The following is a 60,948-nucleotide window of genomic DNA, read 5'->3' as shown; positions in this document are numbered from 1 at the left end:
TCATCTCAAACCATGTTCCAAACTCGTTGATCACAGACAATTGTGTTCTATTCCGAGGAAATTCTGACAAACAATTCAGAATGTCGATAGATCGATGGGATACTCTCATCGATCGATCACAATCTTACGGCCCGGTCCATCCTAGTAATCGATCGATTTGTTTTTGTTCAAAAACGCATCGATCGATGCGTTTTTAAAAAAACATACAAGATTTTCCGAGGAAATTCCGAGGAACAATTCAGATTGTCGATAGATCGATGGGATACTCTCATCGATCGATCACAATCTTACGGCCCGGGCCATCTTAGTAATCGATCGATTTGTTTTTGTTCAAAAACGCATCGATCGATGCGTTTTTTTTAAAAAAATTACGTTTTGAAACCCCAAACACTAGTTCGTCGGAATTTCCTCGGAATATTCCGAGGAAATTCCGAGGAAGAAGAGGGTTTCCTCGGAGTTCCCTCGGAATAATCCGAGGAAATTCCGAGGAAATAGGGTTTTTAAACCGAAAACAACGTTTTGCCGTTTGAATAACACCTATATAACCCTTATTAAGTGTCTTACGTTCATTATGAAGTCAAAAATTTGTTCCTTACCGTATAATTAACACTTTTCCGATTGTATGAACGAAATCTCGCAACATAAGAGAAACACTTATACCTTTTAATGAACGGTAAAGGGAATACTTTCAATTAGTTTTGAAATTTGTTATTTCATGGTTTATGCTCATGTATACAAAGAATCCTCAATGGTATGCATTACAATTGTATAAGAAATGAAATACGGCAAAAAAAATTGATGTTTTGAAACCCCAAACACTAGTTCCTCGGTATTTCCTCGGAATATTCCGAGGAAATTCCGACGGATATTTTACTATCTGTCGGAATTTCCTCGGAATATTTTCATTTTACCGGGCAAATATTTCGCGAAAATTGAAATTAGAATTCCGACGGAATTCCGACGGATAATGTCCGTCGGACCCTAGGTTTTATAACCACGAGCCCCTTCTTCTTCCCCATTTCTCTCTTCTTCCTCTGCGCGACTCCTCTCTTTCTCTCCGGCGATTTCCCCCTGAAATCCGACGATATCTCCGGCGATCTCCCTCTTCTCTTACACAAATCATGTAAGGACCCTATCCCACTCTCTTAGGTTCTATTTGTTAGGTTTTTGTGTAGTTTTGATAGATTTTTGTTAGGGTGATTGGTTAGGATTGTGATTTAGTTGTATAATAGGTTTAGAATTGTGATTTGGTTGAATAATTTGTTTTGTTGAATTGATTTAGAATTTTTTTATAATTTTTTATTTTTTGTATTTATAAAATCGATTTTTGTATATAAAATCGATTTTTGTATTTTACAAAACGATTTTTCTATATAAATTCGATTTTTTGGATTTTACAAAAAAAAAATTTCTATATAAATTCGATTTTTTGGATTTTACAAAACATTTTAAATATCTATAAAACTTTTTTGTGATTAAATACTATTATTTGGGATTTAAAAATATTTTTCATATATATATATTATTAAAACTATTTTTGTAATTATTAAACAATTTTTATTTATTAAAACTATTTTTTGTTTATTAGAACTATTTTTATATATTTATTAAAAAAATTTATATATATAAATCTTTTTCTGTGATTAAATTATTTGGGATTTTTTTTAATAAAAAAATTTAATTTATATATTTCTGTATTTATTAAATATATTTTTTTAATTTACAGGTCTCATGATGATCAGACCCGGCCTCGACAGCGTCGTGGTCGTGGTGGTACGGGGAGCCAGTCTCGGGATTCCAGCCATTTTCAGGATTCCCCTTCGCCCCACAGCTCCAACCATACATCTCCCTCTGCTGCACCCGCTCATGCTCCTCTCGCTCCCGCTGCTGCATCCGCTCCTGTTCCTCCGGGTCCTCCGGGAGTGATGAGGGTTGCGGAGTTGGTTCAACAGCCCGGTCGTGACCATCTTCCGTATCTCACTCCGTATCCACATGGACGGGGTCAAACATGGTAATTAAACATTTTTTTCTTTAAATTTGGATTCATTATTAACCGTTTGTTCTTTTAATAAGATTCAACCGATCCGGGAACGGGATCAGCGCATGGATCAACCGTATGATGTACTCGGCCCTCGACAGTGGACATCCGACTTTCGCTCACTTCCCAACCGACAAGCAGGTTCTGTGGTTTCGTCAGTTTGCGGTAAGTATTCTAATTTTTTACTTATATTTTTAATCTTTAATATAAATTTTCTACTAATTGTGTTTTTTTTTCAGCAAGAATTCAACTGAAATTCCGATGAGACGCTCTTTATCTATCACCACTTCGTCCATAAAGTAATGGACAACTATGGGTAGCAGATCCACGAGTGGAAGAAGAAGTGGGAAATCAATAAGGTTCGATTTAATTTATTAAGCAATTTTTTAATTTATTAAACTATTTTTTAATTTATTAAACGTTTTCTTTTTTTTTTTAATTAAAAGGTCCCAAAGTCGATGAACGACACGGTCTGGAAGGAGTTGTGTGCGCATTGGGATAAGGAGGAGATGAAAGAAACTTCTTCCACCAACTCCACCAACCGCAGGAGCGACCGTAAAGGGAAGGGCATCTACAAGCATAACTTGGGTGCTCAATCTATTGCCACTCTCGGAGATCGCATGGTAAGTTCAACCGCTTTTTCTTCAATTATTTGAGTTTCAGAATTTAAATTTATTGTGCATTTCTTCTAATTTCTAATGTTTCTTTAATTTTATGTTTTTTTTCAAGGCGGAAGAAAATGATGGCGAGCCGGTCGATGATCTCGCCCTAATGAGGAGGGCGTATACCAACAAGAAGACCGGCCAGATTGATGACGGTCTTGTGAGGGACGTGGTCGACCTGGTCCAAACTCAGGTGGTAGACGAAGTGTCTCAGCTTCAAACCGAGGATGACGCTTCGACGGCTTCGACCAACTTGTCCCGGTTTCGAATCAACGAAATCGTTGAATCCGTAAGTTCTTTTTTTTTAAAGTTCAATTCATTTATTTCTTGGTTTAAATTTCTAAATTTGGCTTTTTTCTATTCAGTCGGTTCCAAAGAAGAAGGGACGTTTGTTCGGTTTGGGTCGTCGCACCCGGTCGGTTCCTCCTTCTTCTGCACCACCGCCCTTTGTTGATCCAGAAGTACTTACGGCTCAGTTGAAGGACAAAGATGATCGAATATCTTTGTTGGAGACCCAGATGGCGGCTCAACAGGCGGGCTATGAGGCACAGAGGAGGCTGAACCAGTAAATGATGGAGATGATGCAGAGGATGTACCCGAACGAGGTGTTCCCGGACGTGCCAGACCCGTAGTTTTTTTTTTTCCCCAATCTCGGAATGTTTTATTTTTATTTGTGAAACTTTGAATATTAATTAATATGATTTCAATTTTACTTTTAATTTCATATTTTCGAATTTAAATTTCAGAAATTTTATTTTTTCAAAAAAATTAATATTTTTTACATTCCGAGGAAATTAATTATATTTTTCACTAGATCGATCGATGCTTTTTGAACAAAAACGCATCGATCGATCCGTTTTTTTTAAAAAATATAGCGAGGGACATTTCCCTCGGAATTTTCCGAGGGACAACTCCCTCGGAAAATTCCGAGGAACGGATCCCTCGGAATATACCGAGGGAACAGTTCCTCGGAATAAACCGAGGAAAAAGTCCGTCGGTATACTCCTATCGATCGATGTATATATGTCCAAACACGCATCGATCGATGAACTTCCGAGGAATTATCCCGACGAAGTTCTACCTCGGTATATTCCGAGGACTTTTCCGACAAACAAGGGATCCTCGGAATTTCCTCGGAATTCCGTCGGAAAATTCCGAGGGATTTCAGAGGAAAAAAGAAATTCCGAGGAATTATTTCCGACGACGTGTTTCGTCGGAATTTCGTCGGAATAACGATATTCCGACGAAATTCCGACGATTTTTTCCCTCAGAATCCTTGATGTTTTCTTGTAGTGAGTTATTGTTTATGTGGTTCTCCCATTGGTCCTTGTATCTCTAACTTGTTTTCTAGTTAAGTTTCCTGATTAAGCATTTTTGATTTCTGACTCTGCCAAGTACAACATTATTATATCATTTGTCCTACGGATGATATACAAACTTTCCGTAGTCAAGTGGAAACGATGAAGCCTTATGTTGATGTTGTTATGATGAAAATAATCTTATACGCCTTGGACATAATGGGTTTGAACATTGCCTTCTTTCCATGTCATCAAATCATAATATCAATGCAATTTTGCCAAGTTAGGTGTTGTTTCCATGATATTCATAAATTTTTGGAGATAATCTTGAAACTCTTAAAGATTATTCATATTGAAAGCTCCAAGAGAAAACGATAACATGAATTTTGGAAACAGCCTTATGTATCATTTTGAGAAAAAAATCAATATTAATCTATTGATAATTTTAAGAAAAAATTGCCAAAACGGAATAGAAAAACAAGTACATTGTCCCTTTGCCATAAATCTCTTTTTGGTCAGATTTGGACTTAGGTACCCCAGATGAACTTTGAAAAATCATATCAATTATTTTAAGAATCCTAAAAATATGGAAAAATATACAAAATGTATATAAACAAGAGACAAACATATGAAAAATACTTTGGTTGACTAAATAATTGTGGAACACAATTTCATATTTTGGTCTACCGATGGCAGAAAACATAATCTAGTGTCTACGAGGATGTAGATTGCATATTCGGTTAACTACATAAATATCTGCAAACACCAGAACTTTAAATCGACCATTTGTTATAATTCTAGCATGATAGAATTGAACGACTACTCTTTCTTTTATTTCTGAACTTCGGTAGACATGGTAGAAGTAAACGACTACCATAACTTTTATTTCTGAACTACGGTAGATTTGATTAACTATTATTTCCTAATATAACTACAGAGGCCAAATGACAAAATCTGCCATGTTTCACGAGTCTGCCATAATATTATTCCATAATCTACCACATTCCTTTATTCTTCGGACAACGTAATGTACGTTCTACGAATTTCGAATTGTATATTTTCCTTAAATATCTCCATAATCTGGTAAGAGAATATCTTCTAAATCTATTTTCCTTAAATTTCGTGTATTCCAAGTAATTTTTTTTAAAAAAAAATCGTGGTCTTCTTCTTGGTGAGAGGATTTTGATATTTTTCATCCAAAAATTTTGAATTTCTTGTTGAAGAAGATGCATATCTATGCTTCTTGTGGGTTGTGGAAATTTGATCCCCTTAAAGGATGGGGATTTGCGGTTGATAAGAACAAACGAGGTAGAGTATTGTACATGGAATTGACAAGTTCCTTTGAAGACCTAAGGCGTATGGTTTTAGAAGATTTTGGAATTGACCAAAACCTTGTCGAGCTTGAGTTAAGCTACTTACCTATGGAGTTAATCGGTTCAATAGACTGTCCCCCAGTTATCATTGAGAGTGATCGGCAAGTCAAAAATTTTCTTACTTATGTACGTGGAAAAACTTCTACAAGCTTGTGTGTGTCTACTTCACCTATCAGTGGAAACAACAGCAACATTGGGGTTGATAATGAGAAATCTAGCTCGCCTATCAGAGAACAAGGTGAACCTTCCTCGTTTCCACCTCGAGATGACAGTGTTCGTTCATCTGAATCAAGCAAGGATGTTGAAGATAATTCCAACTCAAACGCCAATAAAGAAGATGATGTTCTCGCCATTAAAGCAAAAGAAGACGATAATGGAAAAAGTGTTCGGTTTTCTATGGTGGATGTTGTGAAGAGGGGTGAAACGTTTCAAAACAAAACCATGTTGAAAGCAACTATGGAAATGTCGGCAATGACGCATAATTTCGATTACAAAGTTGTGAAATCTGACAGAAACCTTTGGTACATCCGATGCAAATACAACCCTTGCAAATGGAGTGTTCGAGCTGAGGGGTTATCAGGTTCCACATATTTCATCATCAAAAAATATGTGGCGGATCATACATGCGCTGCGTCGAGTATGAATAATGGTGGTCGGACAGCTTCTGCAAAGACAATTGGCAGTCTAATAATGCATAGGTATGATGGTGTGAAAGAAGGTCCCAAAACAAATGATGTCATACAGATTATGAGGATGGAACATGGATGTGAGATATCTAAGTCCTTAGCATGGGATGCTCGGGAGTTTGCAATTAGCATGGTTAGAGGTATTCCAGAGAAGAGTTTCGGAAAAATTCCAAAGTACTTGCACATGCTGAGAGAAGCTAATCCAGGAACGCATACGTTTTATGAAACCGATGTTGATGGTAGATTCAGATTTCTCTTCGTTTCGTTTGGCCAATCAGTACGAGGTTTTCAGACAGCCATGCGACAAGTTCTTGTGGTAGATGGGACATTTTTGAAGAGCAAATACAAAGGGGTCTTACTTGCTGCGACCGCTTTAGATGGAAACTCTAACTTGTATCCTGTTGCGTTTGCGGTTGTGGACTCAGAAAATGATCGTTCATGGGATTGGTTTATGAGACAGCTAAAGGTTGTTATTGCGGACGAGCATTCTCTAGCTTTTGTGTCAGACAGAAATGCCTCACTTTGTAAGGCAATAGAGAATGTGTATCCTCTTTCTCATCATGGAATTTGCATCCACCATTTGTTGAATAATGTGGTCACACATTACAGAGGAAAGGGACTGGCTGGATTGATTGCAAAAGCTTCTAAAGCTTATAGAGTCATTGATTTTCAGAAGCGATTCCAAGCTGTCTGCAATATTAGTCCAGCTATTGGAAAATATTTAACAGATGCAGATGTTACAAAGTGGGCTCGCTGTCAGTTTCCAGGATTCAGGTATGACATCAGAACGACTAACCCAGCTGAATCAATAAACTCTGCTTTGCGCACACCAAGAGAGTATCCAGTCATTCCTTTGTTGGATAGCATCAGAGAAATGCTGACCCGTTGGTTCTTCGAACGGCGCACACGAAGCAGGAAGCACACAAAACCATTAACTATTGCCATCGAGAAAAAGATAGACAGGCGGATTAATAAGGGTAAAACGTTTCTGGTTCAGCCAGTTGATGAGTACCGTTTTTTGGTTCGCGGAGATACAATCGACTGCCTGGTTGATTTGGATAGAAGAACCTGCTCATGTGGGAAATACGACCTACTGAAAATCCCATGTAGACACACAATCAAGGCTGGTTTAACAGTTGGTCGAGCCCCATCCTCACTAACGGATGAAATGTACACGACTTCCACTTGGAGAACAGCTTATGAAGAAACTATCAATCCAATAGGTGTTCCGGAGGATAGTTGGGTTGTTCCAGATGATGTCTGGAATGCTAATGTGGAACCTCCTGAATCAAGAGGAGCAGGAAGGAGAAGAAAGCGCAGATACGAGACGGTCGAAGACAAACTTCGTTCATCGCAAGGAGCTGAAGAAAAGAAGAGGCGCAGATGCAGTCGATGTGGCGAAGAGAATCATAACAGAGCTACATGCGACAGAGTGATTTAGCCAGTTCGTTGTTTTGGATTTTTCTTGCTTTTGATTAGCTTGTTTTTCATTATGGTGTTGGTTACTTGATTTACTCGTTTTGCTTGGTTTTGGATTTTTTTGTTCTTGGTTATGGATATTAGACATCGTGTTATCTCTCTTGTATTTTTACTAGCTTCGTGAACAACATGAAGGAGAAGAAAATTGTGAACTGAAGCTACTAGCTTTGAAACAACATGAAGGAGAAGAAAAGTATTAGAATGTGAACTGAAGCTGATAATAGTCAGCAACCGAGAGTCAACAAGAAGCCATCAAGTGTATTATAGGCGATCATAATGAAAACAATAATGCAATCTTAAGCTATTTTGAACCCATCAAACTCAAACGACAAGCAACCAATCACTGAAACTTGCTCAGACAGTCAGAGAAGTCCATATTCCCACGATTGCTCCCACAACAACCATAGCAACCGTCGTAATCTTTAGCTTCTGTTTCATATCCTGTGCAACTCTAGCAATCTCCAAGTTCACCTTCTCTTTGAACTTTTCTGACATCTCAGCTTCAACTCTAACAATTTCGGACTTCACTTTTTCCATAACCCTTTCTTCAAACTTTGTAATCTCTTGAGCAACTCTCTCATGTTTCGCATCTACCATCCGTATCTCGTCAATCAAAGCTTCATCAATCCATTTAAATAGATGATTCTCAGTTTTTCTCTATAGCAAAAGAAACCAAAAAACAGTCAGTATGGTGTTATGTGGAACACGAAATTGAATCATGGACTTACATCTCTTGCGATTTGACATCTGTAGAATCGTCGATACCTATTCTCCGCCGTCGATGAACCAAAAGTGGTTATACCCTCGCCACACCAACATCTTGTGGGCACACCATGATTAGAGATGCGAGGAAAACGAGCAGAAGAAGTCGTCGAACTGGTCATTGTTAATTCGTTTCGAGACTCACAGGATTCGCAGACAAAGAACCCTAATCCCCTTTTCTCTCAAATTTATTTTCTTAGGTTTCGACAACTGAAAAGAAAATCACGTCTTTGGGGGTGTGTGGATCCGGGTTCAGGGTCGGGTTTTAATATACTTAATTTTTATTTTTTAACCAGAAACAGTATACTGGGCCTACTGGGTAACTCCAACTTAAAATCGTCTTTTGAATATACTTAATTTTTATTTTTTAAAACAAAAAATTATTTTTCTTTCTTTATGTGATTTAGGGTATTGTATTTGAAACCTATCTATACTAAAGTTTTTGATATAAATTCAAGCTAATTTAGGGTGTAGGGTATGAATCATAATTAATGTAGGATTTAGGGTATGAATCATAGCTAATAAACGGTTTAGGGTATGAATCATAGCTAATAAACGGTTTAGGGTATGAATCATAGTTAATGTAGGATTTAGGGTATGAATCATAGCTAATAAACGGTTTAGGGTATGAATCATAGCTAATAAACGGTTTAGGGTATGAATCAAAGTTACTTTAGGTTCTAGAGTATGAATCGGAGCTAATTTAGGGTTTACGGTATTTTAGGGTTTAGAGTATATAATGACACCCTATGTGATTTATTTCCTTAAAGTAATTCATAAAACAGTAAAATAGTAGAAAAACCAATAATTCCATAACAATAAGAGTAATGTAAGAATCAATTAACCATGTCTTAAACCCAAAGAAGAAACAAACTTGAAATCTAAGAGGATCAAGCTAAAAATCATGAAGTTAACCGAGGTCAACAGGTTTCACCGGAGCACGTTTTGGAGGCTTAAATGTAGACATCCGAGATTGCAAGACCGCATCATTTGCTGCTTCCCAAAGATCAAAAGCTATCTTGTGTCGGGCTTCTTTGATGTTCTCGTCGTTCACCAATGAGAAATCTAATCCAAGTAGATGGCACTCTATGAACTTCAATGAATAAGCACCACAATCATTACCACTCATGTTTAGGCCGCGCATGGGGACATATGAAACAGTATACTGTTTCACATTGAAATCTTTCTTCCTCTCTGGCGACTGGACTGCCTTGACGATTCGTGGAATGAGGACGGCAAAAGCTTCGATGACCCTGTTGTTCTTCTTACCCCCACAATCGAAGACATCAATTGTCCGGTTCACAAGATTGACGCAAATAGAGATCCAGTGGATTTGGTTAACACATATAGGGATGTAGAGACGATCGACATCAACGCTCCATACTGAACCTGTGCTTCCATGATATGGAAGCTCGCCTCTTCCATACTCGAGAAAATTGTCGTCGATTTTGTACCCTCTCCTGTTTCCATCTAACTTCCCATAGGCCGTGATAATCTGATTACTGAACATACAGTTCAAAAATGCGACTCGGTCTGGACTCCACCGACGCAATGTGGTTTTTTCCCGAAACAAATACATCATGGCGTCCATGTCCTGAAAAAGACAATACAATTTTGTTTAGGAATGAGAACCAACAACAAAAAGCAATCTGCAAAATATTTCAGAGCTAAACTCACAAAGTTCTTCAACCAAATATTAGGCCCAATAATCCGCGAGGCTAACTCTGCATCAAATGTAGATGGCCCAATCTGAAGTACTCTGTAAAAAGAAAGCATTGCTGAGATGTTAGTGAAGAGGTAGATTTGAGGAAAAATAAATAAAACAATTCAAATAACTTACGTGGGATTCAATGTCCATTCAGTTAGTTTGGCCCATTTCTCTTCTGGAAGGAAAACTAATTCGTAGTCTTTCGCTTTGCAACGAACTTCTATATCATCACTATCAATCAAGAAAGGTGTTTTGAAGATCTGTGGCCGAAAAGAAGTCATTGGCGTAGTGAAATCAGAAGGTCCTTCGGACTGCTTGTCTTGAGATGGATCAAAACCGTCAACATTTGACTCTTGTGTAAGGTTACCCATTGTCTTCTGTAAGTACTCTTGGGTCCCTATATTCACATCTAAGGTGCTAAATAAGCTGCCAAACACATCAGACAAATCTGCATCCTGGTTATGAAACACAAAACATGACATTAATATTTTTTAAAGAAAGATTCCATCCTTATAATGATATCACACAAATGATCCAAAACATCATCCTTACATAATTATTACACACAGCAAAGACAACATCATTCTTAAAATAATATTACAAACCGCAAACCGAGTACATGAAAAAGAAAAGCAACCAAAGACATGAAAATATAACAGCAACCGAAGACATGAAAAATGATCTACTTCTTGTTTACCTTTGTCTGAGACCTTGTCTTCGCAGCATTCGCAGGACCACCATTGTGAGCAGTCGCAGAAGCTCGACTGCGATAAGGAGCAGAAGCCGCACTGCGAGAAGGAGCAAGACCTGGAGTAGAAACCGAAGCAGGAGCTTCAGTAGAAGCCCGAGTAGGAGCAGGAGGACGACCAGAAACCGAAGCCGGAGCAGTGGCAGCAGCAGCAGCACCAGCAGCAGCAGCAGAAGGAGTCCAAAACGGATCAGTACCACGAGTCTGAGTATTAGCAGGTGCACCACCCTGAGTCTGAGATGAAAGGATCTTCTCCTCTAATTTGGTAAAGCGGTCTTCAATAATCTCGCGTACCTCGAGGCCTAAGGCAGTAAAAGAAGAGTTAAACATACTCTGGATATAGGACTTCATTTCCTCTTCAAGATCTCTATATTTCTCGGTTGATCTTTGGCAAAGTAACCTCTTCTTCCTCGACTCCGCACCAGTATCCCGAAACCTGTTCTTCCTCTTCTTAGTAGGAGACACACGGGTGCTTTCTATTTCTTCTTCAATTTCAGTTTCACTTGTCTCTACAGCCGCTTCCTCATCTGAACCATCTTCCTCAGAACTGTACTGAAATGGTTTCACTGTTTCCTTATAAGCCCAAACATGCTTACTCCAGTCATACTTGTTTCGCTGCATGTCAATGATTAGATCAACTCTTTCATCCTTCATCTCACAGACTCGAACAAACTCGGCATCAGTAATCACGTCTTTGAAATTTCCAGATGTAGAAATGGATGGAAACACATCTCCCTACAAAAAAAAAATTAAAACAGGTTAAAGACGCACCAATTTAAGAACTATGCACATCAATAACATCAATTAAAGGAAACAGAACTTACGGTGGAAGCAAAATTAGACTCTATGGTAATAATATCCTCATAGGAAATCTTAGCAGATCCTTTCCAATTTCTGCACCTCATGGTTTTCACGCCTTCTCTCAGTTTCTGACCCAAAAGAGACCCAATGTCCGGAACAGCTTCCATCAACCAAATCTGAAGTGCATACGAGAATCCATCTACGACATAACTGTTTTGCGTCTTCACTTTATCCCTAGCGTTGATAATGGAACTCACCAGCATATCAAAAGAGTGAAGACCCCACGGATATTTCCTCATCTTCTCGAAGTTCATCACGAGCTTGATGTACTTGTATGGGATCCACACCTTCTCATCCTTCGCCATAAGAATACCAGCAATCACACACAAATAGACCAACCGCAGCCTATCAACACGAGACCATGTATTACACAACTTCACATGAACCTTCCTGATTTGCTGAACCGAAATATTTTTCTGTCTCCTTAGCAACTTACTCCAAAACCCTCCATCATATTCCCAGTCATCAATCTCCAAGTCGGGCTCGTCATTGTATTTCAAACCTGTGATGGCATAGAATTCTTGCATTGAAAATCTGAGAGGCCTCCTAGCATAATGGAACCACAACTCATAACGCTTTGCGGACAGAAGCTGCTTGCAAACGAAGGTGTGGATCGCTCTTGCCGAAAACTGAAGCTTGTGTACATGAATGGCCACAATCTGAGCAAATAGCGGATCCTCCGACACTTCTTTGTACTCGTCTGGACAGTACTTCGCCACCTTCGCAAGTATGGAAGTTCGACAACTGTTGTTGACCTTCTCAACTTGTGTTTCAGTTCCCTCTTTGAATAAGCATTTAGGCAACTGATCAATCGTCATACCTATAAACAATGCAAGAAACACAATCACTACAGTCAATATTTATAAACGCATGCATCATAATATAATTCACAAGATAAAACAAGAGTTACTAGAGATCGGTTGCTACAAAAACAAATTAACCAAAGCTCAAAAAAGTAGGAAATTTTGATAAGATTGAAGCCTAAATAATAATTCACAGAAAAAAGAATCGAAACTTATGACATTCAAAATCGATCTTAAACAAGCTCAAGTAAGAGATACAAAGACATGCAAAAAATTCATAAACAAACCTGAGGAGAATCGATTGGTTTGCTTGAAACTATGGCTGAGAGAGTGAGAGCGGAGCGGTGAGGCACGAGTTCAGTTATCGGCGAGGTACGAGCTTCAGCGGTCTTCGGCGACTTAATTGAGAACGAGTCGCCAAGTGAGACGAGGTCTCTGAGACTTCGATTAAGAAGAAGAAGAACACCGGCGGAGTATTACCGGCCAAAACGACACCGGCGACGGCGAGATCCCCTTCAAATCGTCCTTTCTCTCTATCGCCAAAGGAGGAGACAGCAATTAGGGTTCATCGAGCTTGGGGGAAATTTTAGTCGATTTTTTCCCTTTTGTATATATTTTTTTTTAATAATTAAATTAATTAAAAATAATAATAATATTTTATTAACATAATTAAATTAACAAAAACGTTTAAAAGATTAGATTAGGGGTTTAATTGGGTTTACAGAAATCATTATGGCATTAGGACAACTTATAATTCATATTATGGCAAAGGGACAATCTACTTGTCTTTTTATTCCATATTTCCAATTTTCCCTAATTTTAATAGTGACCAAAGAAACAAGGAGTAACACTATGTTCCTTAGCATTTCTTTAACATTTTACTATATAAAGAATATGTTTTTCTTTTCATTCTTCTTCATTTTTTTGTTTGTAGAAAATTATAGAACAAATTTATTTCTTATTAATTTTGATAAAAAAACCATCATTCTTCATCATTCCCAAAATTTTATTCCTACTCGTTTTTTGTCTATTCGTTCATATTTTTCTTACGATGATTACCGGTCACACTTTATGTTTAATCATTTTATATAGTTAATGTAAATGGAATCAGTCAGCTCAGTGTGTGACTGAAAATAAAATTTCAAATAATGATAAAATAATCATTGGAGGTCTAATCCAATCGAGGGGCGTTAACTCGATAATATATTATTTCAATATTATCCAAATTTTTTATGGTTCCAGTACTTATTAGTCAGACCAAGTTTTATGCTAATAATATGATGATATACATTAAAAACTATCCTTTGTGTGGATCCCTCGTGACAGGTAGTTGCAGATGGCTTAGCAAAACTGGTTTTATCAGCTGAGCTTGCCATTATGGCACCAACTAACATTGAGTAATGAATTTAATGAAGTTTGAGTTTCAAAAAAAAAAACATTAAAAACTATCAATTAATAATGTTGTAATTATGGTATTTTAAGATATATTTTTTAAAATATGTTTCTAGATATTTTATGGTTCCAGTACTTATTGGTTTGATTATATGATTTTATGTATATAAAATATGTTTCATAGAGTTTAAATATGTTTTTAGATATAATTTTACTAAATCTTATCAAATATATTAAATTGTTAAGATTATAAAGATAGCTCCATTGAAAATATAAAATAAAATATTAATTTTACTAAATCTTATCAAATATATTAAATTGTTAATATAATAATTTGTTTGTACGTAAGAAATGTACATACATATAATTAAATTATTAATTTATATTTTTGAAGAGACCATATATTTATATTAGATTTTTTGAAAAGTTATTATTTTATGATCTTATCGATTAGTGTCATATTTTAAACCGTTTCAATTTAGAACAAAAAAATATTAATCTATTATGTTTATTAATTTAATTGAGTATTAATTTATAGATTTTATACTGTATGCCATGTTTGTAAATCGGTGATAAATTCTTCTTTACAAATTTGGTGCTAAATATGAAAAATAATGTTACATATTATAGCTCGCAACTAAAACTAGATCCTGATCCGCGCGCCAGCGCGGATATGAATTTTCTGTTTTTAATTATTTATTTTATTAAATGATGTATTTGTAATATTCGTTCATATTATATTTATTAAGTAAATATTTTTTTTTGCATCTTAAACTAACTATTTTTTTACGAATGTGTGATATCATATAAAAAAATTTAAAAAAATGAGTATATAGAGTTAATTAGAGAGAAATTTACTCTCAGAGACACATTTCAAATTATGAATTACTCTCATAGACACTTTGGCCCAAGTAGACACTTTCTCTTAGTAAATTGTCATAACTACTCCTTATCTATGTAAAGAGTAACTATTCGATAAGTGTCTAACTAGATCGTAAAACCAAGAAACTGAACCAACCGATTTTCTCATCTTCATTATAACGATTAGAAAACTAGTGAGGAAAATAAAAAAATTCGAAATATAATGAAATCTTTTTCACTTTTGTAAGACAAATCCCCTTTTCAAAATCGATTACCCCCCAGACATGAACCCTAATTTTGGCTCTTCACCAACTTCTACTAAAACCACAGATCGATCTGAACCCTAATCCACTTTCTCAAATTCGACATCTCCATCGTGGCGTCTTTGGTGAAGCGTCGGAACCGTCACTTTGTTCAAGCTTTCTGTCTCCACCTCTAGCTTTTGTTCGATCTGAAACTTTTCCGCCCGCTCTTCATACTCGACCATTGGTGAGTCACACCATGAATTCAGAAACTCCAATCCATTCTCAATCATGACTCTCTGTTCCTAATTTCATAAATATATCTAACAGATTCATATATGAAAAGTTAATTTCTTGTCTGATTTTTTATCTTGGTTCATGAGGGTAAAAAGAGTGGTGGAGGTGGCTACTCGAGAGGAGGAGGTGGTGGTGGATGTCGTTGTGGATACAGAGGTGGAGACGTGAGGATGAAGAGCTGGTGGTGATTATGGATGCCGTGATGGTGGATGCTATGGTGGTGGATGTTGATACGGAGGTGGAAGACGTGAGGAGGAGGATGTGGTGGTGGATGCCGTGGCTGTGGATACTGTTGTGGTGGATGTGGATACGGAGGTGGAAGATGCGAGGAGTAGGAAGTGGTGGTGGATGCCGTGTTGGTGGATGTTGTGGTGGTGGATGTGAATATGAGGTGGAAGACATGAGGAGGAGAAGGTGGTGGTAGATACGGTATCCACATAAAATTTTGTAACATTTTCATGTCCACCAATTTGTTTGTCCACATATATAGTATCCACAAATTGTCTACGAGAAACCTTGTACAAAAGAATTCGTCCACAAAAACTCGTCCACAAATCAACACATCTTCGGATCGTTGGATGTGCTTTCTTCAAAATGATCTGACGTCCACGATATATTCTCATAAACTCATATATCTAACTTTTTGTTTTATTGCTTTATCTTTTATTGCAATTACAAGGTAACTGGTTCTTTTTCGGTTTGCTTCCTTAAAATAAGCATCTTTCTCTTTAGTAATAGCCAAGGTCATTTCTGTCTCAATAAAGACAGCCGGCACGAAAAAGTGTGTCAAAATTGCTTTGTGTCTTATAGAGTAAACAAAACTCACAATGTGTATGTGTCCTTTTATGTAAGTCTCTCTTAATTAGATAATTGTAAAAACAGAAATTTTTTTTTCGTATGCGATATCATATAAATAAAGATCCACCCAGTTAACAAAAATCATGATTTTTTTTATGTGTAATTTTTTTTTACCATTTCCTTAAAACTATATTAAATTTTACATATTTTAATTAGAATATTTTTAATAAATTTACCTTTTTTATTTGAAATGCAACTCAATATTTTTTAAAAAATATATAACAAAATATTTAAAAAATATTTTAAGAATTTGTTTGAAAAATATGAAAATTACATTTTAGATTTAAATTATCCTAAAATATGATAAGTTTTGATGTAAACGAAAACTCAAATTATGTCAAAAATAATTATATTCAACGATAATAACAATTTTTTTAAAAAAAAATACATTTACAAAAATATTATTTGAAAGAAAATTCATTTATATTTTAAATATAAAATGAAACTATTATAATTAAATAATAAAAAATATAAATAAAAACCATAAATTTAGCAAATGACAACTGAGTTATATTATGCTAAAATTTTCTTTTTAACAATTTATCAAATGACAAATGAGTTATGAGAAAATAATAAAATATAATTTTTAAAAACATAGTCATTCTTAAATATTTTTTGAATAAATAATTATTTTTAAATTTAATCAACTGAAAATTATATTCGTACAATTTTGTGAGTCAAATTCTAGTTTTATTGATGCATGTTATATATTAGTGATACATGTTTTAGGTAACATTTTAATGATGCACGTTTTTAAAAATCTCCATTATTAAAATTATGCACGTAAGGATAACTCATGAGTTTTTTTGGTTGATTAAATGATATTATGTCCAAATTTATTTAAGGACATTTCATTAAAGTAACTGAAAAAGACAAACAATAAAATAAGAAGTTTAAATTCATATAAGCATATTTCATTAATGTAACTGAAAAGACAAGTAATAAATTAGGCAGTTTTATTCGTTTTAGGATATTTCATAAATGCAACTGAAAAAGACAAGCAAAAAAAAGGAAGTTTAATTAATGAAGTAAGAACATTTTCAAATGGGTACTTCTATTTTAATAATATAGATTCTAGTTTTATTGATGCATGTTATATATTAGTGCTGCATGTTTTAGGTAACATTTTAATGATGCACGTTTTTAAAAATCTCCATTATTAAAATTATGCACGTAAGGATAACTCGTGAATTTTTTTGGTTGATTAAATGACATTATGTCCAAATTTATTTAAGGACATTTCATTAAAGTAACTGAAAAGACAAACAATAAAATAAGAAGTTTAAATTCATTTAAGCATATTTCATTAATGTAACTGAAAAGACAAGTAATAAATTAGGTAGTTTTATTCGTTTTAGGATATTTCATAAATGCAACTGAAAAAGACAAGCAAAAAAATAGAAAGTTTAATTAATGAATTAATAACATTTTTAAATAGGTACTTCTATTTTAAAAATATAGATTAATAAACTTACGAAGTTGACAAAAAGAAGAAAATAAAAAGAAAATGGAAGAATCTATTTAATCGAGAATGTGCTTGGCGGCCCAAATAGTAAGAGTCACTAACCAAAACCCATGGATTAGGTATTCTATTATTTGCAAGTACTTTATGAAATTGAGTGTATAGCTCGATTATTTCCCCTGCAACAATTTTTGGTTATCATGTTTCGCAGGAATAATTTAAGAATTCTGATACTTTTGGTGAAGACATACAAAGTTCCAAATGTTAAACCCGTAGCCTGGTGACTGTTAAACGACGATGTGTACAAATGAAAGAGGGTCTGCTAGTTGGAGACCTGATGAGTTCTTTTTCCTAGTAAGAAGAGTTTTCTCTCTTCTTACGATGCCACCTCATCAAATAGAGAAAGGAGAAGCTGTCACCTGTCCTCTTAAAACTCATTCCTCCTTTTCGTTGATGGTCTCTACTTATGAGCTTCCGTAATAGTATCAACCATTTGACTTGGGCAGTAGCGGCCCTGGACAGAAGCGGCAGAAGCATCTGCTTTTGGCCTTTAATATCAAGAGAAAAATTTCGGCCATTTTTTCAATTGATATCAGTAGGTAAGATGGTTAAGTATCTATTGTTCTTCTTAATGGTGTTCAAGCCTCCATGTCAGCCTTTTTTTTTAATATGCTTCCAGCCTTTTTAAATATTTTTTTTACAGGGCCAGGCCTGGGCTTGGGCTCCGAAAGATTAGTGATATGCCATGGATTTTACCCGCTTGTAACCATGGTTTATAAGTGTTTTAATAAATAATTATTATGTTTTAGAGTCTGTTTAGTATATTTATAGGATCATGAGTGATTTGGAAGAAAGTGATGATTTTGGAACATTTTGGAGATAATTGGAGAAAGCATCCGAGCTGACCATCGAGCAAGACCAATGGTCGACATTCAGAGACAATAATAGATCGATGCACATCCTGTGACATCGATCGACGGCGAAGCGCACAAAAGCCCGTTTGGTTCCAGCCGACTTAGAGCCCAAGACTTCACCAATTTACAAGATTACCCCAGACGAGTTTTAACCTAATATTTATAGCTTGCCAACATGTTAGAGGTAAAGTGTGCTTTCTTGTTTTCTTATTTTCACAGCAAATGTTTTTTAGGATTTTAGTAGAGTTGGAGAGAAGATCCAAAGAAATTTGTAACTGAAACTCCATTAATATCTATCTATTTATCTATGTAGTTTTTTTACCTAAATGTTGTTATGAATTGCTTAGTCATGTCTAAGTAGTTCTATTGTTAGGTTTAGGGTTTAATTAGGTTATCAGAGATTAGCCCCAACTATAGATTGCTAAGTTGTGATATTCATCATTAGGATTGTCATTAATACATGTTTCTAGTTTAGCTAGCTAGAACTTGCCGTAGGAGTTGTGGACTCAAATCATCATTTGCATCTCACCCTGAATCCGTCCTTATTGAGTTAGGATTTCTAGAGTAAGGCGAAAGCTGATCTAGGAAGCCTAGTGAGCATAATTCAACCCGCGCGTAAAGCTTGACTAAGAACGCGTCGATCGATATTGCTATAGAATGATCGATCGACGGTACAACAAGTGTATCGATGGATATTCCTCTAGAATCGACACTTATATCTGGTCAACAGAAAAACCTAGAAAGCAAACGCCGATTGGTTTGTTTATAAGTATTTGAGCTCTATAATATCATGCATACAACTTGTTAAGCATCTGTAGGATTATAATCTTGATTACCTGAATAGAAACCCTAAGTCTAGCTATTTCATCTAAGGCACCAAAAACCCAATCAAATCAATCGAGCAACTGCCTTGCTCATAAACCTGCTTTTTACATTTAATCAACCTGCTTTTTACATTTAATCATAATCAACCTAGCTTAATCACTCTGATTAGATTTATTAGGTTCCCTAGCTCCTCGTGGATTCGATCCCTAAGTACTACAACTGAACCTCTTATTTGAGAGAGTAATTCACTCCTTATGGTAATTTTAGTTTGTTTTAGTCTAGGTTACTTCTTTAAAACCACTTTCTGACATAAAATTTTTCTTGTCTTTTCAGGTGCATGCCCAACAGTATCAGTTGGGTGACTACATGCATGGAGGAGATGAGGCAATACATAGCCAGAATGCAGACACAGCGTGCGGCCGAAGCAACTACACCAGCATCGATCGACATAAACCTTCCAACATCGATCGACGCTGACCCGTCACAATCAAATCCGATGAAGTCTCAACCTGATTCTTACACCAGACCAGAGATTGATCAGATGGTAGAAGAGATCTACAGAACTATGGGAGCAGCAGAAGAGAGACTTGATAAGAGATGTGATGACATATATTTCCCATGGGACATCACCATCAGTTCTTTTACTTCTCAGACAGAAGCAATGCAGAGGGAGATAGTGGAGATTTAGAGATACATCGCTCGTCGACCAGAGGCATTGACATCGATCGACAAGCGCATCAACATATCGACCGACAGTCACAGAAGGACATCAATCGACGAAGCTACAAACCGAGGAGGGTTAGTACCAAAATGAAATCAGATATGTCTGATATAAATGACCATGGAGAGGAGATCTCAGCTGACACATACGCCACACTTGTGAGACATCATTCAAACTTGAATGTCTTGGAGACAGATTGCAGAGGATAGAGAATACAACTGCAACAATGAAAGACAAATGGCGCAGAGGAGACAAGGCAATGAGAGACTTCACTGGTACATGGTTCAACAAGAGAAGAGAAGAGATGGAGACTTGCTTCCCAGCAAGTACCATCTTCCCACATTACTAGCCAAATCCCCTCCAAAGTCAAGATAAATGACTATAACAAAGCGCTGAGTGGGAGGCAACCCACTATTAGGTAAATTTTCTAATATGTTTTTATTAGTTTAGTACTTATGTTAGTTTTAAAATTTTTGCAGGTCATAATAAAATATTAAAAAAAAAACAAAAAGAGATCCGAGTAGACGATTTCCCATAATATCGACCGACGAGACTCTGCCGACATCGATCGACAGAACATCACCTGCCGCGACCGAGGACAACATCTTTACATCGATCGACATCTATTCTGATCTGGTATATCGTTCTAACTTGTTACATTGAGTCCTTTTGCTTTAGTTTTCACCATAACTCTGACTGAATTTATACTGGGGACAATGTAGTTTAAGTTTGGGGGAAGGTTTACTGATATTAGTTTATTTCATTAGTCTTATTAAAATATTTTCAAAAATAAGTTTTTATTGAGTCAAGAAGGTCACAATGACCTTATTGATTTTTCTTATTATCTAACCACACCATTCTAGACGTACTAGTTGTAGATAGCACTAAAGATACCAAAGTGGATCAACCTGTCAACTATGTTACACTTGCTGAGAATGTTTGAAGGAACCAAAGCTGACCTCCAACCTAACTGAGCTCAACTCTGCTTGTCTTGGGGATTGGTATACATGAGATCAGAATCTTCAAAAAAGTCTGGAAGGTAAAGCCTTGTGTAGATTTATCACCCTCTCTATCTCTATTTCGATATATATATATATATATATATATATAATATAATTATAGATGATAAATTAGGAAAGGAATTCGAACTGGACTTGGTGGCTACAGCCATTAAGGCTTGATTCATAAGAATTCTATAGGTAAAGGATTAGAACAAGACTTGGTGGCTACAACAATTAAGGCTTGATCACAAATAATCCTAGGATATAGGTAAAAAAGAAGTGAACATGATTTGGTGGCTAAAACCATTAAAGCTTGTTTCATGGAAGCATGTCCAATCTTGGTCAAAGATCTTGCAATATAAGCAGACTTTGACTGAGAGAGAAAGTAGTAGAGAGAGAGGAAAAAAACTGTTATTTACCTGCAAGTCCAGATACTTGTTTAAGCATCCTTGCATACTGTGATCGATACCCCCCTTGGTAAAGGGGATTGTTAGACATAATTTGCTAAATTGTTGACTAGGTGAATTTGGTTGCTAGACGAGGATATGGTGTAGTGTGCTTCTGAGACTAGGATTTTATAAGGTAATGATTATGAGTTTTAAATCTGTGAGTCTCTTCTGTTTTCAAACCTCTTTCAGAGAGACTGCCTGTATGTTTTGCTTGAGGACGAGCAAAATGGTAGGTCTGGGGGAGTTGATAAGCCATGAATTTAACCCACTTTTAGCCATGGTTTATAAGTGTTTTAATAACTAATTATTATGTTTTAGAGTCTATTTAGTATATTTATAGGATCATGAGTGATTTGGAAGAAAGTGATGATTTTGGAGCATTTTGGAGATAATTGGAGAAAGCATCCGAGCTGACCATCGAGCAAGACCAATGGTCGACATTCAGAGACAATAATCGATTGATGCACATCCTGTGACATCGGTCGATGGCGAAGCGCACAAAAGCCCGTTTGGTTCCAGCTGACTTAGAGCCCAAGACTTCACCAATTTACAAGATTACCCCTGACGAGTTTTAACCTAATATTTATAGCTTGCCAACATGTTAGAGGCAAAGTGTGCTTTCTTGTTTTCTTGTTTTCTTATTTTCACATCAAAGGTTTTCTAGGATTTTAGTAGAGTTGGAGAGGAGATCCAAAGAGATTTGTGGTTGGAACTCTATTAATATATATCTGTTTATCTATGTAGTTTTTATATCTAATTGTTGTTATGAATTTCTTAGCCATGTCTGAGTAGTTCTATTGTTAGGTTTAGGGTTTAATTAGGTTATGAGGGATTAACCCCAACTATAGATTGCTAAGTTGTGATATTCATCATTAGGATTTTCATTAATGCTTTTTTCTAGTGTAGCTAGCTAGAACTTGCCCTAGGAGTTGTAGGTTCAAGTCATCATTTGCATCTCACCCTGAATCCGTCCTAATTGAGCTAGGATTGCTAGAGTAAGGCGAAAGCTGATCTAGGAAGCCTAGTGAGCATAATTCAACCCGCGCGTAAAGCTTGACTAAGAACGCGTCGATCAATATTCCTATAGAATAATCGATCGACGGTACAACAAGTGTATCTATCGATATTCCTCTAGAATCATCGATCGACACTTATATCTGTTCAATAGACAAACCTAGAAAGCGAACGCCGATCAGTTTGTTTATAAGTGTTTGAGCTCTATAATATCGTGCATACAACTTGTTAGGCATCTGTAAGATTATAATCCTGATTACCTGAATACAAACCCTAATTCTAGCTATTTCATCTAAAGAACCAAAAACCCAATCCAATCAATCGACCAACTGTCTTGCTCACAAACCTGCTTTTTATATTTAATCATAATCAACCTAGTTTAATCACTCTGATTAGATTTATTAGGTACTACAACTGAACCTCTTATTTGAGAGATTAATTCACTCCTTAGGGTAATTTGAGTGAAATCAATTAGTAAAGTGGGATTCTAAAAATTTAAAATTTACAGGAGCCCATAACTTTTTCTTTCATCTTCGTCACTTTCTAAAATGAACTCTATTTAGGTTATGCCGTAACAGAATTCCTTTTTATTCCATATTTTTGTAATGACCCCAACCCCAAACTATCCCCAAAGGCCATTTTGCCTTTCTTTATAAGAGAAAGAAAGAAAGAAAGAAAGAAGAAAGAAAGAAAGAAAGAGAGAGAGAGAAAGAGAGAGAGAGAGAGAGAGGAAGAAGAGGAAGGGAGAAAGCTCACCTGAGCTCGTCGCCGGAGCAACCGTGTGCCATGATCACGTTCAGCTCGTCACCCCCGATCAACACCTTAGGTAACTGCCAGAAACCGCATGCCTTAAGTTCAGTTTCGTTCCCGTTTAGTAAATCGCCCATAACTTTCTAACCGTGATGAATCTCGTGAATCCAAGACCACCATCGTGTTCCTCTCGACGAGACGAATCCGTAGCCACCATAAACGCCTCAATCGGAGCCCGGACGAAGCCGTACGCGCCTCCAGAAGTTTCACCTCTGCGCACGCATGAGATACACGCGCCGCCGTCGGACCACCGTCCTCCGCCGCAGATCCACCGTAGCCGCCGCCGCATCTCCGTCGTCACCGCCGGTGACCGACACCGGTGACTCGCCGGCGACTCGCCAACTCTGCCGAGTCGATCCGGTGAGTCAACTCGGTGACCCGGTCAAACCGGTGGTTTGACTGGTTTAATCGGTTTAAATTGATTTCGGTTCGGTTAGGGTAAACAGGTCGGTTTAGTCAAATCGATTTCGGGTCAAAGTTTGACCGAGTTGACCTTTGACCAGCGAGTTGACTTTTCCGCAAACCTTGACCAGTTCCGTTTTTGACCGTTCGAAAGGCGTTCTGACACGAAATTTCGATCTGATTTCAGATTTGGAGTCCATTTGAGCAGCTGGAGTTCATAGTTACCACTTCTCTTCATTGCTAAGGTGAGGGCTACTCCGTTAAATCCCGAGCTAGTTTAGTACTACCATTATGGAAAGTTTAGTTTCGAAACATGGATCTGTCTCTTTGAATCGAGTCTGTTTGAGAGTCTTGCTTGCTCACTATTGATATTAATTGTTTTACTGGAAATAGGATAATAGAGGATTCAACGGTTGATTGAATTAATTGATGTTAAGCACTGTTATATATATATTTGAGTCCAAGTGTTGAGATTGCGGGAGCAGAAATGTCTACGCTAGGCCGTGGGATTTGCGGGGTACAAAGACGTTTGTACTAGGCTGCATTGTTTGAGATTGCGGGGTACAGAGATATCTGTGCTAGGCCGTGGGATTTGCGGGGTACAAAGACGTTTGTACTAGGCTGCCTTGTTTGAGATTGCGGGGTGAAGAGATTTCTGCACTAGGCCGTGGATTTGAGGAGGGTACAGAGTGGACTACTGTACTTACGACGCTTGTAGAATATATTCATATATATATATCCTTATGAAGGAAATGCGGTATGATATCATCGCATTGGTTGTAGCATGTCTAGTCCTCTAGACATATGTTGATTGTTCTGTGTGGTGTAATCGACACCGTGTTTGTTTCATGCTAGAGCTAGGCCTACATTTTAGTAGTGCTATGAACTCAGTCAGTGGTTTGCGATTTAGCATCCCATACCTCACTGGGCGATTCCCCTGTCGCTCACCCCTCCTTCTTTCCCCTTTCAGGTGAAACCTACGAGCAAGAGTGATTATCCGACTGGTGCTATTGGGCTTTTGGGCTTTTACTACTATCGAGCTTTGGACTTCTATCACTTTTATCGTTTTTATCGCTTTTTGGCCTTTGGGCTTCTATCTATCGTTTATGATAATTCGTATTTCGGACTTTCAGTTTATGTCGAACTTTTTATTTTGGATGTTATCGTTATTGGGCCTTAGGGCCTTATGCCATCGTATTGACTTTATATTATGATGGACGATATTATTATTATCTTGGTTGTGTTATTCTTTTATTTTTCCGCTTTTATCTATTTATTATATTTCGAAAGTGACGGGTGTCACAATTTGGTATCAGAGCTATTTATTTATCGTAACATTTTATTATGTAAATCTGGGTGTCACAATTTTGGTATCAGGGCTATTTATTTATCGTAACATTTTATTATGTAAATCGGGGTGTCACAATTTGGTATCAGAGCGGGGTTCCGTCCCGGCTCCGACCCGGGATGGCGATTTTTGGAGACCTGGTTTTATTCGGTTTTGACGGTTTTAGACGATTTCAAAATATTTTCGGGGATTTGGGAATTTTGAAAATAAAAATAAATCGCACCTTTCCGTTCGGTATCACTCCTTTCTAATCCAATTGTCTTTTTTATTGACTATGAGTTACTCATCGTCATCCGCTCTCTAGCTAACAGGATTTCGGCCAGATGTTCGACAGATGGATGATGATGTCACAGTTGAACGGATTGCTCAGGTGTGTATCAGTTTTCGTCAGCCGTATTCGGAGATTGTTCGCATGTGGATGTGTGACGTTGTTGCCACCACCCAAACTTCAAGTCATCGCTCAACGAGTTTTTGTTACTGGAGATTATGTGGTATGAGTTGTGAGCCATGAGTTGGCATGTGTTATTCGTGTGTATGATATATTGACTGCCATGGAGGCATGGTTAGTTTGTAAACTCGTGTGGATCGCTTTTAGATTTGGGGCGTGGCAACTTGCGTTGTGTGATATTGGAGTTATGCTTGGTATGTTTGCCAGTTTTTGGCATTGTTGATCGTTTCAGAGATGTGTCAGTTCGGACAGCTGACATAGGATGTTGAGAGCTATTTATATTCAATGCGGCGTACCAATTATTCTTGGAGGAGTCAAGTTACTCGGAGACTCGTCAGAGATGGAGCTATGTTTTACGATATCATTCGTGGGATGGATTGGCTGTCACGACATCGAGTAGTGTTGGATTGCCTGAGGGCAAGAGTTCATATTCCTGGAGCGAAGCATAGTTTTACTGCATGCATGCTACACGCTGAGGAGTTATTGGATATGGGGAGTAATTGGATTTGGTGATCATTTCTATGGCCAGCATGAACTACAGGATCTTCCGGTTATTGCAGAGTATGAGGATATATTTGTGACCTTTGGAACGGCCACCACAAGACACATGAGACGCTCTTGCAATTTGTTTGGAGCAAACAACACTGGTTTCACAAGTTCTATACCAATTAGCACCAGCAGAGATGACCAAGCTGAAAGAGCATGTTGAAGATTCATCGGACAAGGGTTTTATCAGACCGAGTACTTTACCGTGGGGAACATCATCATTGTTTGTAAGGAAGAAAGATGGGAGTTTCAAGCTTTGTATCGACTACATAGACTTGAACATGGTAACCATCGTATTGATGAATTTTTGGATTAGCTACATGGAGGATCATGGTTCTCGAAGGTTGTATTGACATCAGGACATCATCAGATTACTATAGTTGAGGAGTATGTACGGAATGTGGGTTTTCGTATACGTTATGGATATTATGAGTTTTGGTGATATCATTTTGGATCGACGAATGCACCGATAGCATTTGAGAAGCTTATGAATGATGTCTTTCGCGAACACTTGGACAAGTGCACGATTGTACTCATCGACGACCCCTTTGATTTATTTTTCTAATAGAGGGAGCATGTTGAGCGTTTGTGGATTGTGTATTGATGCATAAGGATCAGTTCATTGCATATGCATCGCATCAGTTGAGACCTCACGAGACCCACTACCCTATTCATGATTCGGAGTGGCTGTAGTGGTATTTACGTTATAGTTTTGGAAATCATAATTGTACGGGAAGGAAGTTCAGATTCTCTCGGATCATTAGAATATGAAATTCATCTTCATTCATTAAAAACTTGTACTTGGACAGTGCAGTTGGATTGAGTTTGTAGCAGGCTATAGTTTGGATATCGCATACCATCTGGTAAGGACAACCAGGTGATAAATGCCTTGGGTAGGCGTATGAGCTGTATCTCATGAACCAGGGAGGTTCATGAGTTTACTGGAAGATTTGCTAGTCTCAGATTGGGTGTCATTACTGTCAATGGAGAGACAGATGTCCTTGGGACTTTGGAGCAGGCAGTTTTGCTATGGAGGATACACAAGCACAAGTTAGCATTATGGATTTGGGTGAGCAGATCGAGATTGAGAGTATTGGATATCATACAGCTTTGAGCAGGATGTACTTGTACTGAAACCGAGTTTGTGTGTTGGACGATAAGCTGTTAAGAAAAGGGATCTTACGACAAACACATCACTCGTGTTTCTCTACCCATCGAGAACACCAAAGGGTACAAAGATATGAAGAGTTAACTATAATTGGTGTAGTATGAAGAGAGTGTAACTACATTGCATCGCGGTGTCAGACATGTCATATGGCTATTACAGAGGAGCAGTTATCTATCATATTATTTTTGAGCTTGCTTTTGCCGGAGTGGAAATGAGGCATTGTGATTATGGACATTGTTATTGGATTTTAAATCACCATATGTGAAAAGGATGTCACATGGGTAGTCATGGATAGACTTACCAAGTCAGTCTATTTCCTAAGTAATTAAGAAGTCAGTCAGAGCTAATCAGTTGGAGCAGACCTACATTATTGAGTTTGGGAGGTTTCATGGATGTCAACATTGTATCGGATTGGGAATCGAAGTTCACGTCCACATTTCAGAGAGCTTTTCGGAAGGCGCTTGGTACAAAGGTCATATGAGTACAGCTTATCACCTGTTGACAGATTCTCAGTCAGAGAGGACTACTCAGAACTTAAAGGATATGTTAAGGAATTGCATCTTCCAGTGGGATAAAAGTTCGGAAAGCATATACATCTAACAAAGTTGCTTACATCGACAACAATCATTGGAGTAATGAGATATCGCTATAAGGGGTTATTTATGGTAGACCTTATCGTATACCACTTTGTTGGACCAAAGTGGGGGAGCAACATGAGTTAGGAGTATGAATGGTTCAAGAGACGGTAGAGCAAATGGACAAACTCAAGGATTGGTTTTGGAAAGCCTATGATGTCAGAGGATTTATGCAGCTAAACGCCGGGAGGATTTGGATTTACATATGGGCGATCTAGTATTCATGAGAATAAGGACATTTCAAGGAGGATCTAAGACTCGGAAGCTGAAGAAGCTTAAACCAAGATATATGGGACCATACCCGATTTTGGAGCGAATTGGAGCCGTTGCTTACCGATTGGATTTATCGGAAGAGTTATCAGACTTCCATGACTTGTTTCATGTTTCGGTTTTAAGGAAAGTCGTGAGAGAACCGAAGCTCATTTTGCAACAGCCGCCCAGTGACCTTGATAGAAATTTGCGTGCGCCGTGTCAGCCAGTGGAGATATTGGATCGCCAAGTGAGAGCAGATAATGGTATGATGACCATGTTGGTCAGAGTTCGTTGGGAGGGAGATAAGACTCAGAAGGAGACCTGAAAGGCCGAGCGAGGATTAGTATTCGAGGTTTTGGAGGTTTTGCTACGATAACATTGGGCATGTCAGCTAATGACTTGAATTCGGGGACGAATTCCTTGTAAGTGGGGGAGAATTGTAATGACCCCAACCCCAAACTATCCCCAAAGGCCATTTTGCCTTTCTTTAAAAGAGAAAGAAAGAAAGAAAGAAAGAAAGAAAGAAAGAAAGAAAGAAAGAGAGAGAGAGAAAGAGAGAGAGAGAGAGAGAGTGGAAGAAGAGGAAGGGAGAAAGCTCACCTGAGCTCGTCGCCGGAGCAACCGTGTGCCATGATCACGTTCAGCTCGTCACCCCCGATCAACACCTTAGGTAACCGGCAGAAACCGCATGCCTTAAGTTCAGTTTCGTTCCCGTTTAGTAAATCGCCCATAACTTTCTAACCGTGATGAATCTCGTGAATCCAAGACCACAATCGTGTTCCTCTCGACGAGACGAATCCGTAGCCACCGAAAACGCCTCAATCCGAGCCCGGACGAAGCCGTACGCGCCTCCATAAGTTTCACCTCTGCGCACGCGTAAGATACACGCGCCGCCGTCGGACCACCGTCCTCCGCCGCAGATCCACCGTAGCCGCCGCCGCATCTCCGTCGTCACCGCCGGTGACCGACACGGTGACTCGCCGGCGACTCGCCAACTCTGCCAAGTCGACCCGGTGAGTTAACTCGGTGACCCGGTCAAACCGGTGGTTTGACTGGTTTAATCGGTTTAAATTGATTTTGGAACCGGTCGGTTTAGTCAAATCGATTTCGGGTCAAAGCTTGACCGAGTTGACCTTTGACCAGCGAGTTGACTTTTCCGCAAACCTTGACCAGTTCCGTTTTTGACCGTTCGAAAGGCGTTCTGACACGAAATTTCGATCTGATTTCAGATTTGGAGTCCATTTGAGCAGCTGGAGTTCATAGTTACCACTTCTCTTCATTTCTAAGGTGAGGGCTACTCCGTTAAATCCCGAGCTAGTTTAGTACTACCATTATGGAAAGTTTAGTTTCGAAACATGGATCCGTCTCTTTGAATCGAGTCTGTTTGAGAGTCTTGCTTGCTCACTATTGATATTAATTGTTAAACTGGAAATAGGATAATAGAGGATTCAATGGTTGATTGAATTAATTGATGTTAAGCACTGTTATATATATATATATATATATATATATATATATTTGAGTCCAAGTGTTGAGATTGCGGGGCGCAGAAATGTATGCGCTAGGCCGTGGGATTTGCGGGGTACAAAGACGTTTGTACTAGGCTGCATTGTTTGAGATTGCGGGGTACAGAGATATCTGTGCTAGGCCGTGGGATTTGCGGGGTACAAAGACGTTTGTACTAGGCCGCCTTGTTTGAGATTGCGGGGTGCAGAGATTTCTGCACTAGGCCGTGGATTTGCGGAGGGTACAGAGTGGACTACTGTACTTACGACGCTTGTAGAATATATTCATATATATATATATATATATCCTTATGAAGGAAATGCGGTATGATATCATCGCATTGGTTGTAGCATGTCTAGTCCTCTAGACATATGTTGATTGTTATGTGTGGTGTAATCGACACCGTGTTTGTTTCATGCTAGAGCTAGGCCTACATTTTAGTAGTGCTATGAACTCAGTCAGTGGTTTGCGGTTTAGCATCCCATACCTCACTGGGCGATTCCCCTGTCGCTCACCCCTCCTTCTTTCCCCTTTCAGGTGAAACCTACGAGCAAGAGTGATTATCTGACTGGTGCTATTGGGCTTTTGGGCTTTTACTACTATCGAGCTTTGGACTTACATCACTTTTATCGTTTTTATCGCTTTTTAGCCTTTGGGCTTCTATCTATCGTTTATGATAATTCGTATTTCGGACTTTCAGTTTATGTCGAACTTTTTATTTTGGATGTTATCGTTATTGGGCCTTAGGGCCTTATGCCATCGTATTGACTTTATATTATGATGGACGATATTATTATTATTTTGGTTGTGTTATTTTTTTATTTTTCCGCTTTTATCTATTTATTATATTTTGAAAGTGACGGGTGTCATAATTTGGTATCAGAGCTATTTATTTATCGTAACATTTTATTATGTAAATCGGGGTGTCACAATTTTGGTATCAGGGCTATTTATTTATCGTAACATTTTATTATGTAAATCGGGGTGTCACAAGTTTATTAAGCTACGACTAGGTTACGAACATCGATACTTACCCGTTAACCTCTGGTGGAAGCAAGCGATCGTGTCAAACCACTCCAATTACCTCCAGCCCAAACCTGGTGGAATCCGCCATATCACTGATATTGTTCTGCAAAATATTTGTTGATGGCTTCGTCAGAAACTGATTCATCAGGGAAGCTTCAGACCTTATTATTGTTTAGGCCGCCATTTCTTCTCTCTTTTCCAAGATCGAGATTGCGATTGCTTTGCTGAGGGCTCGCTATTAAAAAATTTACAAAAAATGCGAAATATAAATGGGTTTGAACCAAAGGTCCAATTAGTAAATAAAAAGACCGATGAAACGGTATCGCTTCATGTAACAAAACAACATATTTCCTGGCTTAAATTTTCTGTGTGGATCTCAAAATGGGCCTCTACGTAGCCTCATATAATTTTGTTTTGAATACTGGATTTGCAATAAAAATGTGACGGTCTAAATTAGATACTATATAGTATTTGATTTTACCACCTTTGACCTCCAGTGAATAATATTCTTACCCCAAATGGACGAAATAATATTCTATATTTTGTTTATTTTTAATTAAAATAACTTTAACTTTACTATTTTAATATTTATGGATGATAATAAGTAGAATAAATAATTTAAAACTGTATTTGATTGTTTTCAAAACAAAAAAATAGAGATCATTTTATTTTCTATGTTTTTATTTATTGAGTTAAATAGATTTTTCAAAAAGTCTTTTCTTAAAATGATAATTATACGATTCAAAAAATTGTTCCATTGTATTTGAAATTAGATAAATAGCATGAAAACCCAATAATTGTGCCTCTTCCGATTATGAACTAGATTGTTCCTATCAACCGAATTGTAATCTGTATCTTTCAGATGCAGGAGCATCAGCAAGATGAATGTTCTGGGCGAGGATCCAATACAGTAGCTTCGTAAAAATCAGTTAAACAATTAGACGTTATCAGGAAGATCACCTAGAAAGGACTCTTATCTCTTAACTTTTCCTCAATGATTTGCAATGGGAAAAAATATCTTCTTCTCTAGCTGGTAAACGTCTCTGTTCATGGAATTTGTGTCGGTGATGAACTAACACTTGCTAATTTCAGATGAAGTACATAAATTTATTAAGAGCCATTTTGAGTTGATTTTTTTATTAATTTTGAGAAATACCCTATGATTTTAGCTTTCTGATCATTTGTAATTTTGATAGCAGCTTAATTCTGAGAAGAGACGATTTTAAAGAACATATGTGTGAGATATCAAACAAAGTCCCACGTTGGAAATTAGACAAAGGATAATCTAATATATAAAGAGATGTGCAACTATAATTAGTACGAAATTTTTTGGGAAGGAATCCAAAAGCAAATCCATGTCCAAAGTGGACACTATCATGTTAATCGGATAATAAAATGTTGAACATGGATTTTCACGATCCCAACAATATGCTGCTCGGGTAAGTTCATGCTCTTTCAGAGTTTATGTATGTTGAAAAAAAATATATCTTACATTTAGTGGATATCTCTCCTCACTCATTGTTGATATATATGAAGAAATGTGGAGGACATGAAAATACGTTTTTTCAAGGACCAATTTCAATGAATTCCTAGACAAAAAATTTGATATGGACTTCGAATTTTTTTTTAATTGTAAGTAGTAATTTCAAACGCCAAAGCCATGTATTATCGTTCACACTTCACTTTACAACCAAAATAAGTTTTTTTTATAAAGATCTACCTTACTTTTTTTTTCTACGTCTCAGATACTCCATTATCATCCACTTATATTGTAAAATAAGAGAATCACTAAAATTAAGTAGCAAAATATATCTTATCACATATAATCCCTCTTTACCTAAAACTTCCTAAAAGACAAAATTATTGTCATACATCTCTTGTGAATACAAACTTAAAACATCAACAACAAAATCATACAAAAAATAATAATTATATCACAAGTAAATTATATCCCGCCCGTAGGGCGGGCTGCCCCTAATATGTATGTATTATTTGGTTGTTATATAAAAGAGAGAATATTTTTTTAATGCCATCAGTATCACTGAATGTTGCACGCATGATTTTTTTTTAATCAATTTACAAAGGATAAAATATATTTAATGAAGGACAAAAATCTTTTAAAAACACAATATTTCAAAAATTAATATTATAAAGTATTTTATGGTTAAAAATAATAACTATTATATTTTAGTAAGATAGATATTAAAGCACATATAAGAAAACTAATGAGACGTTAGTCTTGAACATATTATTTAAAACCCGAAAATCAAACTGAAACCGAAAAAAAAAAACATATCACTAAAACCAGCTAAAATTTGCAAAATCTTGAATGGTTCCTATTTCTCTAAATCCAAAAATCAAAACCAAACCAGAGAACCGAAAGGTTATCTAAATATTAAAATAAAAAAATATTAATTATAATAATATATAATATAATTTATAAATTAAATATCCAAAAACCCTTACTTACCAACTTTTTGGATTTCTAATTTAACTCGGATTTTCAAGAGTTTTTTTTGGAGATTTTTGGCTTTAAACATACATCAAACTCAAACTATTTCAAAGTTGGTTCCACTTCGGGTTTTACAAAAAATACAAACGCGACCCAAATTTGAAATTACCCAGACTGATCTGATCTGAAAAATATCTGGTTCTTAAATGGGTGCTAAACACTCCAAACAAAATAAGCCAAAAACAAAATAACCTGAAAAGACCCGAACTAAAACTCGAGTGCCAAGCACTATAAGACATCAAAATAAATTACTTCTAATTATAGATGTCAAAACTCAAACATTCAATTGAAACAAAAAGTTGTAGTAATTTTTTTTAAAAATTATCCCGCACTTTAAAAACGCGGATCAAAATTTAGTAGTCGCTTAAAACATAATGGCTGAACTTAAAATTTTATACACTTTCATAAACTCCCAGACTTTCCCTCGTATGCCTTTTTCACTGATATACGACTTGATTGTCCTAAACACGGTCGCAAAGCGCTGGAGTTGACTTCTTAATGATGAGTAAATTAAGACGTTGTAATATACCAACGATGTATTATGTATATATTATTTGAAAATATAGAGTTTGAAGATGATGTTGTGGTGGATTAAAAAGATATATGTAGTATTATTTGGTTGTTATATAAAAGAGATAATATTTTCTTAATGCCATCAGTATCACTGAATGTTGCACGCATGATTTTTTTTGAATCAATTTACAAAGGATAAAATATATTTAATGAAGGACAAAAATCTTTTAAAAACACAATATTTCAAAAATTAATATTATAAAGTATTTTAAGGTTAAAAATAATAACTATTATATTTTAGTAATATAGATATTAAAGCACATATAAGAAAACTAATGACATGTTAGTCTTGAACATATTATTTAAAACCCAAAAATCAAATTGAAACCGAAACGAAAAAAAAAACTATAATTAAAACCAGCTAAAATTTGCAAAATCTTGAATGTTCCTATTTCTCTAAATCCAAAAATCGAAGCCCAACCAGAGAACCGAAAGGTTATCTAAATATTAAAATAAAAAATATTAATTATTATAATGTATAATTTAATTTATAAATTAAAATATCCAAAAACCCTTACTTACCCAACTTTTTTGAATTTCTAATTTAACTCGGGTTTTCAAGAGTTTTTTTTGGAGATTTTTGGTTTTAAACATACATCAAACTCAAACTATTTCAAAGTTGGTTCCACTTGGGTTTTACAGAAAATATAAACTCGACCCAAATTTGACATTACCCAGACTGATCTGATCCGAAAAATATCTGGTTCTTAAATGGGTGCTAAACACTCCAAACAAAATAAGCCAAAAACAAAATAACCTGAAAAGACCCGAACTAAAACCCGAGTGCCTAGCACTATAAGACGTCAAAATAAATTACTTCTAATTATAGACGTCAAAACTCAAACATTCAATTGAAACAAAAAGTTGTAGTAATTTTCAAATGTAAGAAATTATCCCGCACTTTTGAAGTGCGGATCAAAATTGAGTAGTCGCTTAAAACGAAATGGCTGAATTAAAAATTTTATACACTTTCACAAACTCCCAGACTTTCGCTCATATGCCTTTTTCACTGATATACGACTTGATTGTCCTAAATGCGGTCGCAAAACGCTGGAGTTGACTTCTTAATGATGAGTAGATGAAGACGTTATGATATACCAACGATATATTACGTATATATATTATTTGAAAATTTAGAGTTTGAAGATGATGTTGTGGTGGATTAAAAAGATATATGTATGTATTACTTGGTTGTTATATAAAAGAGAGAATATTTTTTAATGCTATCAGTAAAATAAGGCTGTGATGTTGTCCCTTTTTCTTCTTCAGTTATTTTTTATAAAAATAGTAAAATAATATAACAGAGAAATCAGTATCGAAAATCTTACAATAATCACGTAAAATGCCGATTTTTTAGATAGTAGTACGATACAAAATAGATTTAATTTGGCATATAACCAACTTACGTAACTTAATTTAAAAAATGACCGGTGAAAGTTTGTGTTTAGCATACCAATATATGTACCTTTAAATGTCTTTTTTCGGAAACTGAAACCTTTAATTGTCTTTCAAAAAGATGATCTAATAAGTCGCCTAACTAAGGTTGGTTAACCCGAACTAAAACAGCATAGACCGGCAGAAAATGGAAATTGATTGAGACAACCAGTTATCATGTGTTAAGCATACCAATATATTGATTAAGGTGTAGATATTTAAATCCAAACAGTTATCATGATTAAGAGCAACTCTACTCCTGGTTTTATTTCCAGCTACCACAGAATTTGTCTTCTACAAGTTTTCTATACGAATCTTTAACATCACCAGCGCAAGAAAGTATCAGCCTTTCAACGAGGTGGACAATCGGGATAGTATTAACTATTAAGGGGTATTCGATCCAGAATTTAATAGAATTTGAAAGAATTCATAAATAAGAAATATTGCAGTAGTTTACAAGATTTCATGAGGTTTTGATGCATATACATAATTCTGTTTACTTTTTTCTTATGGATTTTAAAGGAATTGACATAAATTTGACAGAATATCAATTTCTCTAAAATCTATGAGCGAACGGTGAATGCTAAACTAACGCCGATAACAAAAAGACAAAAACAAAAACTACGAGTTTCTTGCTTTTCAAATTTTAACTAGATTGAAAAGTTCCAGAAACTATCCTAGCAAGATAGAGAGCTACGAGTTTCATGCTTTTCGTATTTCTTACATTGTTAAGATCATTCCCACTTTCAGATGTGCGGTTTTATCTTTAATACATCTCTCGAGATGATGAGTCTTTGTAACCATTAATCGCTAAACCAATTGGGTTGTAATAAGTGAATCAGATTCTAATCTATACTATCTTACAATACTAAAAGTTCTAAATCCTCAATGAGGATTTAAACTCAACCAATCAAGAATCACTTTCATGCCATGTCACCGAATTGTTGTGTCCAACTACAATTGTGGACCGAAATATGCCGACTCCATCAAATTCAATTCAAAGTTGCCCATTCTCAGGCAAACACATCTCTTGGTCCAAGAGAGGAGATAGAGATCATCGACTCTTCACTTTCATTGTCCTTATCGTCTCTGCAATTGCCGTTAGCCCGTTACTCCGTAGTTAAATCCATCACACCCTTTTACATTTAATTCCCTTTATTAACCTTTGCAACAAGAAAGACGTTCAACTTCCGACTCCAGCCCTTTCTCTCTTTATATAAACTCGTTCGCCGAAACATAGCTTCAACCACACCAAACGATGGCTATGAAAACTGAAAACCCCGACATCAAGGCTCCGCTGGCTCAATTCTCCGGCGACATCTCACCAGGTTGAGTTACGCTTCTTTTTTAAAACACAGTTGTTCAGGTAACTGGAATCAAAGTCTTAAAAGCTTGAATCTCAAAGTGCTTTTCTTTTGTTTTGACAGGGAAGTTTTCATGGACTTGGATTCAATAGCAATATCTGAAATAACTAAATAAGATGACATCCCCTGAAATTGCAACCACCTACTATCGAAGAGCAAAATCTACAGCGGTGGGATGCTATCGAAGATGTGATTGAAGATCTGGGTTTGAATGTTAAGCTTAAGGATGGATCAGAGATTAGGGTTTCGAGCACCTAAACTAACAATCTCCTATAAATGATCTCTTCCTCTTGGGAAGAGAAAGGTTTGTTCTTTTCTTCAGTCTGATTCGTTTTTGATTTGAACTGATCGACTCAAATCAAAAGTTGCCACCTTGATCTGAGTGTTAATTAGATATATGATTAGTAGCAGTAGTTGATTAATATGATTTTCCCTTAATTTTTCTCTTCAGATGGAAAAGTCGAAGAAGAACCCAATAGTATCTAAGTTCCAGATCATTCATCTAGGTGTGGTCATGTTTACAAGTTACAACCAATTTTTTTTAAATGAATAATCTTATTAATAAGCTCAGGATTCATGACAATTTTCTTCTATCGTGTATATATATATTGATCAAATCATATTACCAAAAGTGAGTTGTTACATTTCCTATAAAATTAAATTATATTACCAAAAATATAATTTAACTACATCGTATATATTTTTGCAGCATACAACGTTCATATTGGGTTATCAGTGGGTTAATAGCGAAAGAAGGTATCCAATAGTGTATTAATGCAAGTGGAAGCTATTTACTTAAGGATGCATCAGGGATAAGAATGCTGAGACCGCAGTTAATGCCAGATTCGCAGAGACAAGGTAAGTTGACTGTACCTTCTATCATCCATTCTGTTTGCCAGTATTTCAATAGCTCAAGGAATTACCGCAGGTTTTGGGTTTGTTAGATTGTTTTGATAGGGTTTATATTATGCATTAGACTTCCAAAAGCTGAATGAAGGTGCTTATAGTGTCACGTCCGAGTACTATTACTCAGTAATTTGCTTATTTGAGGTCTACATTTTTAGTTTGGCTCCCTGATATTGTTTCTTGGTTCTTTATTTGCTCTCTAAAAATTTGAAACGTCTGCGAGGTCTAACATTTTCAGTTCATGTCTTCTTTTCCTTTTTTTTTTTGCTGTTTGTGTCCAAGTATCTGTGATCGCTATTCCAGACAGATACTTTTGTTTCGATATTATTTTCCTAACTGAAAGATGTTTTTAATCGACATATTCAATGTGGTTCGGTTTCTTGCAGGTCATGGCCGGTTCAGGTGACCAAAACTTTGAAAACTGGATGAGAAGTATGGGGGAAACATACTGAAACACGCCATTGGGTTAGGTTCAATGTACCATCTGGGCCATCTCTCATCGCATCACAGGCGGGTATGAAAATATTCTCTATAGCTTGCTTACTGGGAAGATAGATTATTTGGAATGGATACCACATTACTTGTGTAGTTGTCTGTTTTGTTTTGAGAACTTTAAATTACCACAACCATTTCACTGGATTTTTGTTTGTTTTGCGTAAACCTATGAACAGCTGCGACTTCTTCTGATACCATCAAGATGCGTACCATGTAGTTTAAATCAGTTATACACATTGAGATATGGAACCATTTCAGTCGTTCATGCTACCGGAAGACTCAGAGTGATCTTTTCAAATTGTGTCTATAAGAGAGAATAATTTGATAGTTCAAATAGGACTATGTATGATTTATAAAATTGGATTTAATGCTTTCAGTATGCGGTTGAGAATTTCAATCATAATACAGAAGTTGGAGCTGGTGCTGGGACAGTAGTGCCTACCTTTGTGAAGTTTATGCGTCCAAATTGAGAACAAGATTCAAAAGTTAGCTTAGTGAGATATTGTTGTCAATTTGAAGTATCAAGAAATAAAATCACCAACCACTAAGTAACATCTCAGATTCTGGAGGAGGATGTTAGGTATTTTCTCTCGATGTAACGAAAAACATGATAGTTGAGGTTAGTAGATGAAACAATTTGTACTCATGATCACTATTGTATTATTTCTGAAGGTTAATATCGTTAATTTACGAACACACAAAAAAAGTCTTTTATGTATACTCTTCATACAGTTTTTCTGTTTGTGGCTTGGAGTTAATCAAAGCTATGTATCGTGAACAGAGACGAGTTGAAGATTTTTTTGGAGAGGTGGTGCATTTTGGGTTTGAGTTTATCTTACGTCCGATGAATAAGATTTACTGTATTCGATCTTCATGATGGCTAAATTGTGAACATATGTGTCCTGAAAGTATTACAATGAGAAACAAAGCTTAAGTCTAAAAACTTTGTCTAAAAACATTGAAACGAAAAACTGGAGTTCGAACTTATTTGTGAAAATCATATTTTTCTTAGGAACTTTAAATTGCATTCTTATGTGCAGTAATACTATTTACTCTTCTGGAGCATTCATATATCCTCTTCTTGAACACTCTATAAACTTTATATTAGCTTGTATTTTACTCACAATAATTTTCTTTCATCTTTAGATGAATAAATCATATCTCTTCTTTATTACCATGTTTATTTTCTCAACTTCAAGTGACTGTATGAGTTCTATAAAGAAACGTTTTGGATCTTGACCTCGTTTATGTCCACGTTCACGTCTACAACACAACCACTTTTATGTTCATTTTCTTGACCAATACTATTTTTGTGGTATAAAATGTCATATTCTCTTCATGAGAATGAATCATAATCAACTAGACGTGATTTATCATCTTACATCAATAGCTCATTATTTTTCTTAGTCTCAAGGAGATAAGATACAAGTATAAACTTCTTTAATCTCTTTTCTCAATCATGTGTCTGCTGGACAACATTACTTGTGTGAAAGATATATTTTCCAATATATATGCATCATAATTTTGCTTTTAAACTTAACATCTAAAATAGTTAAGATTTATTTAATGATAATGTATCATTTGTTCTCCAAAACTTGTGGATTTTTTATTTTTATGGTCAAGCCATAAACTTAAAACCCACATATATAAAATGGTATTGAAATATGATAATAAAATGATTTCAAGTTCTATAGAGATATGTATTATCACAAACATTTTATTAAGAAATAAAGAATACATATAGTAATTACTTCATACACTAATTTTTATTTGTACTAATATGCTATTTAACAAGGTTCTTAACCACTCAATCAATATACTAAATACAATTTGTATCATTTGTGCCAACTTTCACACAAATTACTTTATTTAATCCAGTTTTAATTAACCTTGTAAATAAAGCATAAAAATAAAATACTTATCTTGATGAGCGTCTTGGAGATCGGTGATCCAAACATTCATACTTCAGGTAGTTACAGACTTCTCTTTTATAAATTATTCTGAAAGATTTAAAATCTGCTCATATAAAATATGGCTATGTCATTAGTAATTAATCACGGAGAACAATAACCAATTGTTTACGTAAACTTAAATGGTTCAAATGAATAACCAATGAACATTGAACCAAAAAAAACAATAAGACGAACAATAATTATGCTTATGCAAGTATGGCTATTACATTAGTAAACATTGATATTAGTAAAACCATTTATCTCGAGCAGAGTGACTTCGTATACTAAAAGAAATTTTACTAGTATCTTTAGTCACCAAATCTCTATTTTCTTATTTCTGATTCATAAATCAAACATACTCGGTCTTTTCTCTAAGTTTCTTTAAACCATGCTTAATTGACAATAGAAAATAAAGAAAGACAAAGCGTAAACGTACACCACGTGAAAACAGTATACACCGTAAAGAATATTGCATGTACTCAATATTTAAACAATGAGTGTTATTGGTTGAAGGTGTAGCTTTCTATTTTTTACTCTAAGATTTAGACTTTAAATTTTTAGATTTCGCTTTAATTTATTTTGCTGTATAAATTTTTTCAAAGCACAAAATAAAGGGGTTGATTGACAATTGCTTTAGAAGTGCTGTAAAATCTCTCTATAGCCTAAATTATTTATACAGCCCAAAATTTTGCCAATCATGCTTTGTAAAGATTTTTTAAAGCTACAGATTTTTCTTTCCTTTTTATTTATTTTTAGCTGTGGAAAGCCATAAATCTAGAGTACTTATTTTTTTCTTTAGAAAATTTATATTTAAGTCTTTGAATCTTTTTAAACCTACAGCTAATATTCTACAGCAAAATTATCTACAGTCACAGCAAAAAAAATCTACAGATTTATTTTTAAAGCAAAAATATAAAGCTACAGCTCCTTCTAATCATCCCCAAAAGCTCTAGAGAAATTGATTTCTAAAGCTAACATATTTTTTATTTTAATGTTTTGGCTTTGGATTCAATTTTAAAAATAAAAGCATGATTGCTTTTAAAAATGGATGTAGAAAATAAAAATATGTCTACAGTTTCTAAAATAAAAGCATGATTGCTTTAAAAGATGACTCTATAAATTAAAAAAGCTGTCAACAGCTTCTAAAAACACTACCAATCACCCCCAATATTACAATACTACATGAATTTTTAGACACGTTCTCAGACGCATAAACAAGTATCATTGTAGTATGATATTTTTAGTCACGTAGTATGATATTTTTAATTCATGTAGTATGATCTTTGGTTAGTTTTCTATTAAATTCATGTAGTATGATATTTTTATAAAACGTCAGATGGAAGTGCATGTCTTTGAATCAAATGATACTTAATCAACAACAGAGAAACTCACCTTCTCATAGAAAACTAACCAAATATGTAACGAGTTACCATCATGAAACATCAGCGCTGCCATACTTTGGAGGATTGAAGGATTCTCCAATCCAACTTGCCGCCATAGCTTTGATGTGGCGACCTAAATTACATGAAAATAAAGGAATCTTGAAGACATTCAATTGAAATAAAAGATTTTTTTGAAAAACATTGAATATAAACTCCCAAATATAGCTAACAAAAATTTCTTTCCTGAAAGCATATAAAACACTCTTTAATATATCTGCATTAGTAAATCACTTTTGAGTTGTCTCATGTATAGTTCATATGTTATCCATAACCCAAAGAGACAACTTGTTGGTGATAAATCAAACGAGTCAAGTGAGTTATATGAACTAGAAGATTTAACCAACGAACTAAAAAGTGGATAATTACAACGTCGTAGCCACCTAGTTTAACAACTACAGTGCATAGTAAAACTTGCAAACAGTCGGGCACTGATTAACCAGAAAAATGGGGTTTACGTAAGAACAAAAGTAACACTTTCCAATAACTCACTTGAGAGCTGTCCATACAACTTAAGAGTTTTATGTCAAGGAGATTCTCTCTGAGAAAGTTCTGCTGCTCTTCTGGCGTCTCGGTACCTGAAAAAAAAGAGCGAACTTGAAAGAGACAGATTACCATTAATCTTTAGCACTAGCCACTAAGCTCCTCTCCCTTCAAAAAGAAAACAGTGGTATTCAATCCGGAGATTACAGTAAGAGTCACTCAGTCTTACGCTTTTTTACATTTTCATCTCCAGTCTCGGGACTCAAAAACTGCACCTTATCATTACCCTTCTTTTCAGAGTGAGGAACAACTCTAACATAACCATTTTTCTTTTGATCTGAAGTAAGTCAATCAAAGCAATATAAAGTCATTACAAGGAGGAGAGAAAAAACTAGGATAAGCCCAATGCCATAAAATATATGAAAACTACTTTCAACAAAACAAGCCTAAACTAAGTGCTCTGAGCCTCTGATACACAGCCTTAGACTGATCAAAACCTAAGACAGAACACAAGCCGAAGAGCAGCAGCAAAGAAAGAGAGATAAGCTTGAATGTTTCTTCATCTGGGACGGCACCACAGGAAGGAGAAAGAGAGAGTTCCGGTGGTGGCGCTTATGGGGAGAAATTGGAAGGAACCTAGAAAGACAAGAGCAAACTATAGGAAGCTGAGAGTCAATGGCTGAAGGAAGGGGACGATCAGCTGAAATGCTCCTTAACCTGAACTTGTTATTTGATACTCCTTCATTTCATTTAAGTGTGGTTTTAGTTTTTAAAAATTTTGTTTCATTATAAATATCGTTTTACATTTTTAATGCATATATTAAATAAACTTGGATAATATTTGCATGGTGGATGGTTCATGTACTTCCACAGCTCAGTTTAGTGGTTGTGGTTGGGATTGGAGGGATGGCTTAAAAAACAATCAACTTATGGGGATATGGAATTTAAGAAGGCGAGAGATTGCATTACATTCTGAAGTGAAAGCATTACTATGGAAAATGGAGAGTATGCTTCAACATTCGCCATGTCAGAGTTTTGGGACGGATTACAAGATCTGCTCACGATGATAAATGAGCCTCACGCATGGCCAAGTTTTGCAACAGAATTGGAGGCGATAAAAACGCTGGAAATTGTTTTCCGGACTTCAAGATATCTCATATCCCTAGAGTGCAAATTTGTTTCAAATCAAGAACACCATTTAAAAATCCATATTTGTCGGCATTGGCTCTTTTCTCTACTTGAACATGATCTATTTCTTGGAATCTTTTCTGGTGATTTCAGTCTCACCGGTTCCATTCGACAGTGTTCACCGAGTTTGGTTCCGTGATAATTAGGAACAATTCCATAATTTTACATGAACCAATTACACTATATTTCTCAGTAATATTGGATGTAATAGTTTTATTGAGTTTACATAGTCGCATTGAGTATACTCATGTGATACTGGATATAACAAGATGCGAAACACTTTGTAGAACTGTTATATTTCTCAAACAGTGAAGGTCGTAACTGAGAATACTGAGTAAACTGCTTAAAACAATAGAAATAGAAAATAGTTTAACTAGATATTAGTGTATTTTACAAACGAAAGGAGGAAACTAGTATATTTTAGAAACAAAAGGAGGAAACTTGAAACTGAAATTACGTCGGAATCACCAAAGTCTACTGTCTGGAAAAGCTATCAGTGGCTCAAAATCACGGTAAAAAAGACCAACGACCTCTCTGATCCAAAAGCAACAGTTACACATATTTTTACCTTTACTGTTCTCAATGTGCCAAAGATACCAATCTCTGTCCAAACAAGGAGTACATTCGCAACTGTAGAACAAGGGGATGACAGATGAAATGAACTCATCCCTCTTCGTGACAAACGCAATGTTGTGAGACATACCTCTACCCCAATTTAGAGATCTAACCACCCTGCCTATCATATCAACATTTTCCCTTGTTAAACGAGAGAAATACTCCTCATCATCCCAAAATATCTTGCATGTCATAGCATAGGTGTACAAAGCACGCTCGAATCCTGCATCCGCTGCTCTCTTCATTAAAGCAAGTCCTTCTTCTTGGAGGCCGAACGTGAAGTAAAACTGTACACCCTTGATGTAAAGTGCACTCGGGTTTCCTGCAGCGTATAAAGTTCGCAACAACAAGTGAGGCATATGTACATACCAAGGGAAGTTAAACACATCAAAAGATCCGTAAACTGTGGGAAGCTCTGTTAATGCCTTCATAGACTTGCATGTCGTTCTCAGTCTATAGAGATCTGCGAAGGAGTTAGCGGCCACAAGTTCCACCACTAACACTAGAATTTCTTCAGGCAGAGAAAGAATCGAGAATTCTTTCATGATTTCTGTTTTGTTGTATTTGAAATTTGTGGTTAAAAATTTCTCTTAAGAGGAGTATTAAAGAGTGGGACAGTTACCAATTAAAAGAGGTATCTTTTCCATAGTCCTCTTTTCTTAAATATAAAGGACATCTCATCCATTAATACATTACTAGATGAGTCAGATTTTATTATTAAAATAATAAATTTGGTAATTATTGACAAAATGTATGGTAAATTTTGTTTATTATTACCAAGTATATTTTACAAGATCTTAGAAAAAATATTTTTAATATTAGTTTCTATATTTTAGATTTGAGAAGATCTTATATAAATAAGATACATAAGGAAAATGTTTTTACAAAATCTTGGAAATATTTGACTCCAACAATTTAATTAAAAAAAATTATTGGTGAAAATTTGGCATTGACTAAATATAATTTGTAAATACCTCATTTAGACGTTTTTATTTCCATTCCTCTTCTCCTTTTCGCGTCTGTCCTCTCATGTCATCTTGATCGAAAAGTGGGTCATTCTAGAGGTCTGTGTGGTGGTTTCAGTCTCAATCGAGAGGGCCTGCTACGCCGTTTAGATTCTTTCTGGAGAGGCAAGAAGCAAGGATGGTGGTGTGGTGGTATAGGCGCTGACCTTTAGGGTTTCGAAGGTTGAGATTTTCAGATCTGGCGTTTGTTTGCATTTCATTCCTATGAGGTATCAACATATGGTGGTGATGGGGGTTTTATTCGAGGTATGGTGGTGAGCTGTGACGATTTATAGATTTGTCATTTACTCTGCTTTGCCTCAAGGTAAGGTGGACAAGGCTCGCTTTCACCATCCCTGGTCAAGGTGCCGTGAGAGGGTAGTCACATTGGTAAAGTTGTAATTAGTTAGGTTTGTATGATTTCTTGGTCTTTTAATATTTTTCAAATAAAATAAAGAAAAATAAAAATGAAAAAGGAGGGGGTATATGGGATTTTTTTGACAGGAGAAGTATATTAGACTTTGTTCTCGTGATAAATGCTATTGGTCTACCAGAATGCAACTAATACCACACAATGATTTACAAATATTCTGCTCAAATAGAATCATTCGGCACAAGTTAGGTTACACTGGGTCAATGTCTATCCATTGTTATGTGATAGAGAGCGGAAGCTAAATTTATAAGAGATAGTAACGAAAACAATAAATCCTTGCACTTTTGATCATCTTAACTCGAACAATAAAGTCTTTTGATCTTGGTGATATTCTCAACAAGTCAAAATAGGGTTTAGATTACTCCTCTAAGTTCTATAAAGCTCTTGATTGCAATTGCAAGTTTGATAAATAATAATAAGGTAAATGTTTACAAAGACTAAAGCCGCTATCTATACTAATCTAAATAGTTCTTATCCTAGTCCGTAAGGGATGTTTAATAATTATATAGTTCTAATAAGACAAGGAAAAACTAATAACTTAGAATACAAGTAAAACCGAAAACATAACAACTCATAGTAATGGTTGTGAAGATGATGATGATGCACTGCATCAGGTTCCCCCGGATTGAGAAGAATTCACCCACGAATCATGATCATTGTTATCATCATGGTAAGGAAACCAGTGCTTCACGTTAAAGATGTTTGAAGTCATGAAATGTGCTGGATATTGTACTTTATATTTAAGCATTTGGATTGATACGCTCCAGCACCCCCACAAGGACCTACTTTCTTTTATTTGAGCTTGTTAAAGTCGCAAAGTTAGAGCCTTTCTTTCGTTAAGTAAACCCAAACCAACTCTCCTGGTTCAAAAATTACTACCCTTCGCTTATTATCCACCGAAGCTTGTATTTGATTGTTGTGTCTTCCAAGTTTGTTTGAGCTCGTCGATGTAATTTCGGAAGTTTGGTTACAAAGTCCACTGCCTCGCCATGATGTCGTGTTTGATCTGGTGTAGTAGCCAAATCTATTGGACAGTATGGAATAACACCATAAACTATGTGAAAAGGAGAATAACCGAGGCTGTGATTCAAAGTGTGGTTATGTGCAGACTCAGCCTTAGATAGTTTTGCGACCCTCGACTTTATAACTATCCCCAACAAGAGACCGAAGAAGATTACCTAATGATCGGTTGGTTACTTCCGTCTGTCCATCAAAATGGGGATGATGTGCTCATATCCAATGGAGTGCCCAATAATTTCCATAAAGATCACCCAAAATGACTAAGGAATCGAGTGTCGCAATCAGAAACAATTGACAAGGGCAAACCATGTAGACGATACACTTTCGAAAGAATAAAATTGTGACACTGACTGCATCCATAGTTTTCTAGCAAGCAATGAAGTGAACCATCTTTGAAAATCTATCAACAACCACAAAAATCGAGTCATGCTCATGCTGAGTTTGTGGCTATAACCAGATGAAATCCATACTAATGGAAGAGGAAGATAAAGAACCACATTTGATATGTTTTCTTTGGCTTGTTGACATACGTGACTTCTCTCTACAAAGCGCTCAATGTCTTTGCGTAATGTCGGCCAAAATTAAGAAGTAGAAACCAAATGCAGTGTGCGATGTCTACCCACATTGTCTTATGTATGTATCTCTCGTAGGATTTGTCACCATAGACTACATTCTGGGACACACAAACAAAGACATTTAAAGAAGAATTCTTCGTGAAGTACATACTAGCGAGACAACCCCTATCCTGCCTCCGTATAAACCCGACCAAATAAAGGATCCGTCGGGTACAACTCTCCTAAAGATGCAACCCGAGAACCTTAGTGTGCATGGTGGTGAGCAACCCATGTCGTCTACTGAGATCATCCGCTTCATGATTAGGTTTCCCTGATTGGTTCTTGAAAGACGTCGTTAAATTTTATGAGCACATATGCTAAAGACGGAGATGCTGATATTGTGATAATACTTTGAGGATTTGTCGAAATGAGAGCAAAAGCGATGCCCTCAAAACGTAATTCTGCAACAAACATTGAGTAGGAGCATAACAACGTTAAAGGTTTCATTGATGGAATACGTGTGGAAGGTGCTATTGGTGCTGGTGAAGTAGGTGTGTCCTAAATGGTACAAGAACTATATTATGAGTCTCACAATTGAAGCTATAAGTATTCTTGGCTCAATCATGAACAATTTTTTCGATCAAATTCCCATGGATATCGAAGAACAGGATGGAAAATATCAGCTGGTTCAATATCACAGTATATGTTATCCTTGTAGTGTTGTCCGATGGAGAAAGTGAATTTTTCACGTTGTGTAATGTGAATGGTTGCTGTATCGTTGAGACATCCAAGAGTATAAGGTGTCAATGTTTTTTGAGAGAAATGCCTAGTTTATCCACAGCTTCCTCGGAGATGACGTTATGACGACTTCTTGATTCGATGACAAAGCTGCAAACTCAGTCATGAATGGTGCAAGTGGACCGAAAACTATTGGTATGAAGCCATTGTTTGTCTAGGCATTGAGGACCCATGCTCGAATGCCGAACCACAAGCGAGTGGCCTTTGTTTGCCATCGTTTGCTCTCCCGTGTCATCTTCTTGTGCGTCTTCTTCTCCGTAACAATCATAAATAGGCAGTTGTTCTTCTGTGTTACCCTCAGATATCAAACCATGACGTGTCTGGTTGTGACAAGAAGTTTGTAAATGACCTGGTTCTCCACAAGTATAACAACGTAAGGCTGGCAGTTGAGTTGAGCGACATAGAGTTTGATCCTCTGTTGGAGCCGTGTTGCGAGTCGTGCTTGGTTGTTCATCCAGTTCTTTTGTCGTTGTGGGTACCGTAGTTTTTTTTTATGTAGGATGGGAACGAGATGACTGGTTACCCCAAGTTGAAGAACGTTGTTGTTGTTCGAAAGTGGATGCACGACGATGAGCTTCAGAGATGGTTGATGGATCGAATTGTGAAAGGGCGGTTTGGATTTAAGGACGCAGGCCCCCCGATGATTTGCGACACAGGCTGTTCAGCACTATCAGAGATGTCGGTTCGAGTGAAGAGAAGAGAGAACTCCTCAGCGTATTCGTCTACGGTGTGTGAGCCTTGGCATAGATTATGTAGTTTGTTATACGTGGTTCTTTCATCGTTGTGTGGTAAGAAAGTTGACATAAGATGCTTTTGTAGTTTCGACCACACCATGAGAGGTGGTTTTCCAGTTCGATAGCGTGTTCTCTTGACTTGTTTCCCCCAACATGCAGCATGGACATGAAATTTCATAGCGTCGAGAGAAACACGTTTTTCTTTCGTTACTTGTTTGAATTCTAATAACTCATCCACTGTTGCAATCCAAAAAAGCTTATCCATGTGGTCCACCATGGAACTCCGGTATTTGAATTTAAACAATGATTCCAATCATAGGTCTGGGTGACGATCATGGTCTCTATCCTCGGCATGATGATTGTGATGGCGTTGTGCACCATGACGACCACATATAGGAAAAGGATTGGAATGTACTGATCTGTCCTCCTCCATGTCATAATTATTGAATAAGGGGTTTTGACATGCAAGTCGCTGGCTGAACATATCGCCCATCTCCATTATTGACGCATGAATCGTAATTTGTATATGTTCTTGCATCGCCAACAAAGCTTGTTGGAATACCGTGAAATCCATAGCCTCACAAGGAGTGTTAGCTTTCTGTTTTGGCGGCATTGTTGATTAAGATTTCCAAGAACGTTCAGCTGATAGAGAACAAAAGCTTAATTTGATAAGAAATAGTAATGAAAACGATAAATCCTAGCACTGTTGATCCTCTCAACTTTAATAAGGTCTTTTGATTTTGGTGATACTCTAGACAAATCAACATAGGGTTTATAGTATTGCTCTAAGTCCTATAGAGCTCTTGATTGCAATTGTAAGTTTGATAAGTAATTATAAGGTGAATGTTTACAAAGACTAAAGCCACTATTTATACTAATCTAAATAGTTCTAATCCTAGTCTGTAAGGGATGTTTAATAATTATTTAGTTCTAAATTATTAGAGATGGGTACATTGGTTTAGTTTTGCATTCGGTTTGGATTTGGTTTGGTTAATTTGGATTTATAAAACTCAACCCAATCAAAACTAAAGTAGTTTTGGTTTGGGTTTAGTTTGGTTTGGTTTGATTCGATTTGGTTTAGTTAAATTTGGTTCATGTACTTTATTTTGGTTTGGTTTGGTTCAATGTAGTTCGGTTTGGTTATAAAATATGTTGGTATTAGTTTGATTAAAAAATAATCAACTTATTAAAAGTAGGGATGGAATGTAAACATTGTTAGCTAAAATAATCCATGACTAAAACAATGTATTCAAAAACTAAAAATATGAATTTATCTTTGGTATAAAATATGGTCTAACTAAAAAAACTATTCACTAAAATCTAAAGCTAGACAAAACCAAAAACCCAGTTTAACTATAAAAAACTTCCAGATGTCTCGTTTATGCTAATAAGAATAACATGTAACAAAACTTTAGATGCTTATAATTTCTAGGTTTTTTTAGTACAATCTTTAGATATTACGTATTAGGATTAAAATATATACAATAATAACATTTGCAGCATATTTGGAAACTTAAAAAAATATATAAGTTAAGAAAACAAGAAAAACGGAACTTTAACTAAAACATTTCATAAGATGTTATATATATATATATATATATATATATATATATATATATTATTTAAAACTTAACCAAACTATTTGGGTTGAGTAAAACATAAACCAATTGGGTTACGTAAGAATATGGTATGGTTTGGTTTATTTTTTTTTGCGTACCCCCTAGTTTTAATTAATAAAAGGAAAAATTACTAACTTAGAATACAGGTAAAGCCGAAAAATAAAAGCCTATAGTAATGGCGGTGAAGATGATGATGATGCGCTGAAGAGGGGACACGTAAGGGTCAAAGAGACGGTGACTACAAAGAAAAAGAAGAACCTCATATCAATATATTAACCATTAACTTTTCATATTTTCTAATTTTATTAAGTTATATCAGTTTTCGCCGAAACACACTTTTTTATGGGTAACGTGTTTTTTGAGAATCCACTGTTACAGTATTTTCATAAAATTTTATAAATATCAAATCTATATTATTTTTTTATCAACAATCTAAAATTTTAATTTATGCTAAATGGCAATTTATTATGAGTGACAATAACTTTTATAAATTAGAAATTGAAAACTATAATCTTATCAACAAATACTATAGTGGAACTTTTTTACTTCTTTTGCTAGTTTTCTTCCATTAATTTAAATTTGTTTACTAGTTATTGAAAACATGGGATACTTATTCAGTTATGCATCTGTTTGATTAGTCAGGTGTATATATTAGTCATATGTATATATTTATCTTTCGGGTAAGTTTTTGAGTTATTATGTTTTATTTAACAATTACATAGGTCACTAATTCTTTTAAGTTATTCAGCAGCTATATTCTGTTAGATTCTTCTGTTACGATGCATTTTTAATTACTTACTCATATTCCATAATTTCGTACAGCCAAATTCAGCTGATACTATTTAGATCTATGTTTTTTTATTCGAGTGGCTTTGAATAATTCAAAAAGGTATATCAATATTGGGATAATACCCAAAGGTCCACGTAAAGCCGTCAGCAATTTTAAATAGTTTGTAAAACGACAGAAGAAAGTATAAAATAATTATAAAAATGAAAATCGTGGTCATTAAGAAATCATTAATCAAAACCATCAAGAATCTTTGAGTTTTTTTCTTCTTCAAGAACGCGATGAACGACCGCAAAACCCTACTCCAAAGAGAAATAGAAGAAGAGAATCGGGCAAGGAATCAGATCACCGTTTCGCCTACAAAGTCTCAAATCGTAGTCACAAACGCAAACGCAGCTTCAACTGGTCCGTCAGAGGTCGCTTTTAACGTTTGCTGCTTATGTGTCTATTGTCCTCTTTGCGTTCTGTGGTGCTGCATCAAGCAGCCTTGTACAATCGGATGGCGAGCCATCCTAAAGGCTAGAGGCCAGTTAAGCCGCTGCACCAGCTGTGGCAGAAGCTATAGTAGGAGGGTTAAAGCCGCAGATTATTCATCGTTTTCGGATATTGATTCAGATGATGTGAGTTGCAAAGCACATAATTGCTCAAAACGAAACGGCCGATTATAAGAATTATGTTGACTTTCATATATTCACAAACTTTCCTCATGCTCTCTTTTCTAATCTGCGACGTAATCGTCATTAACGCAGACGCAAACGCTAGAGTTGACTTCTTAATGATGAGTTAATGGAAAGTCTTGCGATTAAAGTCTATACTATTATGATAATATGGAGTTTAAAAGTTTTGTTGTGATATACCAAATATGTATTAGTATATATTATTACTGTGTGAGGGATAAACTTATCTTCAAGGAATAAAGTTGTGTTTGTTTTGCTCAAAAAAAAGTTGTGTTTGGTTTGCTCAAAAACAAAAACAAAAGTTGTGTTTGATTATCACGAGTAAGGAATAAAGTTAAGATGTTGTGCCTTTTTCTGTTATTATAAATTCTAAAACTCATAACAAGTATTTAAACGATGATTTGAGAAAATAAAAAAAAATTGAAAGGAATCTAGATTGAACAAAAACAAAATCAAATTCGAGTTAATAAACTAAAATTATAATTAATTGCTCCTAGACAAATGATGTGGTTAGGTTATAAGATTTTGAAAAACTCGAAAATATCCTGTTTTTGATCCTCCCTGATTGCTTAAACAGCTCGACATCTCCTTAGGATATCTCACAAATCTCACAATACATACTTCACTGGATTTCTGCTTATTTGAAAACCGCAATGAACTTTCTTGATTTGTTCTTGTTAATTGAATCTTCGACGTTAACTCAGCAATTCTCAGCTAACAGCTCGATGGGTTATACTGGGTTCGTGGTGAAGACAAGCCATTTCCCAGCGCAAAATATTTGGCACAACTAGTTTTGGTTATAGCTCATCTACTCGCCGAATTGGTGTCAAATCCAATTCCAACTATTTTTTTGAACAAATAAAAATAAAGAAATACTACTAATGACATAAAGTGTTAACAATAATCACAAAGTCTAATTTTGTATAGATAGTGTAGGAAGCCGGAAAATCAAATTGAAAAAAACGATAAGATACAAAGAGACGGTAAGGAACTGGACAAGAAAACGAGACGATATGTAAACCTTTTTGTAAAGATCACACTGAGTTGAGATATCATGTCTTTCCTTAACTATTTTCTCTGTAGTAAGACATGCCATAGCAAATAACGACTCTTAGGATAAAACCATGAAAGACGATTCACGCATTACTAGTAAATATTTATGTGAACAAAAAAAACTATGAAATAGTCTCGACTTACATTGGAAGATTTTTGTTGGTTTTTCGATGTGAAAGTACCGACTAATTGAGAATAGTCGAGTTTATTTAAAGAGAATGAGGTGAGCCAGTTCCTCTAACAGTTGTTGTATGTGGAGGAAATCACGCGAAAATCGGAGGTTGGCGTTTCAAAAATTCTTCTCGAATATCCTCTCTTCTCATTTAAAAATATCTTGGACGAACAGATGAAATTTGTGTTGTTTTGGGATGAACCACATGTCATTTAGAAATGAATTGCATGATGTATTATTCTAAATGGGCCAAAAAGATGAAAGTAATTTGGTAAAAAAAAAACCTTACTTGGCATGTGGCCCTTCACCAAGACCCAAGCTCACCCCAACGCCGAGCCGAGCCAGCCATATAACGGCAGCACGTACATGAGGAGCCAAGCCCAGCCACCATGTGAGCATTTGAACAATGATAGGAGTGTAGACATATTTATACAACTCACTCATGTATGTTGTGGTCGATGTGGGACAAATTGTTTTTGTCACTTAAAACAAATTTCTTAGTGTTTCAAGTCACACTAATTAAGATACCAACTTATTTGCATCATTTCTCATTCAAATAAAATATGTTTTTGACGTTTGACTATACCAGATTGTAGTACACATTACAAGCTTTACCATGACCTGATAATCTGATCACGTTGGCCACCGGTTTGGACGGAAAAGTAAAAAACTCATATGTCAAAAACAGTATTCCAACAATCTCCTACATGAATAGAAATGAATCTAAACATATAAAAGCACGATATACTATAGTTAATAAACTCATACTAATCCTAACTAGACAAACAAGCTTATCGAGAGTGTTTGCAAAAAATTCAATGTGTTTGAGCTGGTGACATGTTTAAGCCAAGAACCACTCATTGTTAACATATGTCGGGTTTACTTTAGCAAGAGGTGAAAATGATGCCTTAAAGCACCCAGTGTTTTATGTAGACCGAGACAACATGCCACAACTTCATTTTCTCGTAAAATTAGTTCTATATTGTGTTCATTGTGGCCATGAACTATTCATGGTTTTCATGAGTGAAATTTATAAATATAGCATTAATTCTCTTAGAAACACCCCATTTCACGCTCATTAGGTGATTGACTATAAAAAGTATTGAGTAATACTCCGCTTTATAAGTTATGAAATCATTAAAAGATAAAGCTTATCCTTCTCACATTTAATAGCACGTTTGTGGTCTCTGAGTGCTCTCAGTAGATTCTTTTTTATTTTGTTTCCCTTTGAACCTACATCTTGGGATCTCTAGTCATGATAGGTAGGGTTGCCATGAAGCATCCTCATTTGTCATAGGTTTTAAACCCATTCATTTTGATGATTTAGCAACAACATCTTGTGGAAAATTTTAGCATATAGATCCACTAGGTTGTTAGCTGATTTGATGTTACTATATTGTGATTACACCATTAATGTTTAAAATAAGTTTTCTAATGGTTTTATGTCGTCTTCTGATGTGACGAGAGATTCACCATTGTAGAGATTATTCTGAGCCCGAGCTTTAGACGATTGAGTATTACTATATATTTGTATACATGGCATAGATTTCTCCTACATAGGAATATCTTCCAAACAGTTTCTAAGCCATTCAGCTATTTTGTCTTGGGCTATGAACTCAGATTTCATGGTGGATCTTGGTAACACTGTTTTTTGGTTAAATTCCACGATATTGCTGCCCCTCCTAGTGTAAAAACATATGCACTTGTGGGTTTTGGGTTTTTAGAATTTGATATCCAATTAGTATCACTGTATCCTTCTAAAATTGCAGGTTCTTTACCATAGTGCATCCCATAAATTTTGTTATAGCGCAAGTAATTGAGTATTCTCGTTATAACTTTTTAGTGTTTATGACATGGATTACTTGTATATCGACTCAGAACGTTTAGTGTGTGCGCTAAATCTGGTCTGGTACAATTATTCTAGTACATTAGACTTCCAATCACACATACTTACTCATTTTGTGGTACCGCTTCTCCTGATTTTTGTCAATTGAAGTTCAGGATCTAACTGGATTTTTTCATGCCATTAGAGTAATTTTTAAATATCTATAATATCGTTGAGCATAATAGGATTGGGATATGATAATTTCGCTTGATTTTTTGTGATTTTAATTCCGAGAATAAACATCTACTAATCCCATATCTTTTATGTCAAATTTTCCTTTGATCATTTTCTTTATTTTATTGATTATGTCTTTATTGTTTCCAATTACGAGCATATCATCAACATATAAGCATAGCAAACCTACTCATTTTGGTGTTTTATAGTATATGCATTTCTCGCATTCATTAATTTTAAAACAATTTCACATCATTGTGTTGTCAATTTTATGTGTTTTTCTGTTTAGGAGCTTGTTTGAGCAAATAAAATGACTTTACAAGTCGGAAATGACAAAACCCTAAGGTTGTTTCATGTAAATCTCATCTTCTAAATCACCATTTAGAAAGACGGCTTTTACATCCATTTGATGCATTTCTAGATTTCTTAATGTTATATCATCAGCCTTATTGATGTTATTCTCTTTACCGGAGAATAAGTGTCAAAATATTATGGGTCATCTTTTTGTCGGAATCCTTAAATTACAAGCATGGCTTTGTATTTACCAATTGTTCCATCAGAGTTCAGTTTTTGTTTGAAAATTCATCTAATCCCTAATGTTTTTCATCCTGGTTGTAAATTGGTTACATACCATGTATAAGTTTGCATAATAATATTGAATTTATTTTTGACTGCTTCATTCCAAAACATGGCTTCTGCCAAAGTTCGTGAATCATTTTTTACTAAAATTACCATCAAAAAAATCTTCACCAAAAGATTTTTTCTTTCGAGCTCTTTTGCGCCTTCTAAGTTCATCTTGTGTTTAATTTTCTGAAATATCAAAATATCGACGTTTTTTCCAATTTTTGAGACATTTTCGTCGTCTCTTTCTTCTCGACATTTTTTTCAAAAAAATTTTCTTGCACGGAAAAATATTCTCGAAGAAAGATGCATGATTTGATGATTGTATGAATGTCGGATATTTGAGATTTATGTTATGTGCATACCCAATCAAGATGGAATCCATTGTTTTAGGTCTAATAGTGACCTTCTTAGGAGGCGGTACAATAAATTTTGCCAAGCACCCCCACACTTTAAGGTATTTATACAAAGGTAAATTACATTTCCATAATCCATATGGTAAATTTTGTGATATTTTGTTCAGGATATAATTAGTTGTAAGCATCAATGCCCCCCCCCCCCCCCCCCCCACATGTTCTAGGGTAACCCAGATTCCTACAACATTGCATTCATCATTTCTTTTAAAGTTCAATTTTTGCATTTAGAAACTCCATTACATTCTAGTGAATAAGGATTTGTAGTTTGATGGACAATTCCATGTTCTTTACATAATTCATCGAAATGACCATCATACTCACCTCCTCTTTTGCTTCTAACTATCTTTATAGTTGTTTTAACCTGATTTCAACCTCGAAGAGCTTAAATTCCTTGAATATATCTAAGTTTTCATATTTGCTACGTAATAAATATACATAACAATATTTTGTGCAGTTATCTTCGAAGATCACAAAGTATGTTTTCTCAACTTTAGTTTGTGTGTATTTTAAATCACGTAAATCAGTTTGAATTAAACCTAGAGGTTCGTTGGTTCTTTCAAGGTGATGGCATTTTGTGAGCTTACCATGCACACATATTTCACATTTTCATTACTTGTTTTGTATTTTGGGATTATATTTAGATTCATTAATCTTTGTATCTAGTTGTAGTTCAGATGGCCTAAGAATTCATGCCATATATTAAAAGACTTAATCAAATAAGCATATGGCTTCTTCTTATTCATTGAAACTTTTGGAGCTACAACTTTCAGAAGGATTGTCATTACATTCATCTTGACCACTCCATCCTTAACATACCCCTTACCCAAGTAAACTTCATTCTTCCTAAAAACAAGCTTGTCAGCCCCAAGAGTCATGGCCAACACACAACAATCTGTCATCATCGATTTCCAGCTAAAATCTATCATTGATAATCAAGGTAATTTTAATGACTCAACGACTGAGAGCATGGAATTTATGTTAACATATCATGACATTCATCACCCTGACTCAAGATTCCTTATTCAAGAGACTAACCAATTTGTGATGAATTTACTAAGAGAGAAGGACAATATCTTAGCTAATGATCTTCAAGTTACTCTAACCATCAGAGACTACAATCAAAACGCTACTGTAAGACTTGACGTTGATCTAATCATCACGGACCAAGAGGGAACTAATAGGCCTCCAACTACAAAAGAGGAAAACGATATATGCACTATCTGCTTCGAGAATTACAACTATGTGAACAATATTTGCTCTCGTACATGCGGCCATAATTTCCATTTCCTTTGCATTGATCAATGGCTTCGTACAAATATAAGTTGTCAACTGTGTAGGGAAAGTAATCTATGAGTCCATCTTAGATACTATTAATAAGGAAGGTTATCATGTTTTAACCTCCAATATCATTTCAGTACTATTTTCAACTTCAGTTATAAACATCAAACAAAATAAAAACATATATTTCCTCACAAATAAATATTTATCCCTAACCATTCCGTTCGACCCTGAATCTCATATACATTACAACTAACATAATATATATACAACATAATTTTAGAATCAAAATTACACTAATAAACACGTACTAGATTCGGACCCGCCTGAACGGGCGGGATTTTATTCATAAAACTTAAATTGTCCGTAAAAAAATATATTAAATGTTATCTCTTTTGATCATAATCTTGTATAAAATATTTGATGTGTTGTAATTTTTGAATAAGTTTTTATAATTTGGTTGATTTGTTTAATATGCTATGAAAAGACACATTTTATATAAATTGTTGATTACATATTTAGAAATTTTGAAGTAATTTTTCAGTTATATTAGAAATTCTGAAGTAATATGAAATATAGTTGATATTTATTAAATATTTAAATAAAATGTACATGTATTTTTGTGAAATTTATTTTTATTTGCAACACATTATGAAAGTAATAAAGTAAGTTAATTTGAAGTGATACGAATGTATGTCATTTGCCAAACCAATACCCATTTTTGCAAACCAATCGTGTGTGGGAGAAAAATCAAATATATGATTTAGTTAGATTTCATTAGGTAGATTATAATTTATATATTAAAATATATATCACACACAAATAGATGTTAGGTACAACATAATATTTATGTTTTAATAAAAGAGATGAATAGGTCCAAATTTAAATGACAAGCTTTAAACAGTAGATAAAAAATAGGACTCTATTTTAATAGATTAGATTTTTTTTTTTGTCTCCATTAAATTATTTTTTGTATAATTTGCAAAATTCTTAAAATCAGATTTTATTTCATTTCCCTTACATTATTTAAGAATAAAATACTAACAACTAACTCATTAGACACTAACCAACCCCATAAACCCCAGCTTTTGAACATAAAAGTGCTAATAACGCTAATGGTCGATAAAATCATAACGAAGATAAGATATGAAAATATCAACACATATGAATTTGCCTATTATTCTTATATTAACCTAATTAAACTGTGTGACTTCCAATGTTTCATTCATTGCCATTATAGTTAAGCAAAAAAAAACAAATGTAAAAAAAAAAAACGACAAAGTCTCGTACACAAAAAAACTACACAATTCATCAACAACGTATCCGACTCTGCGCTTGCACGGAAGCTATGCTCCTAGTTTAAATAGTTATAGAGTTCAAGTATGAATTTGCACTTACTTTTTGGGTCTAAAAAACAAGACCGAAATTGTACAGGTCAAAATTCGCTATTTTCCCTAACTTGAGCACCGCAAAGTAGAAAAGGGGGAAAACAATAGAAATAGCAACAAAGCTTCAAGCGGCCGATCCTTAGAATCTCAAACATAAAGGCACGCAATAATAATGATTGATAATCGTTACCCGACTCACCAATCATCCGGAGTGATGATCTTAGACCACCTCCAACGGAGGCTTTTAGAGGTGGTTCTTAAAAAAATGAAAAAAAGGGAAAAATCAAGAGAAACGGTGTCTAACTAAGGGGTTTTGGAACCGCTAAGCACCCCACACGTGCCCTCTTTGTATTGGTCGTCTCTCTCTCTTCATCGATGGTTTTATTTTTCTGTCTCAGATCCACAGTTCCGAATGATCTCAAATCTTCTCGCCGTGAACAACACCGTGCTGAAGTAAGTGTGATTGATTGCTTGAGATTTTAATCTGAGATTCTGTCATTGGAATGAATCTTAAGTATACATTATCGTTTTAGCTGCTAAGGTTTGAAGATGAAGAGGTTGAAGAGAGCTATCAAAGGCTGAGGGAAAAAGAGAGAAGCCATGCGTATCTGCGTAACTGTGCTAAGGCTTACTGCTCTACGATGGACTATACTGATCTCATCCCCCGTCTACGCTTGATCATGGCAATGGATTGTGCAGGTAAATATTATCATCATGTTCTTATATGCATTTGGCTATCTATTTAGTGAACTCGAAGCTTAGAAATATATATCAGTGGAGAAGATGTCAAATGGAAATCGCAGTTTCTAGATCGTTTTAGGATAGTTATTGATGTTAGGAACGAATATTTTGAGATCTTGTTGCTGGCTTGTATGAAATCTATCTATAGCTTATCTCAGAATTGAATATTTTGAGATCTATTTGCTCGCTTGTATGAAATCTCGTTGGAATTGAAATTTGGTTTTGATGATGAGGTTGGCTTATTATCTCCAGCAAGGTCAGTTAGATCTCGTGTCTCTTTTTGTCTTTGTCTAGATGGATAGTTAGTATGAACATATGCTTGTTACTTCCCTTGATATCACTCTTTATTTAGAATCTCATGTTTTAAGCGAATCAGATATTGGTTTAGTGATATTTACACCGGAGATACATGTTCTCTGTTGAATTGCTTCTTTGATTATGATTGACACTGGAGATACATGGTTTTGTTGGTTTACTATTGTCTGATCCTAGACTTTATCTCTGTTCTTAAAATGATTCTTGTTAAAACTACTACGGACCAATAATCAGTGTGTTGCTAGTCTCTTCGTGGTCGTATCGTTTGGTTTCTCTTTGTGTGTTAGATTTGGTTTCTCTTTATGTGTTAGATTCACATCTCTATGCCATGATCGAAAAATGTTGATCCTCTATGCCATGTTCAGTTTTTGCGTTACCTTTCATTGGTTTACATAAACATGTAACATGTGAGCCATGTTATGTTCTTGCAGGTGGAGCAAAGACATAAAGCTTGTGGAGTTGGACATAAAGCTTGTGGAGCAATCAAATGTCATTGATGTGCCTGGTTTGTCTTATAGAAACATCCCTTCTATTGCCTCAACTGCTATTGGAGAGATGGTAATTTCATTCACTCACTCCCATCTTTTGTTACCTCTTTGTTTTCTATTGTCTAACAACAATGGTTGCAGGCTATATCCAAAGGAAGACAGGGAAGAGAAGCACAAAACCTATTGAGGGTAACTCGGTTAATCTCCTTGTTCTGTTCTTAAAGGTGTTTCCTTTTTTTATTCAACTGTTCTAACAATATGATGATTTCTTTTGGCAGGTATATGGGGCGAATATTCGTCCGGCGAATATTCATCTTAAGGGAGTTGAAACAGATGTCTTAGTTACTGCATATGAACATATTCTCATCAAGTAAGTCTCACCAACGTTAACCTTGTTGTTGTTCAACATTGTCTTTGGGTCTCATGTGTTTTGTATATTGTGCATATGACATATTCTCATGTTTTTCTTTCATGGTTGTTTAAAAATTTTAATTATAAATTTGTATTTCTATTTTTAATATGTACTTATGTCATATTTGTTTAAATTTTATGAAATCCAATAATTTATAAGTTTTGTAAAATTTAAATTTAATAATTCAACTTCTAAAAAAAAAAAATTTAAGAACCTCAAAGGGATTCTTCCATTGGACTTTGACAAAACTAATTACATTAATAAGAGTTTTAAACTTCATAATACACAATTAACCATTAAAACTAATCATTAGAACCCAGGACTCTAAGCATTGGAATTGCTCTTAGTGCTTACAACAATGCATCTGGGCCTATTTTTAGGTATGTATATGAAAATGTGTAGAGTACGTTTTTTCGAACGACATAAAGTGTGTGATTGGTAAAATCTGAGCGTAAACCGGAAAAACTTTTTATCTTGGACCCACCACATTTGGAGTAAACATTTTTTTGTTATCACATGTTTTGTTTTTTTTCCAGCGATAATATTTCCACTCCATGAAACTAGGGAAAAAGTTTACTCTACTTTGGTGGGTCCATATACATTTTACTCTGCTTTTTATTACTCTGCAAAATGTGTAGAGTACAAGAAATCGTACAAAGTGGGGTATTCACACTGTCGCAAGGTATAATAATAAATTAATTTACAAGAAATCGTACAAAGAGGTGGCACTACAGTAAAGTTTAGTCCGTAGTGGTACACAACTTACAACAATTACCAGTTTTTTGACTTTTCACAGAAAACCTATTGAGTTAATGCACTCAAA

At 35.5% G+C, this 60,948-nt stretch overlaps 4 protein-coding genes and 1 long non-coding RNA gene across 6 annotated transcripts; 2 read left to right on the top strand and 3 right to left on the bottom strand.

Annotated features, from left to right (window-relative positions):
- The first annotated feature begins 5,224 nt into the window (after nt 1–5,224).
- Nucleotides 5,225–7,498, top strand: LOC106423721. Its single transcript, XM_013864489.2, has one exon. The coding sequence runs from the start codon at nt 5,225–5,227 to the stop codon at nt 7,496–7,498; it is 2,274 nt and encodes a 757-aa protein (XP_013719943.2).
- Nucleotides 7,499–7,890: 392 nt separating this feature from the next.
- Nucleotides 7,891–8,420, bottom strand: LOC106423720 (uncharacterized protein At4g04775-like). The gene is made up of 2 exons (XM_013864488.1): nt 8,265–8,420; nt 7,891–8,193 (listed from the first exon to the last, which is right to left on the bottom strand). The coding sequence occupies exons 1-2, from the start codon at nt 8,418–8,420 to the stop codon at nt 7,891–7,893; spliced, it is 459 nt and encodes a 152-aa protein (XP_013719942.1).
- Nucleotides 8,421–10,491: 2,071 nt separating this feature from the next.
- LOC106423750 lies at nt 10,492–16,188 on the bottom strand. 2 transcript variants are annotated; one of them, XM_048765684.1, is made up of 3 exons: nt 12,706–16,188; nt 11,579–12,435; nt 10,492–11,489 (listed from the first exon to the last, which is right to left on the bottom strand). In XM_048765684.1, the coding sequence occupies exons 2-3, from the start codon at nt 12,431–12,433 to the stop codon at nt 10,689–10,691; spliced, it is 1,656 nt and encodes a 551-aa protein (XP_048621641.1). In that variant the 5' UTR covers nt 12,434–12,435; nt 12,706–16,188; the 3' UTR covers nt 10,492–10,688. The 2 variants fall into 2 exon arrangements, with proteins under 2 accessions (XP_048621641.1, XP_022563564.2); XM_022707843.2 differs by having other exon boundaries at nt 11,579–16,188.
- A 1,556-nt stretch (nt 16,189–17,744) lies between these two features.
- LOC125591446 lies at nt 17,745–35,789 on the bottom strand. The gene is made up of 2 exons (XR_007327451.1): nt 30,604–35,789; nt 17,745–18,078 (listed from the first exon to the last, which is right to left on the bottom strand). It is a non-coding gene; the product is annotated as an uncharacterized LOC125591446 (long non-coding RNA).
- Nucleotides 35,790–50,671: 14,882 nt separating this feature from the next.
- Nucleotides 50,672–51,532, top strand: LOC106423749. The gene has a single exon (XM_013864510.3). It carries the CDS (start codon nt 50,787–50,789, stop codon nt 51,171–51,173), a length of 387 nt encoding a protein of 128 aa, XP_013719964.1. The 5' UTR covers nt 50,672–50,786; the 3' UTR covers nt 51,174–51,532.
- The last annotated feature ends 9,416 nt before the right edge of the window (nt 51,533–60,948 follow it).

This window comes from Brassica napus, chromosome C8 (genome assembly GCF_020379485.1).
Source record: "Brassica napus cultivar Da-Ae chromosome C8, Da-Ae, whole genome shotgun sequence".
Lineage (NCBI taxonomy): Eukaryota > Viridiplantae > Streptophyta > Magnoliopsida > Brassicales > Brassicaceae > Brassica > Brassica napus.
Note: the sequence above shows the minus strand (reverse complement) of the source record. Positions and strands in the feature narration are given on the sequence as shown.

What these genes read in the sequence shown, in the direction of transcription:
- LOC106423721 (XM_013864489.2), top strand. Translation starts at nt 5,225, where the DNA reads ATGCATATCTATGCTTCTTGTGGGTTGTGGAAATTTGATCCCCTTAAA.
- LOC106423720 (XM_013864488.1), bottom strand. Translation starts at nt 8,420, where the DNA reads ATGACCAGTTCGACGACTTCTTCTGCTCGTTTTCCTCGCATCTCTAAT. An exon ending in GATGTCAAATCGCAAGAGAT is followed by an intron (nt 8,194 to 8,264) that starts GTAAGTCCATGA and finishes CTTTTGCTATAG; the next exon opens with AGAAAAACTGAGAATCATCT.
- LOC106423750 (XM_022707843.2), bottom strand. Translation starts at nt 12,433, where the DNA reads ATGACGATTGATCAGTTGCCTAAATGCTTATTCAAAGAGGGAACTGAA. An exon ending in AGTCTAATTTTGCTTCCACC is followed by an intron (nt 11,490 to 11,578) that starts GTAAGTTCTGTT and finishes TTTTTTTTGTAG; the next exon opens with GGAGATGTGTTTCCATCCAT.
- LOC106423749 (XM_013864510.3), top strand. Translation starts at nt 50,787, where the DNA reads ATGAACGACCGCAAAACCCTACTCCAAAGAGAAATAGAAGAAGAGAAT.